Here is a 72,089-nt window from a genome sequence, read left to right on the forward strand (position 1 = left end):
TAGTCACAGAAGATATAAATCACAAGTTTTTTGTAAACTCAAAATCTTAGTTCGTGGTCAGTGATGAAATTGTGCATTTCATCTGCGAAGACTATTACTTATCAATTAAAATGATTTGTCTTAATCATGGAAGTGAAGACTTCTAATTGATATGTTCATATGTTTTGAGTGTATAAGACATATTGAAATAGACCACTGTAGGATTTATTATTCTATTAACGACTGTCAAATGAATAATAAATCTCACAACTTTTATTTACAGAAACTCTTAATCCTGAGGGAATAGTGAAGCCAAAGATGAAATGTAGGTTGCTTTAATATATCAGGAGTGAGGTCTAAACAAACAGTCAAAATCTCAGTATGTTGGGTAACCACACGTAATGTTAAAGGAACACATATTCTCAAGATGGAATTCATAGTCTCTTTATAAGGATATAAAATATTCTTTTGTGATAAGTTTAATGGATTTGGTTATTTAGAGTGTTAGGCCTAACCACTTTAGTAAAAAGCTGCTAAAAAAAATATTTTATGAAATTAGATTTCATAATATATATATATATATATATATATATATATATATATATATATATATAGACACACACACACACACACATATATATAAATTACTTAAAGGATTAAATTGGGTACTCAAGGATCAAGATGTTGTAATTTTCAAAGTGACAGTTATATATCATGACTTTGTATTACTACAAATATTTTCATGAAAGGGTTAAATGTTTAATAAAGTCTTGGAATATAATTTATTGATAAGGCCTAGAGTGCAATTATATTTATATAGTGGTATTAAATATAATTAATGGTAACTTTGAGCTTGTCAAGAGTCGACAGATAAGTCCAAAACCCATTGGAGCTAAAGCTTTATTCGTCCCTTTTGGTCCCACTCCAAGCCACACACTAAAGCCCAATTGGGCTAACGTAAAAGGCTAACCTAAAAGGCTAACCTAAAAGGCTAACCCAATTAGATAATCAGTTATTTATTTGATAAGAGTTAATAAATAAAGTAACTGCCAAGTGCAGAACATATATTTATGATTAAAAACAAAAAGATTTAGAGTTTTCTCAAGACACTTGGTTATTCTCTTGAACAAGTACGTATAGAATTGATTGAGAGACCACACATCTTGGGCACATTGTGGAATTAGAGTGAAAATTAAAAGTCTTCCCAAGTTCAATCTTCATTTGTTTTGAATTTCACTGCATCAACGTATACCTTAATGTTCTTTTTTTCTATAAAAAAAATATTAAAAAAATATTAAAAAAAACCCAGATGTTGCATGTTATCTCACATGACTGAAGTAGTTTCGTTTATTTTTGTTGTGATTTTGTATGAGATACAAAACTGTATTTTCCATGTCTTTTCCCAACAAATGTTCTCAGAGCAGTCTTCAACCTCATGTTTGTATAACATGTTAAGTGAGTTTTGAAATCAAAGGAAATTGTTTTCATGGTTTTTGGGAATTCTATAGTAATTTTTCTGCATATTTTAGTTTTAGAACTATTGTTTGATAAACTTGATATTGATGTTATGATGTTGTTTAAGTTTGATTTTAACCATGCCATATTGAACTTTAAGACTATAGCATCAATGAAATTCAGCTTTCATCTCAATCTCATTCTGATATGATCAAGGGACTATGTTTTGTTCAAGTGAAACGTCAAAAACGATTACCAGAAAAATCTGAGAAAACTTAGTTTCGCGAGTCTCTACTAATCGAGAATTCCTTTCGATCGATCAAATGTTTCTTTCGATCGATTGATCAGGAATCGAGAATCGATCGAGTCATCTAGAGACTTCGTGATGAATTTCTTCAATTTTTTGATCGATCAAGAAATCCCTTCGATCGATCGGATCTTCCTTTCAATTGATCGAACGGGAATTAAGAATCGATTAAGTCATCCAGAAACTTCGAAATGGATTTATTAAATATTTTGATCAATCGAGATATACCTTTGATCGATCAAACAAACTATTTTTGAAATTTCACCAAGTGTTAAAACATAGATAAAGTGCAAAGTCATGTGTGATAAGATTACACATATTTTTCAAACAAAAACTTTCTTTTAAAATTTCTAGTGGGAGAGAGATTCAAGGGTTGATTCTAATGGCTTCCATTACCATTTCATTGTAGTGTGAAGTAGGGACCTTGTCTTGGCCTCAAGCCTTGCATTCCATGCGGAGGGTGTTTATTTCATAGTACTACAGTATTGAACTTCCAGATATATAGTGGTGTGAGCAAACACCTCGTCTTGGCCTCGATCCTTGCATTCCATGTGGAGGGTGTTTTGTATCATGGTACTACTAGGTTAAGCTTTTGTGGTAGACGAAATGTGGCTACACATGACTCTAGGTAATGGTGCACACTAGACTAAATATTGTAGTATCCACTATGCTAAGTTCTGACTATTATTATTTAGAGGCCAATTGAATAACAACATATTATTAGAGTTTGGTAAGAGTTATCAAGACAGCACTAGTAATGAAAGATATTTTCAATCAATCATAGTATTTAATGTTCACTCTATGCTGAGGGATATTGAATATGGGATTGGGTTGTCGTTGCATATTTTATATTACGGTTTTATTAAGGTTCCATGCTATATGTTTGTGTGCTAAATTGATAATGTTCTGTTTCTTTATTATATTCATGTTTATTGCTTTTAGATTTAATCATGGCATCTTTTAGCCTACTTGTTACTATTCTTAATCAAAACAAACTGACTGGATCCAACTATGTTGATTGGAAAAGAAACTTAAACATTGTTCTTACTTCTAAGAGCATAAATTTGTGCTTAATCAACCATGTCCAAACTTTCCTTCATTGGATGCTCCTTCTAAGGAATAACAATGATATGATCGTTGGCAAAATTCTAATGAGATGGCTAAGTGCTATATCCTAGCATCTATTTCAAATGTTCTACAACATCAAATGCAAGATGTGGAACTAGTTTTATACATAATGTTAAGTTTGAAGGAGATGTTTGGTGAGCAAGGCCGTTCAACTAGGCAAGACACTATGAGGCTTATTTTGAATACCAAAATGGCTCAAGGGACTCCAGTAAGAGAGCATTGTCTTAAGATGATCTCTTATTTGAATACATTGGAGATTTTAGGTGCCGACATTGATGGAGAATCCCAAGCGAATATGATACTCCAATCCTTGCCAGAATCATTCAAACAATTCAGACTTAATTATAATATGAACCAAAATATTTATAACTTGTCTGAATTAATGAAAGAATTAGAGGTAGCGAAAGGCATCCTTGGGACAGCCAGTGTTGATACTAATATGGCTGAAGCTTCCTCTTCTAAGCCTAAGTCAAAAGGAAAGGGTGGTAAGAAGAAGGACTTCACCAAACAAGATGGTAAACAGTTTGCTTAGGAGTTGCCAATAAGGGAAAGAAAAAGGTATAGGACTACACTAAAGGAAAATGTTTCCATTGCGGTGAGAAAGGTCATTGGAAGAGGAACTATCCAAAATTCATAGCTGGCAAGAATAAAGGTGTCATGAGATCATTCCTTCTTGAAATATTTTTAGTACATAATCCCACAGATTCCTGGTGTGTGGATTCTCAGGTTGTACTAATCATATCTGCAATACTTTGCAGGGGTTTCAGGAGACTGGAAGGCTGAATGAAGGGGAACTATTTCTTAATTTGGCTGATGGGAGCAAAATATTAGTTGTAGTTGTTGGAGTGTTTAATTTATGTTTTGATTCTAGGGTTTTAATATAGGAAGACTACTTATTTGTACCTAATGTTTGTATGAATTTACTTTCTGATACTTATTTAGGTAGACATGGATATTGTGTTATCTTGAAAGACAATGTTGTAATAAAGAAGGATAAAGTGTTTATCTATTTTGGAATTATTGTTGATGGTCTTTATATTATAACTCCTGATAAACATGAATTGTACAATTTTGAATTAGCTAATAATTCACATGTTAAATCATTAAAGAGAAAGTTTCTTTCTACCAATGTTGCATATCCATGGCATTTGCGTTTGGGTCATATTAATTCAAACAAGATTTAAAGACTAGTGAAAGATGGGCTTTTAGAACAATTAGATTTTTAATGAATTCCCAATCTGCGAGGGAAAGTAAAATGACAAAAAAGGCATTTTAATGCCAAAGATTTGTTAGAACTAATACATTCAGATGAATGTGGTCCAATGTCTATCCAAGCAAGAGATGGCTATAAGTATTTCATTACTTTCACTAATGATTACTCTAGATGTAGTTATGTGTACCTAACGAAACGGAAGTCCGAAACTTTTGAAAAGTTCGAAGAGTTTAGGACTGAAGTTGAGAATCAATTATGTAAATGCATAAAGGCCATTCAATCTGATCGTGGTGGCGAAAACCTTCTTGGGGATTTCAAGGATTACTTGGAACACACCTGAAACACCAGAACAAAATGGTGTATCAGAAAGAAGGAATATGACTCTTTTAGATATGGTTAGATCCATATTAAGTTATTCGACTATACCAATTTCTTTTTGAGGATATGCCTTAAATACTGCAATGTATCTTCTAAATGTAGTACCTTCTAATTCTATTCCTAGTATGAGACATCTCCATATTTGGGGCTGTCTAGCACATGTGTTGAAAGGAAAGTCTGACACGTTACAATCTAAAATAGAAGTGGTTTTCTTTGTGGGGCATCCAAAAGGAACTGTTGGTGGTTTATTCTATAGTCATAAAGATAATAAAGTATTTGTTAGTAAAAATTCCAAATTTTGAGAAAATGACTATATGAATGATTTTACTCCTAAAAGTAGAGTTGTCTTAACTGAAATGAATGAACTTGTAATTGAATAATCAATGGATGAAACTAGGAATGATGTGATTGTATTAGATACACCACAAGATATTACTCATGGGATGACTAGTATATAAGAGCCTCATCGTAGTGGGAGGATTATAAGGCCACTTGTAAGATTATAGGTCTAGGAGAAACTTATGAAGCTATCTCAGAAGAGGCTGAATCTGACCCTTACACTCATGAAGAGGCAATAAAAGATATAGATGCACATCATTGGGTGAAAACTATGAAATTTGAATTAGATTCTGTGTATTCCAATCAAGTTTGGGATCTTGCAAAGGCACCTAATGGCATTAAACCTGTTGGTTGCAAATGGGTTTACAAGATGAAGAGAAGGGCAGATGGAAATGTTGAAACCTTTAAAGAAAGACTAGTGGCAAAATGGTATACACAAAAGGAAGGTATTAATTATGAAGAAATTTTTTTCCTAGTAGCAATGCTTAAATCTATCAGAATTCTCTTATCCATTACTGCTCATTATGATTATGAGATTTGGAAAATGGATGTCAAGATTGCCTTTTTAAATGGCAATCTTGATGAAGAAATGTATATGATGCAACCAAAAGGTTTCATAGCAAAGAACCAAGAGCATATGGTATGAAAGTTGAAAAGATCCATTTATGGACTTAAGCAAGCATCTAGATCATGAAACATCAAATTTGATGAAGTAATCAAGTCATTTGGTTTTGAACAAAATCTTAATGAACCATGTGTGTACAAGAGACATCAAGTTAAAGTAATAATTTTCCTAGTGCTTTATGTTGATGATATTCTACTCATTGGAAATGATGTAGGGGTAATTTCATTATTTAGGATTTGGTTGTCAAGCCAATTTGATATGAAAGACTTGGGCGAAGCAAACTATATTCTAGGGATCAAGCTTTGGCAAGATCAAAATGATAGAATGTAAGGCTTGTCACAAACTGGATATATAGATAAGATTCTAGCAAGGTTTAGCATACAAAACTCCAAGAAAGAATTGCTTCCTTGCCAACATGGAGTTCCTCTGTCTGATGACCAAAGGCCTAAGACTCTTAAAGTGGAAAAGACAATGAGACAAGTTCCCTATGCTTCTGCAATGGGAAGTCTCATGTATGTTATGTTATGTACTAGACCAGGTATCTATTATTTAGTTGGCATAGTCAGCCAATATCAATCAAATCCAGGACCAAAACATTGGGAGACTGTATAGCATATTCTTAAGTATCTAAGGAGAACGAGAGATTATATGCTTGTTTACCATTGTGAGGATTTGATACCTGTTGATTAAACAAATTCTGATTTTTAGTCAGATCTTGATTTTAGAAAGTCAACTTTAGGTTGTGTATTCACCTTGGGAGGTGGAGCCATAAGTTGGGAAGTGTTAAGAAATCTTGTATTGTCGACTCTACCATGGAAGCTGAATATGTTGCTGCTTGTGAAGTAGCAAAAGAAGCCGTTTGGCTTAAGAAATTCCTTTCTGATCATGGTGTTATGAGAATGGAGCAAGTTCTAATCACTTTGTTCTGTGACAATAGTGGAGCAGTTGCACAATCCAAGGATCCAAGAAATCACAAAAAAGGAAAGCACATAGAAAGAAAGTATCATATTATTTGAGACATTGTGGCTCGAGGAGATGTGGTAGTAGCAAAGATTGATAGTACAAATAATCTGGAAGATCCCTTTACCAAAGTTTTACCCCAGAAAACTTTTGAGTCACACCTGGAGGGAATGGGAGTTAGATTAGTGCGGAATAGTCTTTAAGGGCAAGTAGGAGATTGTGACGATTAGTGCCTAAAATCCTTTTGTATGCTATGTATAACATTATGTTATATGTAATAAAGTTGTTTTATTATTATCCAAAATAATAGTAACATGAATATTTGGACATTATCATATAGTCCTTGAGATACATAGTATGTGATTTATGTGATTCAGTCACAAAAAATATAAATCACAAGTTTTTTGTAAACTCAAAATCTTAGTTCGTAGTCGGTGATGAAAATGGGCATTTCATCTGCGAAGACTATAACATATCAATTCAGATGATTTGTCTTGATCATGAAAGTGAAGATTTCTGATGGGGACTAAATTAAGGATATTCATCAATGGTGGTCATCCACAGTTACCACGTCCATAACTTCATCACATCCAGAAAACCTAAAGAATAGGAGAACAAGGACATTGTACTTAGGAACAGTACATATCCTTTATAACAAGATTAAGTTAGTCGTCCATAGCACAAAAGCAAGGACAACCAAATAACACTTAGTGAATTCTACAAAAAACTTCTCATAAAGTTCCTTATGATTTGACCATAGTGTGATACTCTCAAAACATGGAAGGAGTTCCTCATAATTCACTCCACGTACTTCATTTACCCATTTTCTCCATTACCTACTCACCTTACCCACGATGGTGATGGATCCGAACAAGTAAACCCACTCCAAATTCTCTATAAAAGAAGCAAGTCTCATTCACTCGAGATAAGTTTTTACCATTCACTATTTCCCATCCTTGTGTTTTAGAGAGAAAACTGACTTAACCATCAGAGCGTCCTTGGCAGGGTTACACCAATCTTGATAGTTCTTTCTTTCTTTTCAGGACTTACAACTGTTACCATAGCCCAAAGTATTTCAGCCTACTGATTTTCACACATCATCAGTTGGTGCTGCTTGTGGGAAAGTGAGAAAAAAAAATTCTAAGTACTAACTTTTTTGCTTTCCAAGACAAAAATGTTGCATGGTTCGAACTAGGCCGATGGCCACCAGTCCATGACACCAAGAGAGGGGAAACGCATCCAGTCACCCAAACCATACACCAACACCCCTGATGACCATCCAACAACAGCTACAGTCCATGGCAGCCGCGATGGCAAAACTGACACAACAGAACCAAGGGTTAACTAGAGAAGTTAATAGACAACGTCAACAGTGACGTGGTAAAGAACGAGGCCAAAATTCAGAGAGTGAAGGGACTAAGAGCAATGCTGAAGGAGACCAGTCTAGTGGTACCGTTACTCGTAGGGTACCACATTTGGAGAGGGAGATGGACCAGATGAAAAGAGTCATGGAAGAGATGAAGGATTCCATGAGGAGAGCAAATCACGTGGATGACCTTGTCCATCATGAGTCATCCCCTACCTTCTAAGTTCAAAATGCCTACCCTGGATTCATATGATGGGACACATGATCCTTGTGATCATATTGCCACGTTTAAGATAACCATGTGTAGAGCCTTTCCTACCACGTTGAAAGGCCCAACCAAAGTATGGTTTGGTAAGTTGCCATCACACACCATAACCTTGTTCTAGGAGTTCAGTAAGCTATTCGTCAACAACTTTGTAGGGGGACAAAGGCAAAAACGTTCCTCGTCCAGCTTGTTAAGCATAGAGCAAGGAGAGAACGAGAGTCTACATTCTTTTATTAGTTGCTTTAACAGAGAAGCTCTATTGGTGGAAGAGATGGATGACATGATCTTTTAGCAGCCTTCTACAATGGAGTTCGTTCAGACTTATTCATCCATAAGCTATATAACCAAAAGTCACAGACAATGGCTGAATTGAAACATTTAGCCCAAAGTTTCATGAATGTTGATGACACAATTATTGCCAAGAAAAAGAAGAAAGGTGAATTGCTGGACAATGGATATATACACTATCCAAAGCAGAGTCCTCCTCCAAAGAAAGCCAAAGTAAGGGAGAAAAGGGATCTTGATGGCATGAAAGCAGGGTCGTCCTCAAGACAATACTCCAACTACACTCCCTTGAATACTCCTCTTGACCAACTGTTAATGTAGATCAAAGACGATCCATCTTTGAAGTGGCCTAAAAGGATGAAAAATTCTAGCAAGAGAAACAAAAGCAAGTGCAATTGTTTTCATTGTGACCATGGACATGATACGAACGAATGCTACAACTTGAAGCAGCAGATTGAAGCTCCCATTAAGAAGAGAAAGTGAAAAAAATTTCTTGGGCAAGACCACAAGGATGAGAGACAGCCAATGAAGGGCAAAACAGTAGAACCAGCGCGTCCACCGCTTGGAGAAATAAGGATCATTGTAAGGGGTACATCAACAGGAAGCTCATCCAAACTAAGAAGACCTACCTTCAGGAAGTCTAGAATGTTCAAATATCTGGACGACCACCAAGGATGATCAGAGAAGATGAGCTGGCCATTATTCTCACGAGCGATGTTGCAAGATGATTGCACCATCCCCATGATGATGTGATTGTCATTACTCTGGCGATTGCAAATTATACAACTAGAAAGGTGTCAATAGACAATGGGAGTTCAGCAGACATCCTCTACTATCCAGTCTTCCAGCAAATAAGTATTATTAAGGAATTACTTCGTCCAATGAATGTGCCATTGATCGAGTTTGGAGAAATGAAGGTTCTACCAGTAGGCACCATCTCCTTGCCAGACATGGTTGGCTCTTACCCATGGTAAATCAATAAGGAAGTGAATTTCCTTATTGTAGATTGTTCGTTCTCATATAATGTCATTATTGGATGACCAAATTTAAACAGTTAAAGGGCTGCCATGTCCACCTACCACTTTTCTGTCAAGTTCCTAACAAAGTATGGCATTAAAGAAGTACAAAGAGAACAATTAGCTGCTAGAGAATGTTACTTAGCAATGTTGGTCATGGACGAGTAGATGCAGACAACGAACATTGAAGAAAGAAGAACATTGGCTGAGCCAATTGAGGTATTGGACGATGTACCACTGGACGAGTCCAACCCCGAGAAGTTTACCAGGATTGGGACAAGTATGGGAAAGAAGACAAAGTAGGATCTCGTTGGATTCCTCAAAAAGAGCACTTATGTTTTTTCTTGGAGCCATGAAGACATTCTTGGGATTGACCCAAGTGTGATCACTTATCGTTTAAACATGTCCCCATCTTACAAGCTTGTCCATCAGAAGAAAAGAGAGTTTGCCTCCAGAATGAGATAATTCCATAAAAGAAGAAGTTCATACGTTAGTCATCTTAAAGTTCATCCACGAGTTTTGTTACCCTAATTGGCTAGCTAATGTAGTAATGGTAAAAAAAGGCTAATTTCAAATGAAGGATGTGCGTGGATTTCATAGATTTAAACAAGGCATGCCCTAAAGATAGCTATCATCTTCCACGCATTGATCAATTGGTAGATTCAACAGCTGGACATCAGCTGCTAAGCTTCATGGATGCATTCTCAGGGTACAACCAGATTAAGATGGACAAGGCAAACCAGGAGAAAACATCCTTCATCATAAGCCAAGGTTTGTTTTGTTACAAAGTAATGTCATTTGGTTTGAAAAATGCAGGAGCTACCTACCAGAGGCTAATCAACCATATGTTTCGTCCATAAATTGGGTGAAACGTTAAAGTGTACGTGGACGACATGTTTGTCAAGAGTGCAAGGGAGACGCAACATTTGGACGACCTTAAAGAAACCTTTGATACACTCAAACAATATAAGATAAAGTTGGATCCAAGCAAATGTGCCTTTGGAGTTGCATCAGGGAAATTCCTTAGTTTTATGGTTTTATAGAGAGGGATTGAAGCAAACCCTGATAAAATATAAGCAATATTGAACATAGAGCCCCTAAAGAATATCAAAGATGTCTAAAGCCTCACTAGACAAGTAGTTGCCCATAACAGGTTTGTTTTGAAAGTTACTAACAAGTGTTTACTGTTTTTCAGAGTATTAAGGAAAGCATTTGAATGGATGGACGAGTGTCAACAAGCATTTGAAGACTTGAAGGCTTATCTCGCTTTAACTTTACTGTTAAGCTCATCTAAATTAGGAGAAGAGTTGTATTTCTACCTAGTAGTGTCCCCTCATGCAATGAGTTCGGCCTTGATCAGAGAAAAGGGAAAGGTACAGAAGCCCGTGTACAACACCAGCAAAGCTTTAAGGGGAGCTGAAGGACAATATCCACCAATGAAAAATTTATCATTTTCATTGGTGACAGTAGCAAGGAAGCTCAAACCTTATCTTCAAGCTCATATAATCAACGTCTTGACAAATCACCCTCTAAAGAAGGTCATGAACAAGCTAGAGGCCGCTAGACGACTAATCTAGTGAGTAGTAGAACTTAGTGAGTTTGACGTGTGGTACAAGCTAAGAAAAGCAAAAAAAGCTCAAGTCCTAGCGAACTTCATTGCCAAACTCACTCTTGCTAGTTGTCAGCAAAATGAAGACCAAGGGGAAAAGTAGTAGGTCGTCTATATGGATGGTTCATCCACACAGCATGCAAAAGGGATTGGAATAGTTTTACACTCACCCAAAGGAGATCATCTAAAGTATGCAATCCGTCTACAGTTCTAGACAACCAATAATGATACTAAATATGAAGCCCACCTTCAGGGCTTGGAGTTAGCTAAATCACTTGGAGCAGATTCAATCCTCGTCTAAGGAGACTTACAGTTGGTGATAGGCCAAGTGAATGGAACATGTGAAGCTAAGGAAGAATGGATGAAGAAGTATTTGGGTAAAGTTAAGTAATGCATCAAAAGCTTCACAACCACTCAATTCCAACAAATACCAAAGGAAGAGAATGCAAAAGCCGACGTTTTAGCCATGATGGCATCTGTAGACGAGATGGTGAGTTATCAAATTAAAGTCCAATACATCCCTAGTATTGACATTCTAGAAGTGCATCAGATAGACGAAGTAGCCAACTGGACCACTCCAATCATGTCTTATCTTAAAGACAGGCTCTTCCTAAAGGATAAGGAAAAAGCAAGGAAGCTAAGGGTGAGGGCGACGGGGTTCATCCTATGGATGAAGAGTTGTATAAAAAAGGTTTTTCTTAGTCCTAGCCAAGGTGTTTAAATCTAGACGAGTCCATTTACATCCTGAGAGACATCCATAAAGGAGCCTGTGGAAACCACTCGAGGGCTAGGTCCCTTGTTCGTAAGATAGTCCACGCCAAATACTACTAGCCGTCAATGCAAGCAGATGCTAAATCTTATGTCAATGCGTGTGACAAGTGTTAGTGCTATAGCAACATACCTAGGCAACCATCAAATTATCTCACTCCAATGGTGGCCCCTTGGCCTTTTTCCCAATGGGGACTTGACATCCTCTGTCCCCTTTCCCTGAGGATGAGACAAATGAAGTTTTTGGTAATAAGGAGTGATTATTGTACCAAATGGGTGGAAGCAAAGCCCTTGGAAAGAATCACTAAGCAAAATGTTAGAAGCTTCGTCTGGAAGAACATAGTCTGTCGTTTTGGAATCCCTAGGGTGCTCACTTCAGACAACACCCTTCAAAGAGTTTTGTGAGCAATTAGGAATCAGGAATCACTACTCCTCACCCTCCCACCCACAGGCCAATGAACAAGCTGAAGTTGCAAATCGATCCTTGCTAAAGATCATCAAGACTCAGCTTGAAGGGGCAAAAGGGATATGGCCAAATGACTTACTCAGCGTCCTTTGGGCATACAAGACGACATTAAGGACTCCAACTGGAGAAACTCCTTTTAAGTTAGTATGTGGAAGTGATGCAGTGATACCCATGGAGATCGGTCTAACTAGTTACAAGGTGGCCCACTATAACAATGAGGAGAATGAGAAACGACTTCTTCTAAACCTTGACCTCATTGACGAGGTAAAGATGGATGCAGAGCAAAAGGTGGCACGTTATAACAATCTGATGATTAAGCAACATGATGCATTGGTGAAGTCAAGGTAGTTCAACATTTGAGATCTCATCCTAAAAAGGGTGTCCCTAGCTACTAAGGACCCTACTCATGGAAAGTTGGGACCTAACTAGGAAGGACCATGTAGAGTTATCAATTCCAAAAGGCGAGTTTCATACTACTTGGAGGCCTTGGATGGACAAAAGCTGGAGCACCCGTGGAATGTGGAGCATTTAAGAAAGTACTACCAGTGAGGAGGACTCGTCAAGAAGGTCAGAATGGATGAGACTAAAGACTACTAGTGATCATTAGTAGTCTATTTATGTTATCTCTCATCACTTATGTTTTCTAGTAGAATTTTATGTTTCTTAGTATTTGAATTCCTTAGAAAGTACTAGCTACTAGTGTGTGCTATGAAAAATGTCATGAGCAAAGTCCTTTTGTCTATAAAGTAATTTTAATTCCCTAAAAAAGAACTATGCACTAGCATGGATGATGTCCTTGGACGATGCTATGTACTCAGTTCTCTGATGTTTAGGGACGATGTTATGTATAGTTATTGTATATAGAGCAACTTGAATTCTCTAAATTAAGTGATGATTACTTTGTGAAATCAATGCCCATATGAAATTAAAGACTTTTAAAATCTTTGGACATGAAGATGTATCATCATTAGCCATCCTTAGATGAGGAAAAGGCAAATAACATTATGTACAAAGGGAAGGAACAAACACCTCACAGTACACTTGTCCAAAAAATTAAGGACAAAAAGATGCATGCATGCAACACTTTATATGGATGACGTGTCCAGTCCACTGGGCAATCCAAGCTATGGACGAAAATAAAAATAGTCAAGCAAAATTCCTAGAATAAGTCTAAGGACGAGGAAAATATTCATATACTCCGAAATAAAGTCCTAACAATGGACAAAGAACACTTGGAATTAACATTGGCAGTAAAAATAAGACTGAGTAATTTAAACATGGACAAAAACATGTTCATAAAAAAGAAGGATCGAAAACCATCGTTCAAAAACCCTTTAATGTATCAAGCCCAAAAAAGGCAATTATATTTATACCCGTCCTTAAACATGGACGTGTTACTGTACTTGCGGAAACTTAAAATGGTCCAAAACAACGAATCCTCAAAAAAAAAAAAAAAAAAAAAAAAAAGAAGCAAAACAACAACAAACAAGGAAGTAGATAAGATAAAAATGATTTCAAGGGGATAAACCATTGGGGGCATCGCCACCAGACTTGGAGCCGTGATGTGGGTGATTTTTGTTGGATCATTGAGGTCAGTGTCTTGGGGTTTGAAGTGTCTCCCCCCGTTTGTGGGTGTTTGGTTGTTTTCTTGGGGTTTAAAGTGTCTTCCCCCCACTTATGGATGTTTGGTTGTTTATTTGGGGTTTGAAATGTCTCTCCTCATTTGTAGAGTCTCCCCCCATTTGTGAATGTTTGGTTGTTTATTTAGGATTTGAAGTGTCTCCCCCCATTTGTGGGTGTTTAGCAATCCTCGGGTTCTGATTCTTCATTCCATATGTCATATCCTGTGACGGTGGTAGATGCCCTATCCATTAATTCTTCCCATGTCATCATGAAATATACGGGTAGGTCACAAATCAGGTCGGATGGATCCTTCTTATTCTCCTCTTCAATCATTAAGCAATTAATCCTTGGTCCTTTCCCAAAGATGTGATTGGGCAAGGGATTGTTAATGATGCTAGGCCTTGTAGGCAGCACAATCACTTTGTTGTCTATTAAGTCTTGAATTGCATGACGAAGGGTGAAGCAATGGTCAGTGTCATGACCAGGGACTTGGTGGTAAGCACATCTTTTATTTACATCAAACCTTGAGGGCAAGGGGTTTGGAATTGGTCTTGGGTCTAAGGCCTTCAGTAACCCTTTTGCTTTCAGCTTATCAAACACTTGGCTCATGGGCGTATACAACTCATGAAATTCTCTTTTAGGCCTAGGCCCTTGTGGTACTTGCACAGGTGTGATTGGTGCAATCAACTGATATGGATCATTTTTATGAATATTCGAAATTTCTGCAGTCTTGGAATTAGATCTTGTGTTCTTTCTAAACCTTGGTTGGTCATCAGTTTTTAAGGTTCCATTATTTAAAGCATCCTCAATTTGGGTTCCAACGGCAATTAGAGCTTTAAAATTGGAAAATTATTGTGCAAACAAATATTTATGATACACAGGTAACAAATTCTTTACAACCATGGCTAATTGTTCTTCCTCACTAGGCCTGCTCATCATCTATACGGCCTTAGCTCTCCACTTGGTGATGAAAGTGGAGAAGGACTCCTTTGGCTCTTGCTTGGTAGTCTCGAGGTCTCTTCTTGTGATGTCAACTTCCGTATTATACTTTTATTGCTTGTGGAATTCTCGACAAATGTCCTTCCAACTTCTTGCTCTTGCATCATCTAGATTAAGGAACCACCTAAGAGCGGCTCCGATCAGTGTGTTTTGGAACATTTGAGCAAGCACTTCCTCGATCACGTCTAAGGGCTGCATAGCCCTCATGTACATCTTCATATGGGACTTTGGGCAACCAGTCCCATCAAACTTGTCAAGGGTTGGCATCTTGAACTTGGGTGGCAATCTTGCATTAGGGAATAGTAAGAGAGAATCGTAATCCATAAGGTCCTCCATCTTACGAGCTCTCCTAATCATCTCCTCCATCTTATTCATTCTCTCACTGATCTTCTTCTCACTTTCTACGGTTGGTGGATCATGATCAGTCTTGTCTTCCTCTTGACTACTCTTCAGATTCTGGAACTGTTGCATCATACTGTTCATATCTTCCTTTAGCTAAATCTGACTAGTTACCATAGTGTTAAGTAGCTCTTAGGTGTTCATGGGTTCCTCTAGGTTTGGGTGTTCTCCTTCCTCGGCCATAGTATGGGGAGTCTCACTCTTCTTGTGGCTTGAACTGTCTTGGAGGTTGAAGATGGGGTTATGATGTTGCAGTAGTGGAGCCTCTTCTATGCTTGACGGCTTCAGTATGGTGATGGGAGTGACGAGCTTGGAATTGGAGCTACTAGCTTGAGTGTCGGACTTGTGTTCTCTTTGTAGCCTTCCTTTAGATCTTGACCAAATTCTCCCCTAATGACAAGCTTGGTCAAGTTAATCAAAGCTAAGACCCCATCCACATCCATCATTCAATCAAAACAAACACACACAACATGCAATGCATTTTTAACCAGGACCAACCTAGGGATAGGTTCTAAGTCATTACGTTGTAGGGTGGGTTTGTTGTTTCATTGTTTCCCATAGCTAGGACATTACACCTCCCAACTTGTAATGTAATGAACATTTTGTTGGTCTAAATGGCATGGTTTGTCCTTTACAATCAACAGGAAATGATCCAGTGACTTTGGGCTATCAGTTGGTGAGTTCGCCACTAGGTACCCGAATCTAATGAAGACCGGTGATCCATGGTTACTACTACCACAAGTTGTTGAAAATGGGTGCATACATATTTGTTTGGATGGCACACACTATGACAGTTAGGGAAAGCTTTTAACAAACAATACATACAACAAATTATCATACAACAAAATATTATACAACATCCCATCAAACATAAATAAACAAACAAACAACAATATCATGCAAGACCATGCAAAATAATGGTACATAATTGGTAACTTAAGTCTAATATGAAGCTTAGCCCTCGACATCCCCAATGGAGTCGTTACTATAAGAGACCGGGAAAATTGCCTCTCAAAAAAAGAGAGATTTTTGGAGTGCTTTTTAGGGCATCTCTCTTTTTGGTTAAGTGGTATGGAGTCGCCACTTATTTTTTATGTACAAAAGATAAGAAAAACTAAATACAAAATTTTCATGACTGAATGTTCCATTCATTGATTGAATAAATAAAAATACAAGTTCGAAAATTTGAACTTTACATGGCTTTGGGTCCTAGTTACAATCTACCAAGTAATTACAAGGCTTTTTGACCTAGTTACAAAAAGCTAAGTCTACTTAACCAAAAATCTAAATCTGAAGGCTAGATTACGAAATGGGAAGCTGTTAGGCACCCATTCCGCCCAGACAGAATCTAGTCTTCTAGACTCTTATGACTAATGTACCAATTTATGCATGTTATGTATGCTATGTTGAACATGTGAAGTAAACTAATTACATAAAATCATTTATGAATGCATCCTCTTTTTCATTTAAAAAAATTCAGATCCATTTTTAGGTTTAAAGAAATTGATTTTGGCATAAAAATTTAGATCTATTTTTGTTTGTGGAAAAGATTTTTGAAGAGAAAATTTAGATCTATTTTTGCTTAATAAAAAAAAATTATTTTGATTGGTTTTAAAAAATTCAAATCTGTTTTTATATTTTTTTTTTTTTTTTAAAAGATTTTTTATGTGAAAATGATCTCATTCACAAAATAATTTCATGCTTCATGAGACAAACAAAACAAACAACAATATATGATCTCCTTCTTTATTTCAAAAATCAGCATGCATTAAAAAGTCAGATCTAGTATGTAATAAAAGATACAAAATCCGTTTTTTTTTTTTAAGGGAAAAGAAATTTAGATCTACATCTAAGGAAGATGTAGATCCTTTTTTTTTTTTTTTTTGAAGAAAAATTCAAATCTTCATCCAAGAAAGATGTAGATCTGTTTTGTTTTGAAGAAAAAGAATTAATTGCGTACAAATCTTTAAAACTAAGAAACAAGTTATAGTAACAATAAAGAAAAGCAAGATCATATTTTCATAATCTACACTAACATGTCAGCATATGAATGTTTAAAAAATTAAGTGAGCATACATCATCATGATTAAAGAAATATAAGAACAAAAAGGGTTAGAGTACAACCTCTTGCATGAGCACACTTTATTCTTGAAATGATGTTTTAGGGCTCAAAGAAATTTGTTCAATTCTCTTTGAAACCTAAAAACCCTAATTTAGACAGCAACACACAGAGAAGGGATCAGGAAATATGAGGTATTTGAGAGCCAAAAACGTATGCCTCTCAGAGCGTAGCAAAAAGATATTGAATTATGAGGTTCAATCTCTATTTATAGAGGTTAGAAATCCCTAAAAAATAGGTATGGATGACTAGGGTTTGAATCCAAACCCATCCTTTTTCGAAAATGTCGAAAAGGGTGTGCATTATCGTCACCCAAAGGCTATTGGGCCAAAGCCCAACCAAGGAAAATTCGGCACTTTCAAAGTGCCGTTCGGCACTCCAAAATCCAAATGTGTTGTTCGGCACTCCAAAAGTGCCAAATTGGCTCTTGGAATCCGAATGTGCTTTCGTGTTCGGGTGCCAATTAGACTCTCATTCTAGGTTTTTTTGGCCGATCCTTGTACCTAAACCCGTTTTCATCCTCCGTCTATGATTTTTTATCTCTTTTTTGAATAATTCAGGATTTTTAAGAACAATTATCTTGAACAATTATCTTGACCTATTATCTTGTGGATAAATCCCTTAAAATAGATCTTGATAAAGTTCAGATTATCCACAATTTTATTGTTGTCCAATCATCCCTTTTATTCCTATGCATGCATCTCTATTTTAAACACTAATTATCAACCAATCACACAATTATTTAATTAATTTTAATTGTTTGACCAATCAGAATTAATTCAAATTAATCGTGTATGGTTGACTCTTCCTAGACGCAATGCATACAGACCATGCAAACTTGATCATGCAATATCTTTCGATCCGATAGTTTGATTTAGAAACTAGACACACCGTTACGACCGTTAGAATGTCAAGATCATTTTCATGATATGTAATGAATGACATGATGCATGTAATGCAAAGACAAAATGATGTATGTAATGAAAGAACAAAATGATGCATGAATGATGATTTTTTTTTTTTTTTTTGTACATGGATGGTCACTCCAGTCATACTTCATGATTAAATCATGAGTGCAAAATTGAGTGTCTACACCTACATATCACATTTTGGTGTGGACTGCAGGGGCTTTTTTTGGGCAGAAAATGAATAACTAGTTTTTGCTTCTTTTTTTTTTTTTAATACGTTTTTTACAATTCAAAAGTTGTGATAATATCCCAATATTCATTTTATGATTTATGTATCCAATCATGGTTAAAGATGTAATGGGTTTGGGCTATCTTGGATTGTGTCCAATGAAATACTAGTTTTTACTTATCTATTTTTTATTTTTTATAATTCGATGGTTGGGAGAGGAGATTTAAACCTTGTACATCTCTATTGAGCTTGAGCAAAGAAGTGTTAACTAGCTAAGTTACAAGACTTTTGATAATCTACATTTTTATTAATAATCAAAATTTTCTTTTATAAAAAGGAAATTTTTTTTGTCAATAGACTAGTAGTACACACTTTATGATGTAGGAACAAGTTAATAAATGTCAAGGGCATTAGTTTACAATATATATATATATATATATATATATATATTAGAAACTTTTTATAAAAAAATAAAAAACAATTAATTTTTTTGATTGCTTTTTATATATCCCATAAAAGTAGTATTAAAATTTTCCTAAAATAATTTATTAACAATTGTCTTAAAGTCATCCATTAACACACCCTTTAGTGAAATTTACTTGAAAAAAAGATGAGAAATGATATGTCCACAATATTTTCACAATATTTTTACAACAAATCCTAAGTGGCAGTTGTTACCGTTTGTTATTATTGGGGTAAAAAAGTAATCTTCGTACTAGGTTCAAATTTGAACCAATAACAACTAACTATATGTGATTTTTTGTAAAAATGTTGTGAACGTAGCATCTCTCAAAAAAAGATTTTTTATATGGAAATTGAGAGAATGATAATTAGGACTCAAGAACAGTTCTATTAGAAAGTGGAGAAAAGTTTATGCACCCAATGGTCGACGAGACTAAGGAAGTTCATGCAAATGGGCCAAATATCACTAGTACAAAGGTGGGCTATAGTAAAGCAAACATATCAACCCAAATGGTATGTTGGCTCAGATGGGCACTAAGGGGTAATACGCAAACAACAGGCCTACTAGTATGGAAGTACATGCTAATGATAATGTTTCGAACTTATTGTTGCAGGTTCACGTACCTAAAAGAACTTTTTGCCCTTCATTTTCGTAGTACCTTTTAAGTTTTAACAAATAAGCAATCAACAAACTATATCCAAATGCAAATCAAAAACAGAAAAACATCCAAATGTAAGATTATGACTTTCAAACTTGACACTTATTTGGGGATAAGAGGGTAAAAAAACCTTGTTTGGATGTTTTTAAATGGTAGAGGAAAAATAATTTAAAGAGATTTGGAAGGATCTCTCTTTCAAAACCCATCACCTTCAAATCCACCAAAATGGAAGAATTGAAAAGGGCAAAAAGAGATTATGACCCTCTAATAAAGTAAAAATTAAATCATCAATTTTATTCTTATTAATTTATATCTATTTCTTTAAACAAAGTGTTGATGTCCACTTTTGACAAAAGGCCCAACAGCAGAAGAAGCCCAACAATATAGAGAATAAGAGAAAGGGAAAATAGTAAAGGAATAAGGAAACAAGCTCGATAGGCTGAAATGGCAAGATTGATGGCTGGAAAGCCCACAAGAAGAAAAAGAGGTAAAGAATGAGTAAGTGGGCCAAGGAAACCCAAGGAATGAGGTAGTAAGCCCACAAAAATAATAAGAGGTAAAGAGGAAGTAAATGGGTCGAGGAAGCTCGAGAAATGAATTAGTAAACTCATTGGGTTGGCTTAAAGGCCAATAAGGCCGAAAAGTAATAAGAGGTAAAAATGTGGTAATTGAGCCAAGGAAGCCCAAAGAGTCTAGCAAAAAGTCCATGAGAATAAAAAGAGGTAAAGAAGAAGTAAATGAACAGAGGAAGCCCAAGGAATGAAGTAATGAAATGGGCTGGCACAGAAGGAATGTTGGCCAACAAAGCCCAAAAGAGATAAAGATGTAAAAAGTAGGCCAAGAAAGCCCTAAGCAAAAGATTGATGAAGAAGTGGGTTGGCACGGCAGAAACATCAGCCCACAAGTTCACGGGGTAACACAAAGTAAGAGGGAAGGTAGAGCTATAGCAGGCACGATAAAGTGATATGGCTGGATCAATAACCAAAAGGCCCACGGATGCAAAAGAGGAAAACATGGGCTCAACAGAAAAGATGAGGGCTTTTACCCAAGCAATGCCTAGTCCAAGAAGGGATAAAAGGTAGGGAACATGAGCCCAAAAGTCAACATATCCTTCACACCACAAAAGACAAACACCAACCAATATGTACAACAGAATCAATCAAACACGGAGGCGGCAAAAATGGTGTGAAGACCAGAAAGAAACAAATTCAAGCGGAGTGGAGCATGCACAAAGGGCCAGAGCACTGCCTACTTGTACCCAGCCAATCCATGAGAGATGGGTCATTGGTCAAGGGTTTTAAAGGATGTGGTCTAGCAATGGGGAGAAAGAGGAGGTCCATTTTGGGGTTCCCGCTAAAACTTTTTTGGAGAGAAATGACCTGCTACGATGGCACCTCACCCAAAAGAAATAAGTATAGGCTGGGACCACTTGATGCATGCCATAGAGGTAGGTGATGAAAATGCTTAATCCTAATCCAAATGAAGGTAATGAAAAACAAAGAGAGGTAAGAAACAAGACAAGCGATTTTATCTAGGAATGGGGAGTGGTGTAACCAATACATTCAGAGTAATGGTAATGGATGAGCAGCAAGCAGGCCAATGGGCAATCTTGGAAGAACACACATAAGGAGCCAAAAGCAAGTGAGGGGTAAAAATGGTAAATCCCATCATGACAAATAGTATAAAAAGTGGTAGCTACGAATAGCAAAGGGGGGACAGAAGAGGTGAAAGGAAGAAGGGGTAGAGAAAGAAAGAAAAGAGAGAAGAAAAGAACATACAAAAATCAAAGAGACACAAATGGTAGGAATAGAGGCATGCATTAATAAATTACATTTTTTCTCTCCTTCTTAACAGACCCACTCTCTGAAGGATTGAGCATTGAAGCTTAAACCATTTAGGTCCTTTTTTCCAAAGTGCACAACTTCTATGGCAGAAGCTTTCCTTGAGGTTACCCACGTTGGGGATTTGTTCCCTTATTGGACCCGCTTCTACTGAGAAGCTAAGCCTGTTATTTCTGGCAGACAAGTTTTCTTTTTTGTTATCTACGCTTATTGGGTGATTAGTTTACCGTTTCGTCATTAAATTGTCTACTGTAACATTATTTCCGTTTGCCATAACCTTATTAAGTTACTTTCCTTTATTTCGATGTTAGTATCATTTGTTTAGTATTATAGTTATTATGTCATACTGTATTCCTACTATAACATCTATAACAATTGTTCCTTCTGTGGGCACATCGTACACTCAATACCTCTGCTAGAACGCGTCTGTGTTGGGATGGTTTGACTTGTGCACAAACTGGCCTAAAGTGCATTTCATTAGGTCAGGCCCAACTCTCTTACCTCAAACCCATGAGCCACAGTGCAACAGGAGAGACCAAAGCCCAACAACACAAAAATGCCCACCACACAAAGTAAAGAAATATCATAATTATTAATAATTTATATATTCCCACTTAATTTTTAGGTTTTGGGTTGGGTTATGTGGAATACATGCACTAAGCAACTCTTTACAAATACAAGGGTAAATTGCAAATTGCACCCTTAAAGTTTGGAGGTGATTGGATTTTACACCCTAAAGTTTTAGAATTTGGATTTTACCCTCTGAAGTTTGGGGTATTTGGATTTTACATCCTAACATTTCAGAATTTGATTTTACCCCCTAAAGTTTGTGTGTCTAGATTATACACCCCAAAATTATGAAACTTTAGGGTATAAAATCCAAACACCCCCAAATTTTAAGGACAAAATCTAAATACCCTAGAAATATAGGAACTAAAATCCACATTCTGAAACGTTATAGTGTAAAATCCAAATACTCTTAAATATTAAGAGATAAAATCCAAATTTTGAAACTTCAAGGTGTAAAATTCAATCACCCCCAAACTTTAATAGTATAATTTGCAATTTACCCTAAATACAAAATTAATAAGTACAAATTAGTATAATAAATGAGCTGCTCTTTGGAAAATGGTGGCAGTCTTACCATTAATGAGTGTAAAAAATACAAAATTTAAAACATAAGTTTGTACAACATTTATATTTTTTTGTGTATTTACAATGTAAGTTTACATTGAAATTACAATACAATGTAAACATAGAATTTCCATAAAAATTTATTTTGTAGAGATATACCTTACCAAATTATTGGGTTTTAAGATAATAATTGTGTATTCCATTAAAAACCACACACACAAAGTATGAAGAATTCGGGGATTCTAGCCTTTTACCCCTATTTTTAAAAATATTTGGCAATATGCCCATGTTTCCAAACTATTTAGGTTCGTGACCCTGTTTTGAAACTCGATTTTCTCAAAATCAAGTTGCAATGAAAAACTCGATTGGTTTAAAATCGAGTTATGCATAATCAAACTTTTTAAAAAAAAAATGCATGGAACTCGAGTTCATGGAGCTTGAGTTCCATATAAAACACCGCTATAGGTCTTATAAAACGCAGCTATAAGTTAGGCACGATCAAACTTTAAAAAAAAAAAATTTGCATGGAACTCGAGTTCATGGAGCTCGAGTTCCACATAAAACGCCACTATTGGTCTTATAAAATGCAGCTATAGGTTATGCACAATCAAACTTTAAAAAAAAAATTGCATGGAACTCGAGTTCAAAGAGCTCGAGTTCCATATAAAACGCCGCTATAGGTCTTATAAAACGCAGATATAGGTATGGAACTCGAGTTCCATGCAAATTTTTTTTTTTTTAAGTTTGATCACCCCATACTCGAATTTCTACCAATCGAGTTTTTTGATTGAAACTCGATTTTAAGAAAATCGACTTTCGAAACAGAGGCATATTGCCAAATATTTTTAAAAATAGGGGTAAAAGGCTAGAATCCCTTGAAGAATTCTCTTATATGTATTGTCCTTTTTGGTAATTTACATCTCAAAATGCAATTTTGACAATTGCTTACCAAATACTCAACTTTTTTCAAAAGCACTTTTAATCAGTTTTACCAATCACTTTACTTTTTGAAAAAAACCCAAATTAAAAAGCACTTTTTAATACCTCCAATTTTCTAAAAAACACGATTTTGAAAAGTTGAAACAAACTCACCCTAGTCCCTAAAATTTTAAGTGAGCATTGTTGGTCCCTGAAGTTTTAAATATAACTGTTATGATCCCTTTATTAACTTCCATTAGTTTATTTGCATGTGTCTAATGGAGCAATGACGTGGCATGTTTTAATTGATGTGGCAACCTATTTATAATTAAAAAATTACACCACATTATACACATCAGAATCGGATAAACCCAAATAATGTGGGTCTTCAACACATCAAACCTATTAAAATGGAGTCTTTCTCCAAAATTTTAAAGCTCCTGGATTTTCTTCATCAAGCCCCACGCCACTCATCTCAAACACTCTAGCCAGATCTCTCACTGTGCATAAACACTTATTTTACATTTGGATACATATATTTCGTTGAACCTGAAACTGAAATGGTAGTGGTGGTTCTATCGAGTATTTGCAGTTAACCATTTGATCAAATACATATTGGTTTTTTCCAATTTTATTATGAAAGATAGGTATATTTTGCTTGAGAGATTTCTGCTTGGTCACTTATAGATGCAATTACGTAGGTTCCTCCAGCCAGCCTTATTTGGATTTCGAGAAAAAGGAGGAAAAGATAAATGGAGAAAGTCCCAATTTTAATGCAATTATGTCGATACCTCCAACCTTGTTTGGATTTGGAGAAAAGGGAGAAAAAAATAGATAGATAAAGACCCAATTTTTAATGGGTTTGATGCGTTTTTATTCGGGTTTACCCTAACGCGTAATTTTTTAATTATAAATAGATTGTTACATGACTTAAAACATGCCTCATCGTTTAGACAAATAACAGAAGTTAAATCTTCAAACTTAAGGACCAATGACACTTTAATTAGAACTTTAAGGAGCAAAAATGCCAGATAAACTACCAGAAGTTGGAACTTCATAAACTAACATAAGTTAATAAACTTAAAACTTCAGGACCAATGACACTCAAATTAAAAGTTTAAAACTTCAAAGAACAACAAAGCTTAGCAACTGATCTTTAAGAACCAATTTTGTAGTTTTGCCTAATTTTTAAGACATCCAACTAAAATATTTAACCATTCTTTTTTATTTTTTTTGGTAGATAGATTTAACCATTCTAATCGCCCCTTATTTCACCCTTTTTCGTCAAAGATTAGAGAACCCATTCGACCGACTAGTTAAGAGTTCCCACCCACACGAAACTCAACCACAAATTTTCGCTAGTTCTACTTTGACACATGCCTAAAGCAGTTTTAAGACACAATAAAAAAGGTAAAAGAGAGAAGAAACTTCACAAATTAAAAACCATCCATAACAAGTATCAAACAGCAATAACATCACAGTCTGGGTAGGATAAAATTGGGAACAACTGAGATTTGTTGCACACGTACACAAACATTATAAGGCACATAGGGCAGACCAAAAGATGATACTATCCAAACAAAAAAAACAAACCATCATCTCAGCAACTAGTTATTATCCTTAATACTCATCGCCTTCATCATCCTCACCCTCTGCGGACTCAGCACCAACCTCCTCGTAATCCTTCTCCAAAGCAGCAAGGTCCTCACGGGCTTCAGAGAATTCTCCTTCTTCCATACCCTCACCCACGTACCAGTGCACAAAAGCACGCTTGGCATACATGAGATCAAATTTGTGGTCAATACGGGAGAACACTTCAGCCACAGAGGTAGAGTTTGAGATCATGCAAACAGCCCTCTGCACCTTGGCAAGGTCACCTCCGGGAACAACAGTTGGAGGCTGGTAGTTAATACCACACTTGAATCCAGTGGGGCACCAATCAACAAACTGAATGGTACGCTTGGTCTTGATAGTAGCAACAGCAGCATTGACATCCTTAGGCACAACATCACCACGGTACATCAGGCAGCATGCCATGTACTTGCCATGGCGAGGATCACACTTGGCCATCATAGATGAGGGCTCAAAAGCACTGTTGGTGATTTCAGCCACTGAGAGTTGTTCATGGTATGCTTTCTCAGCAGAGATGACTGGTGCATATGAGGAAAGCATGAAGTGGATTCTGGGGTATGGAACCAAGTTGGTTTGGAATTCAGTCACATCCACATTCAGAGCACCATCAAACCTCAGAGAGGCAGTCAAAGAGGAAATCACCTGAATTCCAAACAAACAAACAAAAAACCATATAGATAGCAAACATGTTATAGAGATACGACCAACAAGGCAACAACACGTTCAAAATCTATCAACGGTCATGTGGCACTTTTCAGATATTAAGGTAAGCATTATAGGTTATATACAATGATTAACTTGCACATTGCATTACATATTTCAAATACATTTCAATTCTGATTCTAGCAAAAGATCTTCATAGACAATTACCTGAGAGACAAGGCGGTTGAGGTTGGTGTAGGTGGGTCGCTCAATGTCAAGGGAGCGCCTGCAAATATCATAGATTGCCTCATTGTCCAAAAGTACAGCCACATCGGTGTGTTCGAGGAGGGAGTGGGTGGAGAGGACACTGTTGTAGGGCTCAACAACAGATGTGGAGACCTGTGGAGAAGGGTAGACTGTGAAACCCAATTTTGATTTCTTGCCATAGTCAACAGACAAACGCTCCAAGAGAAGGGAACCAAGCCCGGAACCAGTGCCTCCACCAACAGCATTGAAAACCAGGAAACCCTGGAGACCAGTGCAGTTATCAGCAAGCTTTCTGATACGGTCCAAGCACAAATCAACAATCTCCTTGCCAACTGAAACAAGAATTGAATTCTTTCAGATGCTTTTATTGAAAAATGCAAAATTTAGTGAACAAAAAACATTTAAAGTGTAAGATGGTTACTGGTATAGTGGCCACGGGCAAAGTTGTTGGCAGCATCTTCCTTGCCGCTGATGAGCTGTTCTGGGTGGAAGAGCTGGCGGTAAGTACCAGTCCTCACTTCATCAATGACAGTGGGTTCAAGGTCAACAAACACGGCACGAGGGACGTGCTTCCCGGCACCAGTTTCACTGAAAAAGGTGTTGAAGGCATCGTCACCTCCTCCAACAGTTTTGTCACCTGGCATTTGGCCATCAGGCTACACAGATAAAAGTAACAGTTCAGCGATTTATTTATCATCCAAAGCTTGAACAAGAACTAATTCAAACACTTAAATTTTTTTACACCAAAATGATAGTTCAAAAACCATAAAACACAGTCATTAATAACACAAAATATAGAAATTATATTTTGGCTAAGATACAAACTATCACTGAACTGAATTGTGTAAAATTAAACGTTATCTAAGCAAATAGATTACAGTGTTCAGAACAATTTAGACCTTAATTCATTAATAAAAACACAAACCGATCTTGCAAAGGAAACGCAGTGTTACCATGAATATGATCTCCACATTCACAGAAACGACAGATCTGATGCTTAAAACCACAGATCTAACATTTGAAACAACTAAACCACTCGATTTCAAAAACAATTCAGAAAAAAATCACAGATCTGAAGTGAAACAAGAAAAATGCGAAGCGCGTGACTAAATGTGAGTGATAAAAGACACAGATCTGAGAAATCAAATGCACCACATACTAGTACAAATTCAGAGCAAGTAAAAAGCGAGCAGGAATACGAAGAAGAGAAGAATACCTGGATACCATGCTCAAGGCAGTAAAGCTCCCAGCAAGCATTTCCGACCTGAATACCGGCCTGACCAATGTGGATCGAAATGCACTCTCTCATTTTCGATTTGAAAAGAAATTCTACAACAAAGAAGTTGACAGAGGCTGAGGCTGAGGCTCTCACCGTAAAACGAAAGCGTTTATCAAGACGCCTTCTGATCTGAGTGAAAACCCTTTCTTTCGATTCAAATATGCAAAAAGAGTTTGGGTTTGGCTGTATTTATACAGAGAGATATCATTTTAACCCGAGGTGGTGGTTGAGACAAGGTGGATGACTTGGCCGTCTGTCATTGGTTCTTGCGGTAACCATCTTTCTAACCATGGTTCGTTATATTTTCTGGATTTTTGAATTATTATTATTTTGCCGCTCCATGAAGGGTTACTGTAAATCTGTTTGGCTGTAAGGTTGTGATTTTCCCTCTACCCCGCTTGGGTTTTCCTCCATCATTGCTCTTGCTGTTTGGATGTTTCTTTTACCTTTTCTTTTTTCTTTTCTTTTTTACCCAATTTTTTTTTCTTTTTTATGTACGTTTAATTTCTATATACTTTCATTGGGAATCTTTTATATATATATATATAATTTTTTTTAATATACATGGGATGAGTCCAATCGAAACTGCTTCGATCTAAAATAATCTAAAAGCACTAGCATTTGAGGATGTAAAAAAAATTATAGGGCAAATAATACTCCACTCCCTTGAGGTATGGGAAAATTACACTCACCCTCAAACTTAAAGGGAAAAAAACATTTTCCCCCTTTGACATTCATTTAACTAAACTCTGTTAAATTGATGTTAAAAACGTTGTGTACTAACTTACTCTTTAGTTAAGGATATATTCTCGAAATTGTCCTCAACTTATTCTTAAAAGTTTTACAAAACCCAAAAAATGTCCTTGTGGTGTTTAGGAAATTAGTGGATTGCCTTGCAAGCATGTAGCAAAATGTATCACATACAAAAGGGCAGCCATTAAAGATTATTGTGATCCATTCTACCCCATGAGCATGTACATTCGTACCTATAGCCAAATCCTTCACCCAATGCTTGATATTGATATGTTAGCTAAGGGTGAGCTGGAAACAGGCCAAGACACCATGCTTCCTCCAAAACGGAAAAAGTTGATTGGTAGACCAAAGAAGAAGAGAAAAAGAGAGCAAGGTGAACGTGCATTAGGGCTACAAGAAGCAAGGAGGTCATGCACTGTGAGGTGTACTTCTTTCAAAGAGTTTGGTCGTTCACCAATCAATCGAATTGGCTCTGATGGTACACTCCTCACTTTAGCTCAGGCTTATAAGTGAGAAAGTGGGGAGGTCTCTTTGCGATGTGGGACAACAACAAGTTTCCAGGGAGTACGCAATAAGTTTCCCTGGAGTACAAAAATTGCCCACACATTAAAAGGAAACTTCTTTTTGTGGGTACTAGGATTTTCACCTCGAACCAAGGGCTGGCCTTGTAGTCATGCTGGCTTGACACCTTTTGTCCCACATCGAGAATATCTCCCCCGCCTTTCTCACTTATAAGCTTGCGCCGTGGTGAGAAGTGTACCATCAGTTATTAATAACTAATGGTACACTCCTCACTTCAGCTCAGGCTTATAAGTGAGAAAGTGGGGAGGTCTCTTTGCGATGTGGGACAACAACAAGTTTCCAGAGAGTACGCAATAAGTTTCTCTGGAGTATAAAAATTGCCCACACATTAAAAGGAAACTTCTTTTTGTGGGTACTAGGATTTTCACCTCGGACCAAGGGCTGGCCTTGTAGTCATGCTGGCTTGACACCTTTGGTCCCACATCGAGAATATTTCCCCCCCCCCCACTTTCTCATTTATAAGCTTGCGCCGTGGTGAGGAGTGTACCATCAGTTATTAATAACTGATGGTACACTCCTCACCATGGCACAAGCTTATAAGTGAGAAAGTGGGAGGAGTTCTCTTCGATGTGGGATACAAGGTGTCAAGCCAAACAAGGTTATAAGGAAAAAAGCCCTTGGCCCGAGAGGTGAAAATCCTGAGTACCTACAATAGGTGAAGTTAAAAGAAACTCAAATTAGAATTCCAAACTAGAGTTCCAATTTTGTACCATGTGTCCTAAATTATTTATTCTTAAAGAGTTTTATTTCATAATTTTAGAATCAAATGTAAGATCACATCATAAATATTCATCCAAATGAGTTATTATGTACAAAAATCAAAGAGTCTAGAATAAATGAATCGTAAAAAAAAAAAAAGTGTTTCACAATTATTAAAAAAAATGAGCAATTTACATTTGATACCTAATAATATCCATACAAAATTTTTTAAAGAGTTAACAAAATATAAAAATGACTATTAATAGTATTTAAATTATATATATAGGAATTATATTATGCATCTTATTATATATCTTTAAATATTTTTATGCATATGCATAGGGTAACAAGCTAGTTTATATTAAACCCTTCATCTTTTGCGCCTCATTAATTCACCTAGAACAAAAATTTTAAAAACTTAAATAAATAGAATACGTGGCGTAAAATTAGACAACAATTTAAATCTTATTTAAAACCTAATTAAATTTTCTCTCAGCTCTCTCTCTCTATTTATATATATACCCTCCATTTGAAATTGATCGATTAATTAAATTTAAAAATAAGAAAGGAGTTTGCAAATAGCTTTAACTTTCAAAATGAAGACGTTTTTGAATATAGTTATTAAATTTGCAATTTTGGCTCACAACTCATTCGGTTTAAGAGATTGTTATCTACAAAGATAGAGTGTTATTCTAACCGGCTTGTTCTTTTATCTAAAGCTTATTTATGTGCATGGTTAGAAGATGAGTGTTTTATCAAAGTGTGAAAATAATCATTGAGAGAGAGAGAGAGAGAGAGAGAGAGGAGTGTTTTATCATTAGGTGTGGATGATTGAACATTAGGTTATCATCATGTTTCTATTAATACAAGCAACCATTACATTCAAACACAGGTTGAAATCAATCCTTATCATTATTTTGGTGGTGGAGGTGGACCCATCTTTATACAATGCATTGGCTCATTTTGACAGACTATGATTGCTGAAGAGCATAGCCACATAGCCAGCCAGTTATTGAGAGATATAAAAAAGGTGACAATGCTCCTTTGGAAATATCAATGGGCGTCTTACCTCTCATTTAGTGAGATTTTGTTGGATGCGCCAATCTGCTAATGACAAAAACAAACCGGCCAAGCCTGCCGTTTGTAAATAAGGGTGTGATTGTTTAGAGGTGAACAGGGTGAATGAAAAATTTTGGAGAAAAAATAGGTTTGTGTGTTGTTTGGTTAGGGAAGGGGGAAAAAAACTTTATGTAGAGCCCATAAAAGGTGAAAATGTTGAGGCATATAGTGTGACAAAAATATTCTGACTTTTTATTGCTCTCACTTTTCCATCTCCTTACCTAATCATCAATCCTTATCTCATCAGCCTCTTCCTGAGGAACGCAGAAGGTACTCTCTAACAAGCTATGCAAAACAGGAATGGAAGCACCTGATGGTAAACAAAACCCAAATAATGAATCAAAACTAGAATAGTCATTTTCTATAACATTGGGGTTCCTGTTTTTAACTTTTTACCAAAACCTGATGACAGTTCACTGTAGCAAGTTGCCAAAAAATAATTGGCTTTGACATTATTGATAAAGGGAATTTTTTTTGTAGCGTGGATTGTTAAAAATAGGTTTTTCGCAAGCATCATTGTGAATGCTCTAAGTTTGGACAACATATATACTTATTAAAGAACGTCTGCTTAACATGAAGATCATCAAGTAGCTAAATAAATCATGAGAAACCAAACAGGCCTCAAAAATTTTCTTGTACCCGCCCAATGACAAAGATCAAGCTTAATGAGAATAGAATAAATGTATATCAGATGCGTGATGATGCTAGAGGATTGCCTAGCACCCATACATTATACATATAACTAAAGCTTTTCACATCTCTGATTCTTCATCTATTCCATCAATATCATAAGAAACATATCCCAAAAAAAGAAATTTGCTCGTTAATCTTCCTGATGGACACCATCATATTCATAAAAACTGCAATGGTGGTTATTTCTATAAGAGATTTATTCTGCTACAATCTCACCATCCCCCTGTTATTCCTATTAAGGATGCCACTATTCTTGTATGGTGCAATATTCTTGAAACAGTTTCTAATTCTGGAAAGGACAAGTCAACCTGCAGGCTGTGTACCACTCCATGCACGGTGATCATCATCAAATTTATTTATCCTTGGGTTGCGGCTTTCTTGTAAATAATTTACCCCAGTCCATATCCCCCGAATAAGTAAGATGCTTACAAACACTACACTTCCAAGGGTGCAAATAACCTGGATTTCATACACAGAAAATGAACAAAAATTCTATTAAAAAAATATTTTTTAAAATCCCGGGGTCAATTAATCTTATAGAACAAAGAAGTACCACAGATTATTCAGAACATAGAATTACAAAATACAGGAAATGCCGCGTTCATCCACACATCAAGCTTTAGACGCCATGTTTCCTAGCATATACATAACGGCAGCTCATGCCACATCCAGAATATGCCAATATTTAATTTATTTTTTATTTATTTTTTTATGAGTGTCACGTATGCCAATATTTGCATAAGTTAGATGCAGAGCAGACTAAGAAACCATAGTTGGTCACGGAACTTTCTTTTACTTTTTTCTTTTAACATTAGTGATATAAAAATTCTATCAATAAAACTATTAAAAAGTGAAATCTAAGCACACAGGTAATAATAGTATACAAAGAATTTCCTCAAAAAATCACAATAAAATATAATCAATAAAATCAGCAAAAGAAGAGACACTGCCAACCACATTAGACCCCCCATACAAAGTTTGTAGAAATGAGAATTTCAGCTAAAAAATATTGAAGATGTTGTTTCTATAGTGTCTAAACATCCTTGCCAACTGACATAAACACCAATCACCCTCTCTGAGACATCACCCATTTCATGCCAAATACTAAAATAGAAAGGACCTGTGGTTGTTAGCAACTATACAATGAAGGAGCAAATGCTCAGTAGACTCACCTATACATTTACACATCCATACAGTACCAAACCAACAAGATGATGTTCTGTTCAATTAATTCGTTCATAGTTGAAACTTAAAATTCTTCCTAAGGCTACTGTCCGTATGAAAAGAGCAACCTTTAGAGTAACTTTACTACTCCAAATGCCTTTCTATGCAAAATCCCAACCATTGAAACTTCTTGAATGCCTTATAAGACATCAAATTGATCACCACGCTTTTGCTTCCAAAGTGAAGCCCCTTCACATTTTCGCATATTAAAATAAAGCAAATAAAAAAGAGAATCCACCAACTCAAGTTCCTATTCTTCGAAAGTGCGACTAAATATAGATTTGAACGTGTTCACTAAGCTTTCTCCAAAGGACATAAACTCACATTGGTCCCATTGCCTTTTCTGTAATCACATGCAGTGCAGTGATTCACAAGAACAGATTTCATATTTTTTTAATCTTGTTCTGTAATTAACTATTACTCTCTTTTGTTATTGTGATACAATGCCACATAAGTAATTATTGAATAAAAGTAAACAGGAGTTACAGGATTAACTCTAATCTTTCATGAGCCAGAAATGATTAGAGCTGTAACAATTGAAGGGCACATTCTTGTTGACAAAGACGAAGACCACACTGTTCACTAATATGTTCCATAGCAAATGCAAAGATGATCATAAAAAAAAATTAAAAAAAAAAAAATCATTTGCTAACTTCCAATGTTGAACTTGAGAGTGATATAGATAGAAAATGAAAATTTACATGATTGGACATGACACCAAAATGCCTGGAAACAAGATTCAAATTAATTAGAAATAGAAAGTTCCCTTGCATAACTTCCAACTTCACAGAACTGGCAAGATACATCCTATTCTGAATTTACATGAGCACAGAGATCATGATTTATTAGAGGCTGTAGATAAACAAAAAGGTTTTACAATATCAGTGAATCACAGTAACAGTAAATTGCAGAACAACATTAAATGGATGACTGATTATGGGTTTATGTTTGACAGTGAGCTTCCCTTTCTCAGTTTCCAATCAACATCACAACTTTGCAAAAAGGTCCTCCTATGTAAAATTTTAATTATGCAATGACCTCAGTTATGATAAGTAACTTTCATCTAATTCTCACCGCAGTGAGTAAAGTAGTCAAATGGTTTGAATAAAGATTTTGATTTCTCCATCAAATGGAACGTAACATAATAGAAACCATTTTGTATTCCATTATGGCCTTGATAGAGCATTTTGACAATCATGCCCACACGGGGTTAGCTTGATTGCTAGGCCTGGGGTTTGCTCCCTCAAGGTCCTGGTATTGAGTCCTGGGATTACCCAATGCACAGTTCTTGTGGGCAGGCCATCCAACGGGGGTAGGGGTAGGTCCAAAGGGCCTTGCCTTGAAGACGTTGCTCATCATCATCATCATCATCATCATAAAAAATAAAAATAAAAAAGAAGAAGAAGAAGAAAGAAAGGCATTTTGACAATCATAATCAGTAATCCAACAAATCCTAATAACTTATTTAATTGAAGTTGGACATCCCTAATTAAGATAGGCCAATTAAAAGGAAGAAACTGATACCCCACAACTGGAACTCTTCATACATAAGCAAAACAACAGTGAGACCACTGATTACAAAGCCAGAACATTCGTGATGCATTTTAGCAATGAGACCAATTGGCATTTTGTACCAGCAAATGTAGATCATATCCATGGACCCATCCAAACATGGAAATGTCAAAGAAGTAGACATACAATCACGAAAATCTAGGAAGAGCAAACTGAAACCATAGAACCCTAGGAACAAGATAAAGGATACAATTAACTGAGCTCTATCTCTACGTAGCAAAATATACAGTCTAGACTAATCAACTGCCTAGCACACATGCACATGAGTGCACATAACAAAGTCCTGAACAATTTGGGTCATTGAACAAAATTTGCAGTCATGAAACAGTGAAACACAAGGAGCAGAAACTGAAAATTTACAACCAGCACCCACCTCTTATTGTGTGGGCAACATTCTCACAATCTTTCTGCCGTTATGTCAAGTCAGCTGCTACAATTAGTCAATATGAGTAATTTCTTCTGCCCACCTAGCTTTAACCATCAAAGTTCACTTGGACTGGTACTCCTATTACAAAAAATTCCTCTTCCACTTAGACCCGACATATCTCAGAACCCTCTGACTCCAAGTTATTCCTCCACAGTTTGAAATTACATTTTCAACTCTCTCGCTCTCTCTCTGCTTCTTCTTTTTTTGAGAAAACTCCCAATCCATCTATCAATCCAACTGTTAAGTGCATGATTTTTTTTTTGGTTGGGCCTCAAAATTTGATAAATTGACTACTTCGAGGGAGCCCAAACCTCCAAGTTAGATTAATTAACAATTTATAACTTAATATATCATACTATTCTTCATACATTTTCAAGATCTTAATTTATAAGAGAGAGACTTCCAGTTAGATAAAAATGAATTCTAACTTCCTAGTTCCTATAATCTATATAAATAAGACTAATCATAAATCATCCTAATTCTAATCCTAACTAATTTATTTGAATCGGTAAAACACATCGCTATCATTATTTATTTAATCAAGATAAGTTAGACTCCTAACACCAACCTATATAACTAAAGATTGAGCTTCACAAATGACAGAAAAAAAAAAAAAAAAAACTTTTATTTTGTCCTTTTTGAGAAGAAAATGACTACTTACTATCACTATAAATTATCACAAGCAACTCACCATTAGCTAATGTAGAACATGGAAGAATTAGTAAGGAGCAAAAATCACAGTGAATTCCAAAATGAAAACTAAAAACAACCCAATTCATAAAAACAAAAGCAGAAAACAATTACCTCAATAAAAGCCTTCAAAACCCACAAAAACGCAAGCAACAAAACTCCATTAACAGAAAACCCAACCAGCTTGGTAGGTATAGAAACAGGAAGAACCGATCGCACGGCCTTGCGGGCACGCTTGGAGATCTTCTTGAACACGTTCTGAAGGAACCGTGCAAGAAGATCTAAACTCCTATCTTCATCTTCATCTTCATCTTCATCTTCTTCGTCTTCATCTTCGTCATCAACAGGGTCGAGCCAATTGCGAGGTTCGTCTATTGGAGCTTCACGAGGGAAATTTTGGGTTCTTCTAGAAACTTGGGTTTGAAGATGAAGGCGAGAGAGTGCTTGGAATTGTTGGAGGTTGGATTTGAAATTCAGAGGGAAATTGTTTTCCAAGTATGAAGAACGTTGTTTGGTGTGAGGGAAAGCGGAGACAGAGGGAGGTGGAAGAGTCACCGAAAATGACATGCCGATGCCGGTGACTTTCACTTTCACTCTCACTCTCACTCTCAGGTGCTTTTTCTTTCTTTCTTTCTTTTTTTGAGGCTTCTCAGAGTTCAGACAGACTCGAGACTTGAAAGAAAGAAAGATCAAACAAATGGCCACTGGCTACTGCTGCCTGCTCTCCTGCTGTGGTGGTTAGTTGAACTGGGATGGACAATAAACGGGTTGTCGTTTACTTTTTTCAGTGACCTTTTTCCTCTCCTAATTGCAAAACGACATGTCATCTATGTTGCAAACATCAATCATCACGCCCTTTAATTTTTGAAAATGATACTACTGTATTATTTTAGTAATATTTATTTAAACTAATAATGTTTAGAAGTTACTCTTCTCAAAAAAAAAAAAAAAATTTAAAAGTTAATTCTTCTCCAAATTTTTTTTTTAATTACCACTAAAATCTAACATTTTATCTTAATCGTATTTTCAAAAAAAGAATATGATTTAAATTATGACCACTTAAGTATTATTATGTTTTGAAAACATAAAACTTTAAGTATTATTGTTGATGAGGAACGTAGATACTCCAGATCGTCCATGGTCATTCACACCAGCAACCATCCAGAAGAAGGCACACTAGCAACCGTCCAGAAGAAAGCACCAAGACGGAGCTAACGCCATGGCCGTCCATGGACGAAGACAAACCCACATCACTCGTCCAAGGAAAGCGCCCACCCCCGTCTTGAAGGGATTCGTCCGCACGAAAACCCCTGGACGAGAATTTTACACTTGGAGAATTACTAAATACATTTCACCCCTTCGTAATATACGCATAACTTCCGGTGATCGTTGTGTGAGAAAATATAATTCCTAAATGGTTATGGGAGTTATCCAAGAACCCCCGACCTCCTCAAATCCAGGGGAGGTTACAATTTCAATAACTGTCCCCATGACACTATATAAACACTCATTCAGACCAATAAAAGGTACGTTTTTACTTCTCCTAAAAAGTTGGAACTCCAAAAATATAGAGAGAAAACTAACTTTGTCATCGGAGGGTTCTTGGCCGGTGACCCCGGTCACCTTTGATTTCTTTTCCTTCTTTTTCAGGCCACAGAGAGAGCACGTGGTCCTTTCAAGTCCGAAGTATCTAGCATACTAATTTTCTTCGCATCATCAATTGTATTCAGCAAATTTACACTCATTAAAAAAAAAAACTTTATATAACCATTCAATGTGTTCAGCAACTGGCCAAACTTTCTTCCCCTGGCAACACACCATTCAACCAATAAATATTTATAAATTCTTTACCTGTTTCAAGGTAAAAAAAAGAAAAAGAAAAAAGAGAAGAGAACCTGGACATTGCTGTGCTGTGAAGGTAAAGTGATAAGGATGAAGAGGCAAAAGTCATTAAGTCACAGGTGAGATGAATAAAGTGAGGGTACATGAGATGAATAAATTGAGGATATTTATTTAAAGTGCATATTTCAGTACTTTTTCCTTCCTATTTTCCTCCAAATTGGGAGGATAAAAAAAGATGGGTCCGGAGGAAAATTTTTCTTCCTTATTTTCTGTCTCTCTTATTTTCTCTCCTCAACCAAACAGTGTAAAATGTCATTTTTCACCCTATTTTCCATCCTCCCTATTTTCACCCCAACCAAACATAACTTAAGAAAATAAACTCTAAGAGAGAATTTATGTTTGAAAAACCAAAAAAAAAAAATAATAATAATAATAATGAAAGATGATCCAAGAACTAGCACTAAAAGAGGTTTATTTGAAATGATCATCAAGCAATAAAATCTAAAAAATAGATAGAACCTAAAAATCAACAAGTGTCCTCTGATAAGGAAGCAGGTTTGTTCCATGAGTAGTTAATGAGTCTAAGATTGTGCCCACACACACCATCAATTCTAGAACCCATGCAATAACCATTTTTGGGTTGAGGAGTCCGGTGTAGTAAAAGACTAAAAGGGTTACTGTTTTGTCTAGCATAAAATAAGTTTACCTCATTGGGTGTAAATTTGGACGTAGCTTTCTACTGATTATTACTCATTGTTTATTTGCAATAAGTTGGTTAAAATATAGTCATTCATTGAAAAAGTGAATCTTTCAAAAATGGTACATGAACAAATAAACCAAAAAGCTAGAAATAAAAGATGATGGCAAACAGAGGTTGGAAGAAGAAAATGCAGCTGGACCTTGGCTCCGATTATCAGTAACATTTGCAAGGTTCGTGAATTTATTAGTCAGGTGCTGGTTTAAGCAGGTTAGCAAAAGCAGACACGGTTTAGCCAATGAAGTGTTGCTAAATCCATCATGCATTCGACCTGGAAACCCACTTGATGCAAAAGCAGGTTACTCTCTTTTTTGTGCTGTTACTTTTCTAACTCTCTTTCTTTTTCGAATCTTCATACTTCACTTTGGTAACCAAAAAAAAAAAAAAACCTAACTGTAAGACTCGGCAAAGCAATTACAACAGCATCATTCACTAGCAAACATCTTAAGAGCTGAAAATAAGTAAGAATTTCAAGATAACTTGAATATGGTTTTCAATTAAACTGCAATTGTGATGATATTGGATCTCGGATGATAACCCAGTAATGTTCTCGGACCCAAAAACCTGAATAGTGAATAGGGGCAATATGCCCAAAGTCTCAATACTAACTTATTGCCGATTAGCCTACTCACTAGGAAACACCTCACTCATCCCCTCAAGCTAGTTCTTTTACAGTCATTTTGTCTACATCACTTTGCCAAGCTTCCTGGACTTCACCTCCTTCTTCAAGTTTCGTAACCATTTTCTAACCATAACTGCAACAAGTTATATCTTTGAACTGTAACAGCGGCGAGTTAACTACGAGTCCAAAGAGAGAATAGAAAATATTGATGAGGCATGCATGTCCTTCCTTCCATTCAACCATGACTTCACACCAATAAGTCAGCAATTCAGAAAGTCATTATCATCTAACAGGATAATATTCAACCACGCCCTTCTATTTTACTCCAACTCAACCAATAAGCACAAGCACGCACATCAGTTATTTTAATCATGTATTCAATTCACAATGATTTGTATACATAAAGTGGACTAAGAGTGTGAAATCAGTTTTAAGATACAAGTTTCAGCAATTAAGGACTATAGAGAAAGTCCCAGCCAAGGAAACGTGCAGATTAAGTTTAACCAAGAAGATAATGCCCAAAATACACCAGTAATAAAAAGGCATGAAGATTGAATGCCACAAATCCAACTCCCTAGTTAGCATTATTCAGAAAACTACTTTATTGTGGACTATTGACTGAAGAACATCAGAATGCATAATCATTCACTCAAAATCAAACTAAAATTTCCATGCATCAAAATCACGTCATGTCACCTCAAATAATTATCAACAAGAAAATTATGCTAAAAAAATCAACAAATATTGTAGCTCTATATTATAACCAAACTCTACACATAAAAATACCAATATTAAGAAACTCAACAAAAATTCTTCCAAAGTCATGCACACCAGTTATAATAACGGGAATTTGAGTCTTTCCCTATAAACACCAAAATCAACTGAAACTTTCAAAGGATACTTTAGTTCTGCGAGTATTCAAACCTTAATTGTAGTAGTAGGCCAGCATCAGACTTATTTATATATACACATAATCTATGACTTTATGATACCTCCTAAGGGATTTACTCCCAGCACTAGACCATGATGCTAGAAACTTTGAGTCACCGGACTAATCATCGGATCCTTCAAAAGTACAATGGGGAACGTTCCATGGCACTCGAAACCTTTCAACTTGTCTAAAGGGAGAAGGGACAGAAAAACATGGCATGTGGTCATGCTGTCCACGTAACAACACGGCAGGGAGCATACGGTTCCTCATCACCGGGACATGAGAAAACCCTTGGCACCATTGTCTAAGTTCCCTCTTCCTCTTCTTCTTGCGGTCCCAAAATGATTGAAACGCTTCCTTCCAATTAAACACCCTCTTTGCTACTCTCCCATTTTCAAACTCCTCCTCAAACTTCTGTTTCCACAACTCATTAGCAGAAGACAAATATCGCAAATCAGAACACACACATCCCACCTTGGCAAGATCAACACCAGGAAGAGACTCAAAAATCTTCAATTTAAGCTCTGTTGGGAGACGCATAAAACACGGTGGGGGCTCCAAACCAGCCTTTTCACAAAGGTCAATCAAAAGTGGCAATGCAATCCCATCTTTAACAATTTTCCAAAATTCAAAAACCTCAGTTTCAAGAAACCCATCTTGATTTTCAATTTCTTCATTGGATTCACCATTCACCACCCACACTGATTCTAAAGCCGGCACAAACCTATTTTCATTCAAACACACACGGTGCAACCCCGACCCACCTTTAGCCAAAGACCCATAAATATTAATACAATGACCCACATTCTGAAACTTCAAAACAATACTTTCAGGTACATTATAACCATTACCATTAACATTAACAATACCTAAAAGCTCAGGCAGAGTATAGCAAAGCGACATGGAGAAAGCTTTTGAAGGCCACACATCCCGGAGATGAAACCCATCAACCCGCATACCTGAAACAGAATCGAACCCGACAAAACCAGACTCCAAAAGAACCGCATGAATCGCAATCACCATGAGCTTGTGATCACTACCATCGCCACCACCCAACTCTTCCCTCAATACCCTTCTCAGAAAATAATGCTCAAAACACTTCTTGCCAGACAAAACCGAAGACCCATCATCCAATTCCATGGTTTCAGCACCAGAAGGTCCAGACCCAGACCCAGAAATTTCTCCTCCTAGGGTTTCTTCGTCGTCTTCCTGAAGAAGATTCGCTGTTGTTGAATCACTCATATCAACATCAGTCTCAGGATCTGAGATTTCGTGCTCTGGGGTTTCTTGATCTGAGGGAGTAATTTCAGCCTTTTCAGACATGTTTTGATTTGGGGAATTAGGGTTTGGAGGTTGTTGCTGTACGGACGAGGAGGAATTGGGGATTAGGGTTTGGGATTGGGATTGGGATTGGGAAGAGAAGGCAGTGGGGTTATGGGTGAAGAAGATAAGGTCACCGGAGGTAATACCGAGGGATTGGAGAGTGGCTTCAGGAGATGACGCGTGGAGCTCGTCTTTGCGGTTTAGGGAGAAATGAAGAGAAGAGGAGGAGGAAGAGGAGAGTGATTGGGAGAGGGTTTGTTTGAGTTGTTGAAGCGTAGAAGAGGGATTTGGGAGTTCGATTTTTATGGTTTGTTTGGATTCGAGGGACCTAAGTCTGAGTTTCATGATTGGGATTTTAGAAAATGAGATTCAAGCTTGAGTTTTTATCGCTTTAATTTGTCTGAGTTTTTGAAGAGAAAGATGAGGAGGATAAAGGGGGTTGAAATTCGGTATAAGGAAAGGGAAATGGAGTTTCTGATCAGACTTTATCAGTTTATGCTTTCTGACTATTGACTGTTGAGGATAAAACTTCTCCTCTTCTCTTCGAGACCAAGCAACCATTTACCACGACTTGGAAATACTTTTAGGTACTGTTCTTAGGTATGTTTGTTTTGCGGTGAAATAAGATCAATAAAAAACTTTGAAGAAAAAATAGGAAGAGAAATTTTTTTTAGATCATGTTTAGTTGAGTGAAAAAGAAGGAAAATAAATTATAGTATTAAAGTGTTTTCTCTTCAGGCCCACTAAAAAAATTTCTCTCTAAAATAAAGAGAAAACCGAGAAGGAAAAACTAATAAAATGAGCTTCCAAAAATACCCGTGAAATTCACCCCCAAGAATAAGTGTTTTTTTTTTTTTGGGTTAAAAGGAAGTAATATTATTAAAACAAAACACAAACTAGTTTAGTATAGTAGCTAAGTTTAGGGATGGCAATGGGATGGGGCGAGGCGGGGTTGAAGGATGTGGTCTTTGTCCCTGCTCTGCATGGTTTTGTTTTGCCCCATCCCTTCCCCACCCTGCATGATGGGAAAACTTTCTCATCCCATCCCCGCCCCTTGGAGCCATGAAGTCCTTCCTCATCCCGTAAAACTCTACTTTTTGTTAATTTGTCTTACAACTAGTACAATTTTTTTAATGAAACCTATTTCATTAATAAAATATACTTGAATTACAACTAAATTTATCCCATCAAATCAAATTAATTTTTAGAAAAAACTGAATAATATATCCAAGTGTTTAACAAGACAATCACAAAAAATAAAAATAAAGATAAAAACCTCATAGTGTAACACATAACAAAATAAAGGTAGAGAATCACATTAGATAGAATAAAATAAGTTAATATTGATATGTTTGTTTAAATATTAGGGTTTTAGGGTATGAAAAATTTACAATTATAACCCTTAGCAATGTAGGACGGGGCAGGGCGGGTCGGGTCTAAAAAGTCTAAACTCATCCCCGCCCCGCCTCAAGGTGCGGGGCTAAAATCTTGCCACATCCTTACCCCACCACCTTTGCAGGGCAGGGAAAACCCGCGTGGGGTGGGTTAAGTGAGGAGGGGCGGGGCAAAATTGTCATCCCTAGTCAAGTTGGTAGTTCCCAATCTATAGTAGTAGAGCCCATTACAATCCATAGTTAAAATAGAGTCAAAGTTAGAATGAAGGAGGTGATCAAAAATAGAAAAATCTTCCTGCATCGAGCAGCCCTTCTTTGCCAAAAGATCAGTGCATTTGTTCACTTCGCTAAACACGTGAGCCACTCTGACTTGTGGAAACTTGGCTAGGAGTAACCTGCAATCGGATAAGAGAGGGGAATAGGCTATGTTAGGATTGTTATTGAAGTTAAGCAAATTCACAATCACCTTGGCATTAAGTTCTTTCTATCTGCTGTATTCCCAGCTGAATGGATAAGTTCAGCCCATCTCTCAATGCCCATAGCTCAACAATGATGCTAGTAGTGAAGCTAATGGATCTCGAAAAACCTCTAATCCAAGTACCTTGGTTGTCTTTAATAATTCCCCCACCCCTAGCCTTACCTGGGTTCCCAAATGACACACCATCAGTGTTGAGTTTATGTCAACCCTCCAAAGGTTTGATCCATCTAACTGGGATAATTATTTTCAGAGCTGTGAGCTTAGAATTTCTCACATAAAAGTAGTATTCAAAAGCTTGACTCAAGCAGATTTTATGAAGAAAGGGATTAGGGATAGCATTTTTAAAAACACTACTATTTCTATTCTTCCAAAGGGACCATATGGTGAACAAGAACAATGTGCTCCGCGGGTTGGCTATTTTGTGCCCCACCTCACTTAAACAGTTGGCTTGTAGCCATTCCTCAAGATTTCCTGAGAAGGTGCAGACTAGGACAAGGGGAACCTCAATCTTCCTCTAGCAATCTCGGGCTAGTTCACAATCTTTGAGAAGGTGACAAATTGTTTCTTCTTGAGATTTACATAGAGGGCAGATTCTATCACACATGATGCCCCTAGAAGCTAGGACATCTCTTACAGGGACGCTATTATGCAGACATAGCCATAAGAAGGTAGTAATCTTTGGTAAGATGTCAAGCTTCCATATCCATGTTCCATTAAAGATTGGGCTTGGGCTTTCTCCCTTGATAGATAAAAGATAAGCTGATTTAGTTGAGAACTCTCCATCTTTTGTATACTTCCACATGATGGTGTCCTTTCTATGGCCTTAGTTTTGGATTGGGATTGCTTTAATTTTATCCTTGATGATTTCAGGATGATCAAAGGATAAAAGCTCCCTATTCCAACTATATTCCCTACGGATATCTTCCACAATCAGCATATAGTCTTCCTGGCTTAGGGGGCCTTCAATCATTTCCCATAGAGATTCACCTTTTTGTCCAACTATCCAACCAAACCTGGATCCTTGAACCATTCCCAACTCCCCAATAGACTCCTTTTAGGAAAATAGGGAAGCCCAGTTTAATTGGCTTCCAATTAGAGGATGAAAAAAGTTTGTTCGGGTCCCTAGATCTTGCTCTCGAGGTAGAGCAATATTTCTTTAGAATTACTCTAGCCCAAGTGCTTCTTGGTCCTAGTACAATCTCCAATTCGGTTTAGCAAGAAAGGTTATATTTTTGGCTCTAGCTGCTTGTATTCCGAGTCCCCCTTCTTTGTTGGGCTTCACAATTTTGTTCCAGCTCACAAGGTGCATTTTCCTCTTCTCACTGGTAGACCCCCCATAAGAAGTCTCTATTTATCTTGTCCAACTTATCGCAAACGTGCATAGGGAGAGCCACCCCTTGCATCACGTGGTTGGGAATGGCTGACATGGCAGATTTAAGTAGGATAGCTTGCCTTGCAAAAGATAGAAACTTCGCCTTCCAACCCACAAGTTTATTCATCAACCTTTCAACAATGAAGTTATACTGCCTTGTACTTGCTCCTCTATGGTTTATAGGGAAACCGAGGTATTTCCCAATGTTTCAAGTTGCCTGGATGCCTAGCATCTCGCATACTTCCTCTTTTACATTGGCTGAGAAGTATATACGAGATTTATCCATGCTGATTTTTTGTCTAGATTTGGAACAAAACTTCTCAAGGACTTCTACCATGGCATAGCACGTTGAAATCTCAATTATGTTAAACAAAATGATGTTGTCTGCAAAGAGAAGGTGCGAAATGCCCAAATTGCCTCGGGATGCTCTCAATGGTACCCAAGACCCAGCCACACACTTCTGCTTAATAAGATGACTTAGGTATTCCATACACATAATAAAAATGTACGGCGACAAGGGATCCCCCTGTCCGATGCCCCTAGAAGGTTCAAAAGGTTCTAGAGTTCCCCCGTTGACTAGGATTGCTATTTTTAAGGATGCTACGCAGCTTATAATGATCTTTATAAGCTTAAGAGAAAAATGGAAAGCTTGCAGCACTTTATGGATAAAACTCCATTCTAACCTATCATATGCCTTCTCCAAGTCCAACTTCACAGCCATGTAACCCACTCTTCCCTTTTTATTATCCAGCGTGTGAAACAATTCCTGTGCAATAAGGGCATTATCAACACCTCTTCACCCTGGCACAAAGGCAGTTTGAGCTGGGGAGATAAGTTTGCCGAGAAAAGGTCTTATATGGGCAACAAGGATTTTTGAAATGATTTTGTACACCGAGTTGCATAAACTGATGGGCCTGAAGTTACTCAAGGACTCTGGGTTTTGGCATTTTGGGATTAATGTGATCAAGTTTTCATTGAGATACTTTGGCACAACTCCTTGAGTGAATACTTCCTTTATTTCAGAGCAGACTGAGTTTTTAACATTCGCCCAAAAATGCTAGAAAAAACCATAGTGTAATCCATCAGGGCCTGGGGTCTTAAATGCCTTGAGAGACCACAAGCTAGATCTTATCTCCTCCTCCGTTACATTTTTGTTGATCCTAGCACTCTCCTCATCCTAAAGGTGGCAGCAGGCAAATTCTGAAACATCAAAAGACACTGGAGCCGAGCATAGCTCCATAGTGTACAAGTCCTTGAAGCCTATCCTGATATGTTCCTTAATCTCATTTTCATCGATTTACCAAATTCCAACAGAATTCTTGATGCACCTAATTTTGTTTCTATGACGCCTCATTACAGCAGACACATGGAAGAAGGATGTGTTGCGGTCTCTGAAGGTGGCCACATTTAGTCTAGATTTCAGTGCCTAGAATTCCTCTTCTGGAAGCAGAATCAGAGAGTATTCCTCAATTAATTTTTCCTCCAAAGCCAATAGAAAACCACTGGGATTATTGGCTAAGGCTTTTTTAGTACAATTCAGTCTTGCTAGGACTCTCCTTTTCCTATCCAAACACCTCTGCATTCCATTTCTTAGCCTTATTTGCAAAATCTGAGATGGCCGTCTGTAGCTCTCTCTCTTCAGGCCATGCTTCCAGAACAACTTTGGGGAAGCTAGGGTGGAGGAGCCACATTGTTTGGAATTGAAATGGCTTATCTAGGTGGTGTATCATGGGCCTACAGAGCTCGAGTAAAACTGGGCAATGATCTTAAAAAGTTTTGGGGAGGTGGGTCACAGTAGCCTCTGAATAGAGAGTTCTATAGGTTGGGTTAGCAAAGCACCTGTCAATTCTTTCTAAGATAAGTGCTGAGATGGGCCTACCGTTCGTCCATGTGTATTTTGGGCCAGCAAAGCCCAAATCCAACATATTACACTCATCTAGACACTCTTTGAACTCCAACGCTCTGTTTCTATTTATATTATTCCCTCCAAATTTATCATCCCCACATAACACTTCATTGAAGTCTCCTAACATGAGCCAAGGGAGATTGTGAAGGTTGGCAACAGTTTTAAGATTACTCCATAAAATCTGTCTTTCTGCTAACCTAGGACTAGCATATATTGTAGAAATAAGCCAAGTAAAATTAAAGGAACGCACCTTAAGTCGTCCTTTGTTACTCGTCCTTTTTTAACACTTAGGGGTAGTTTGATTTCTACTTGTCCGAATTGGGACTACGTTGGACCACTTGGGTTGTCCATCCAATCTATAGGTAGGATGACTTAGTTTTTTGTCCTTCTCCTGTGAGGATGACTTTACATTGGACCATCCTTCCATAGAAGACTTTGGTCATCCGTTCACCTGTAGGCGACTTTGATCTTTGTTTCCCTCTTAGGGTGACTTTACGTTTAGACCGTTCACCTATAGGCGATGTTGGTCATGTGTCCACCCTTAGGCAATGTTGGACCATCCACTCGTAGGCGACTTTGGTCATGCATCCACCCTTAGGCGACTTTATGTTTAGACCATCCACCCATAGGCGACTTTGGTCGTCTGTCCACCCTTAGGTGACTTTGTTTGTTGTACTTCCCTCTTAGGGTTCCACTCGTAGGCAACTTTGGTTATGTGTCCACCTTGGGCGACGTTGGACTATCCACCCGTAGGTGACTTTAGTTAGGGGTGGCAAAATTGGACACGACCTGCAAACGAAACCCAACTCGACACGATACGAAATTAGTAGGTTATAGGTTGAGGCTTAATGTATTCGTGTCATATTGGGGTTGACATGACTAACCCGTTTAATAAACGAATTGGGCTAATGTCCATCACATGAAGCCCGTTTAACCTGTTTGACTCATTTAATTAAATGACATTTTACCAATATATCCTTCAAACCCTAGGTATATAAACTTATTAGTTGTTGTGGTTTATTTTCTTTGACATATTATGATTGATTACTTATGATATTGAGAAATGCTTCAGTTTTGAATGATTATTTGTGATACAGTAACTCGTTATTTCTGAATTTTATATTAAAAATATTTATTTGTTTGGTTTTTCATAATTCATATCAATTTGGTTAATACAAAAATTAGTTTTTTTTTTTCATTTTGATAAAATCTAATAAACAAGTCGACACGACTATCTCATTTAATAAATGGGTTGTGTTAGGGTTGAGGAATCCTGACCTGTTTAATAAACCTGTCGGGTTAGGGTTGACCTATATAGTAGAATACTTATGAGTCGACACGACACGAACCCGACACGTGAACACAAATTGCCACCGCTATCTTTAGTCATGCATCCACCCTTAGGCGACTTTGCTTTATATCGTCTACCCGTAGGCGAATTTGGTCATGCATCCACGCTTAGGCAACTTTGCATTAGACTATCCCCCATAGGCGACTTTGGTCATGCGTCTACCCTTGAGCGACTTTTATGTTTAGACCACCCGTAGGCAATTTTGGTCATGTGTCCACCCTTAGGAGATGTTGGACCATTCACCCGTAGGTGACTTTGGTCATGCATCCACCCTTAGGCAACTTTATGTTTAATCCGTCCACCCTTAGGTGATTTTGTTTGTTGTCCTTCCTTCTTGGGGTAACTCTACAATTAGACTATCCACCCGTAGGCGACTTTGGTCATGTGTCCATCCTTGGGTGATGTTGGATTGTCCACCTGTAGATGACTTTGTTAATGCATTCATCCTTAGGCGACTTTGCTTTAGACCGTTTACCCGTAGGGGACTTTGGTCAGATATCCACCTTTAGGCGATTTTCTTCGATAGCGCTTGATGACTCTTAGTTGTTAGTTCAATTGGGTTGTCAAACAGCTAATGTACCTATCATTTGATTACCTAGATTTAGTCAGACGACTAGTCTTAAGTCAATGTGTTGTACAAATATTCCTCGTCTATTGCCCCCCATTCCATGTTTTCCATTTCTACTTTAGTCAATCATCTATGGAGGATCCCTTGGATCATTCGTCACCTTGGTGACTTGGAGGATCGCTACTTGCGCTTTTCATTTGTCACCTTGGAGACTTCGTTATAGGATCGCTACTTGAGTTGATCGTCTATGGAGGATCCTTTGGATCATTCGTCACCTTGGCTACTTGGAGGATAGCTGCTTGAGCTGATTGTTCGTCACCTTGGTGACTTTGTAGAAGGGTAGGCTATATTGGGCATTCGCTTTCTTCCACTCAATGCATCACAAGTGGAGAAAATGCTTCTATTCAAAAAATTATAGGAAAATAAGTTAAGTCTCAAATAAGCAAATAACATTAAACTGTAACTTACATCAAAACATGATAGATATAAGCAATGTATGGAAAGGAAATGCAAGCAAAGTAAATGTAAACATAGTTGTAGGAGTCGAACCACTAGTGGTACTTCTTCAAATGCTCAGCGTTCCAAAGGTGAGGTAGCTTTTTTCCGTCAAGTGTCCCTTGGTGGTAAGTATCTCTCTTGAAGTAGCCGACGTCCTTGTAAAGTCCTTCCTAATTCAGGGCTAGCTTTCCTTGTGCCAAGTCCCTAGTGGCGAGCGTTACCCTTCTAAAAAATAACTTACCTATGTCTAAGTGTCTTGGGTTCGGCCATTTATTGTAATGCCTGTCCATGAGGTTTTGATACCAAGCTAGCCTTTGTTCAACACCTATTCTTACTTTGTCTAGAAAGTCAAATTTGAGACCCAGCTCTTTGTCATTCTTCTTTTCATTTGAGTGATCCACTTTGAAGCTTGTAAGTCCTACCTCTACTGGTATCACCGCTTTGGTTCCAAACACAAGTTTGAATGGAGTTTCACCTGTAGGGGTTCGTGTTGTCATCCGATATGCCTATAAGGCACTTGGAAGTTCATCTATTTGAATGGAGTTTCACCTGTAGGGGTTCACGTTGTTGTCCGATGTGCCAACTCAACTCCTTGAAGGTTGATATAGAGTTTGGCGTGATCTTGCTGAACCAAACTCATGCTGACCCTTTCAAAGTGGTATGAAAGGCTCAACATATTATCTCGTCAGGGATGCCTTGGAGGTGCATGGGAGTTTTGAAAGATTCAAGATGTTCAAGTGGGACTTTCATCCCATTGTAAGTCTCCAAGGATGGCATCTAGAACTTAGGTGGTAAAAGGCAAGATGTGACTCGTGCTATGAAGGGAGAGTCAATACAATGTACTAGACCATCATGTGTGGCTATTCATCCCTTCATAGCATTCATCATAAGATCCATTCTATCCATTGCCTTCATCTCATATTATCTCGTCAAGGATGCCTTGGAGGTGCATGAGAGTTTTGAAAGATTCAAGATCAAGTGGGACTTTCGTCCCATCGTAAGTCTCCAAGGATGGCATCTGGAACTTAGGCGGTAAAGGGCAAGATGTGACTCGTGCTATGAAAGGAGAGTCAATACAATGTACCGGACCATCATGTGTGGCTATTCGTCCCTTCATAGCATTCATCATAAGATCCATTCTATCCATTGCCTTCATCTCAGCCTCCCGTTGTGTGTTGCCTGCTTCGGGCCCGCGAGGTGGTGCATCTTCCTTTCTGGTTCGGCTATTGGCAGCATTGCTCTTAGCCTTGTCTTCATCATGATGACCATCCCCTAAATGGTGATGATCACTGCACTGTTGGAGATTACTGGCTTCAGGTTACTGCTCATGCAATTGTTCAACCTGTACCTTTAACGCTTAATTATGTTGCATAAGGGCTTCATTCTGCTAGGTAAGTCATTCAGTAACAACTGAGTGCGTTTGCAATGGCCTCTCTATGACAATAGAGTGATTTTCAATTCCTAGGTTGACTGATTCTATCGATCGAGTTTGGACCATACAACCTTTTGTCTCAGGGATAAAGCAATGGCTAATCACTCAATCCCCACAAACGATGCCAACTGATGATGCTCAAAATCATCAGTAGGTCTATTGCCCAAACCCACATTCTTCAGTAAAATGTGAAGAATAGTGAACCTGCAAAAATGGAAATACCCTTAGAGAGCACCAATATGGTGCCGACCTAAAACCCTGCGAAGGTTAAGTTAGAAACTCTTAGTGAACTTTTGAGAGAGGAGTTTTCGAATAGTGTTTTTTGCGTACCTTAAGATTGGAGTGTCTCGGTGTTTAAATAGAGGTTTGTGGATGACCACCTTAACTGAATAATAGGGACATGGGGTTATCCTTTAGCTAACTTGTAGGAGATGGGAGTTATCCCTTAACTGATTTATAGGAGATGGGAGTTATCCTTCTGCTAGCATTGTGTGAATATAGGAGTCTTAGGTGATGCAAGCATTGTAATGTAAGCTCAGTGTCCCTGTGGGTGACGGTTACATATGAAGGTTAGGCTCACGAATGCTTACTCGTGCTTGACGTGAAGAGTAACCCATTTAGGAAGAGTAGCTCTTTTGGAAAGACTAGTTCATTTGGGAAGATGAGCTATGGAGTTAATTAAAAGGTTCCCATCACTGCACTTGAAGTATAAGCATTAAATAGGACAATGGACCAAACGGCCCAAACTCAATGACTAAAATCTATAGGTCGGTTGGAATTATAGTGGATTAGATTTTATCATTGCATTGTAATTTATTCAAAATAAAATTATACTATATACAATAATCTATAATTCTCAAAAGAAGAAAAAAAAATACATCCAAATCAAATATCATGCTTTGATTTAACCTTTATTTGCCAATTTTGCCTTGCATTGAGTAAATGGAGACTAAATTTTAGAAGGAACTTGAAGTCCCGTTGGTATAAAACTTTAGGGGCTGTTTGGATTTTCAGTATCCATAACTCAAAATATGTGGGTCCCATGGCTGAATGGTTTGTTTGGGGATGTTTTGAGTTTTTGTTTCCATCACTCAATTCTCTGATTTTTAAGTGATGAGTTATGGAAACTGAAAAGACATTTTAGGTGTTTTCAAGTTATGAAAACAGAGTCATGATGACATTTTTGTAAATACACACAACTTTTGAAATTTCAGCTGCAACTTTTGACTTTTTGGGTTTATTTTATTTTTTTTTATTTTTTGGAAACAGAGTCATGGTCATAACTGAGTGATGAGTGCCAAACGGATGGGGTTGGGGAAATTAGGGTATTTTAAGTGATGGGTGATGAGTGATAATTGATGAAAAAAAAAAAAACAAACAAACAACCCCTTAATTACTGAAATTTTCAATTTTTTCGTTCATACATCACGACTTCAAATCTAATCCAAAGAGATTAAATTTCACAACTTCAAGCAATGCATTATATTTTTTCTATTGCAGACTTGATACAACAAAATGGCACCACGCCAAAAATATTAGAGACTGTGGTTTTTTTTTTTTTCCTTTGCAATAAATCAATACAAAAAAAAAACATAAATATATCTCTACCCACGAAACAATAATTTCCCGTTGATGGATGATTAATCAACCATCCTCCTCATAAACATCTGCACCCAAGCTCGACTATTAAAATGGATGATCATGCAATTAGTTGGACTTGAAAAGAAAGGTGTAACTATTCGAATTCATTTTAATTTTCATTAATTCATGACAGTTACCAAAGATCAATGATGATGCCAAAATCGTCAATTGGGTCACTCATCAAATCTAGAGCATTAGACGATCTTGTAGGACCTATAAAATAAAAGAGGTACTAATCGAAGAGACCACCGGGTTGTGCCTAGTGGAGAAGCCTCTAATCAGTCCCTCCTTTAAATTGTAGGTCCTACAAGATCGTCTAATGCTCCAGATTTGACGAGTGACCCAATTGACGATTTTGGCATCACTAGTTTGGTGCCGTCTGTGGGGATCGATTTGCCATTGAGCTCTTCCTACAACAAAGGGTCACTCAGTTCAAACTCATAGACGATGATGCTAGATCCCATATCCAATAGAAATGGAGCATACAATTGGATTTGCAGTGAAGAGGAGATCAAAAGGCTAAGCCTTCTTTTTTTCAAGATCCAATAAAGCAAACCCATTTAGCAATTTCGTCTTCAAAGAACAAAACCTCAAAATTTCCATCAAATCACCCAAAGGTGGCTCGCTGTAAGGCTTAAACTGAACATGAGACAAACACGGACTTTAGAAGAACATGACAGGCCTCAACGACATGGCCCAACTCTTGGGTCTTGAGGTAAGACAAGTCGTTTCTCATCCTGTCAAATGGTTTTATCACATGTTGTTAAATGACCTAAAAGTCTAAAAACACAATAACCTCTTCTAACGCTTTATAAACATACAAAGGAGTTTATTATGTTAAATATTCTTTTGCTTAAAATAGAGAGATAATTGTAGGTGGTCATGTAATTTTCGGCCACCCAAGTCAAAAGCTATAATAAAATTACCATCAAAGAACTTTTCTTTCTTGGTTTCACTCTTCCCTATTGTTTTAATTTGCATGAAAGGTGAAGTCAGATTTCATTAAAACATAATTGCCTTCCCAAAATTATGGCATCTAAAAGGCATTAAAAAGGAAAAAGTCAAATTTTATTGTCTTCCTAAATTTAGAATCCTAATTTTTAACATGATATAAAGTTTAAAACAAGGAGAGAAAGTCTAAACCCAATTCTTGGATCTTGAGGTGTGAAAGGCAAGGGTAATGAATACCTTAATTGCTACAGACTATATACGTTCAAGGAGTATATTATATTTGGATATATTATATTTGGTAGTTAGGGAAAAGAGAATGGAAAGAGATCGGTTAAGGAATATCACCATGTACTCTTTAAACTCCCCTCCATTAAATCTAAATATAAGTCAAGCATTATAGCCTTGATATTCTAATTATGGCCATCAAAAAGAGTTCTACTACATTTCCTAATATAATCAGAACAAACCGTTTAAGTCCCTTTACTGTATAAATAAATGTTTATGATATCCTAATTGATGTTCACACATTATGGCTTTTTATATCACTACTTTTCTTTCCTAATGCATCTTGCTAAGATAGGAAAATTGAAGTCAAATTTTATTGCAAGACCCTTGTCAAAGGTAAGAAATCTCATATTTTACCATTTGAGAAAACTGAAACCGAAATTTATTATCTTAATAGAATTATAGTATGTCATAATTCTAACCACTAAAAAGGTGGATTTGAATCTTATTGCCTGTTTATTTATAAATAAATAAAAACACTTTAGGCATTAAACCTAAAGTTATTCAGTTTCGATTTTTGAAGTTAAAGAAGTTAAAGAAAATCTGGATGAAGAAAGTAAGTGAATACTCCTATATGTTTTTACTTTCTATAGTTAGTTTCCTAATGGAAATTAATTTTATAAATGCTCCTTAGAGCAATCAATTAAATGCATAAAACATTATATGTTTTTACTTTCAGAGTTGTCAATATCATTAGATATAAGATGGTTTAAAAAATATGCTAATAGCATTATTTTTTAGTTAAAGGATCCAGTTATTTAAGGAATGCAAGTTTGTAAAATTTCATAATTCAAAAATCATTAGAATTTATGCCAATATACATAAAAGATATTTAGTTTCAGTACATTTCTTCTGAAATAACTTCCATCATCGTTGCTAAGTTATAAAATTTTATATCTTCATATTTTCCACCCTAGAATGAACAAAGTTTACTATTTAAACTTTTCCATGTATAATTACACTTTGAGAATGGAGAATTTAAATTGTTCCATACATAAATCCCACCAAATGGTTTCATGAAATCTTTAGTGGTCTTTATATGTTAAAGCATCATGCTTTCACTGAGCCACTACACTTTAGAGCTCGGTATAAACTATATTACACTTCATTTATAAAAAAATCAATATTAAGCCCCAACAAATTTTATACATTTGTGGTTATTATTATTTGTGAATTTCTTACTTGACAAGGTTGCTTCAAGTCTAACACTTTGCACAGTAAAAGTACTAAAGTATTCACTAGTGTAACTAGACTAGCTTGATGTACCTATATTCTTAAGAAATTGTCAAGAATAACCTGCTAAGAAAAATATTAAAAACTCTTAAGTGGAAAAGGGTAATACAACCAAAGGTTATGAAAATTCCTTTGACATCACAAATGGGGAGTCAAGCCCCAATAGCTTTGAAGCCAATATCAACCCACCAAAGAAGAGCTCGTTGAAAGAAAATCAGCTTAGAAAGGTACCCAAAGTACCAGACACACACATCTAAATCACTTGCCATGTGAACAAAGTGGTTCCAAGCCAAGTATGCCTATTCTAATATCCTTGCAAAGGTGGGCTCGGATATTCAATTTCAAGAAAAAGTCCTAAGGCAAACAGGTAATTAAACCTTACTCTCTCTCTTGTTAACTTAATCTCCAAAACTTGATTCTGATGTGTGTAACGTATATATCTTAAATTTAAGGCATTGCATAAGTTACCAACTAAATGCGAATTGAATCTAAGGCAGGCAGTAAAAAAAAATCCAAGGAAATCCTATACTTTCCTTTAGTCTAGCTCTATAATTACTGAGATTGTAAGAAAGATGAAGTCAAATTCTTTATAAAATATGCCATGTTGAGGCACTAAAAAGTGGAATCAAATATCATTATGGTTTTACCATAATAGTATAGTAGAACGTGATGAATTGCATTATTTAACGATTCAACCTATTTTATCCTTTAAATATCTGCAACAATTTGTTATTTTGAAAGTTAATTACTTATACGATTTAGTAAGGTCAGAATAGAGAAACTTGAGGTCTAGAATAAAAGATTCGCTACACCATTTTTAAAAAATATTCATGACTGTTTCTCTAGTTCATATCTTACCAACTTATTGCACATGCTATCACAACATCAAAACACTTCTTTTTATCTTAAAATCATTTGTGATATACGTTGGACACTTGAGTATCCAAAATAATGGACATATCAGCTTTAACTTCAACACTTTAAAGAAGCATGTAGTCAATAGCTTCAGTCTTCACAAATCATATTATACTTTTAGAATGCACTTTGTCAAATGACATCCATAATTGTATAGCATGCAATTGCATATTTGTATATTGTAATTCCTAACAAAATGCAGCTAGCACTATTGAAGTGACTTAAGTGTACAATTAAAGCACTAACTGCCGGCATTCAGTTTTGGTGTTGGCGTGTGAGTGTATTCTCTTATCTCATCCCCCTTCCCTTATATATATGTGTGTGTGTGTGTGTGTGTGTGTGTGTTTCTCAAAAAAAAAAGAAAAAGAAGTGTACAATTAAAGAAGAGAGAAGAGGAAATTGCTACTTTGAATAGCAATGACCATGGTCATCAAAGCACTCCCCCCTCCCCCCAAAAAAAAAAAACAAAAGTTCCAACCACGAAAGAACATTCCTCTAGACATTAACAAACGAGAATTGCATTGTTCATGTTTGAATGGGGGAAACAAAGTGGCCCAGTTTTTAGCCTTCAAAAAATTGAAGCAAAAGCGATCTAGGCCTTAGACATGAAGTATCATGTTAAGCTTAAAAATCTTAATAGAGAAAAGCTTGGCAAGAAGATCCTAACAATAAAAAATCAAGGAGTGTGGCAAAATAAAGCCGTCATCTAAGGTAACACGTTTATTTCTATCTTTTTTATATTCTTCTATAAAATTTACACCTAGTCATGGTTTTCAGACTCGGACCTTTCAATGAACTGTAAAAGGAAAAAGGTTCAATGTTTTTAAGGTTAGACCGAGGTCGAACCAAGGTTGAATTGTGATAAAATCATAATTAATTTAATAATTATTAAAATATAAATAATTATATTAAATTAATATAAATATAAGAAATAACTAACATAATTAAATTAAATATAAAAATCTATTTTTCAAATGTATTTTTTTATATCATAACTTTCACAAGACAAATAAGAAACATCAAATACTAAGCAAAGGTAGATATAGTATTTATTTATATGTTGATTAGTTAAACTTGTGATATAAATAATAATATACAAATTATAAGGACACTTATATTATATTAAGTAAAATAAAAATTATAAATTATTTAATAGTTTTAAATTAAAATAATCAATTATATCTACTGCTTTTGAAAGAAAGTAATTTTAGAATCATACAATTATATATATTTTTTGGCACAATTGTGAGTTTGAATGCCTATCATTTATATATAAACTCATTATTTTTTCTTTATTAGTTACTATTTATTGCATCACAATTACAGTAAAAAAGTTATGAGATAAATTGTGGTATTAGATTTTTTTTCTTTAAAAAAATTGTAAATATTAATTGAAACTTGAAAGTACTTTAAGAGTTAAGATATTTGTCACATCACGTTGGGTAAGGTGAAAAAAAGGAATGGCTGAAACTTGTCTACCTTGCCAATGTAATCACGTGGAGGGGCTTTGGAAACACAAATAAAAAAAGAATACAAAAACTAAAAGAGAGAGTGGAGACAGACAAATGAAAAGAGAAAGGGGAAAAAGAAGAAAGAAGAAGAAGAAGAAGAAGAAGAAGAAGGAGAAACATCAACAAAAGATTTGGCGTGACCAGAAACAGCAGCAGAAGATGAGGGCGTGACCGGCGACTTGTGTGGGCACCCTGTTGCTTCAAGTACTTGGTGCAACCATTGCTTAGTCGTCTTCTTCTTCCTTGTTTATTATTATTATTTTTCCTACCAATCCTTTGGTGCCAGATCTGAAAAAAAATCCAAAGTGTATGCTGGTGTTAGCTAAAAAAATGATCGTGAGAACCGTTCACGGTTCTAAGAACCGTGCAGTTTGACCTTGGTTCACACGGTTCCATCCTTTTTCTTCATAAAGAGGTTCTTAAGGTTAAAAGAACTGGAATGAGGAGAGGTTTACGGTTAACCTGGTCGGAACGTACGGTCCGGTCCGGGTTTCAAAACCATGCACCTAGTAAGATTTCATGCAAAAATGTATGTACTACTACATGAATTACAAAAGAGGTAAAGCTCTAGGATTACAAGAAAGTAAGAAAAAGGCCCAACTAGGCCATTGGTAACTTATTATTTATATAAGAACTACTATAGAGTTCTTATTTAACCAAAATTTGGCAAGTGTATGTGCTATTTGATGCATATAACAACATGACCTCAAGAAGGTCAAAAACAAAATAGCATCAAGGAGTCCTAAAAGCGACATAGTCTCAAAGAGACCTAAGGCTTTATAATTTCCAAAGGAGCTAGAAAACCGATCCATGCAATCGTCGGTCTACTCAAGAAGTAATCATTCACAAAAAAAAAAAAAAAAAAACTCTAGAAACCCAAAGAAGTATTGATTATTTGATTATCACTAGTTAGAGTTATAATTCTGACTTTATTATCAGAGGGTTTCAAGGAAACACCCCACTGGTGTTTTCTCCACCAAAATATCTCCTTTATTTTGCAGGCATTGGAAGAAGGTGTTGGCCCCAATGGACAAATAACAAAACCAATCCACTCGATTGTCAGTCAACTCAAGCAATGATCGTCAAAGAAAGAATCAATCCAAGTGATCATTGTCCAAAGAAGCCATTGAACTTCACCCAACAAAGACCACTAATCATGTCGCATACAAAGACCACGTAACCACGTGGCACACAAAGACCACTATGGACGTGGCACCCAAAGACCACGTAACTATGTGGCACCCAAAGACCACTATGGATATGGCATACAAAGACCACATAACCACGTGGCACACAAAGACCACTAATCACGTGGCATACAAAGACCATGTAACCACGTGGCACACAAAGATCACTAACCACGTGGCATACAGAGACAACTAATCATGTGGGACACAAAGACCACTATGGACATGGCACCCAAAGACCACGTAACTATGTGGCACCTAAAGACCACTATGGACGGGGCATACAAAGACCACGTAACCATGTGGCACACAAAGACCACTAACCATGTGGCATATAAAGACCATCAATTACATAGCATATACATAAAAGACCCACTTGATATAGTGGGCACTCAAAAAGACCCACATTTTCAACATTGGGCACTCAAAATGGTCATTCGAATAAAACGGCTTGCTCTTCAGTAGTGATAAAAAATGATCATCCAAAGAAATCAGCTTACTCACAAGATCAAGAAATTATCCTTCGAACATCCAAAAGGACCTTCAAAAGGCAAAAACTAAGAAGAACCACCATCCCCGAAGAAGAAATTAATGGAAAGACAAAGAAGTCCGAATCTAAACAAGTCAAGAGCATTCCCTAAGTCTGACCAACACAAAATCTGACTTGGGAATGGGGGGGCAACTGATGAGTCTAGAAAAATCATTAACGTCATCCATCTTAATGGACGATCATTGCGTCATTAGTGGGTCATCAAAGAAAGATGAGTAACCGCTTAGCACATTCAATAAGGACCATCAAAGGTCTTAAACTTTCTCATCAAGACAAAGAACATTACAATTAGGGTAATAATCACCCTTATTTATGTCCAACAACTACTTAAGTCACCTATAAAAGGGATAATCTGTCCATTTGCTAAGGTACGTCAAAAATTACTACAAAACACTATCTATATAAGAAAGATATGAGTTGATACTAACTTAAGTATCGGAAGCTCCCCTACTGAGCACAACCCGATGGTCTCTTCGATCAGTCCCTCCTTTAGTTTGCAGGTCCTACAAGATCGTCTAATACTCCGAATTTGACAAGTGACCCAACTGACAATTTTGGCATCATCAATCATGAATTCCAAAACTGTGTGACCGTTACAAATTAATTTCAATAATGGAAATAGGATACTAAAATAAAGGCAACGATCAATCTAGGTCTAGGCTGCGGCTGCCTATATAAAAGTAACATGAGTACATGACCCCATTTGCAAAGGTACAAGAGAAAAACCTACTCTTTCTACATTTGTAATCTTTTCACCTAAAGTGAAGTGAAATTTTGACTTAAACATAAGAGAAGCTTAGGCCGATATCATTACACATGCCCTCCAATAAAGATTTTCGTTCTTGCAAGTCATCCAGTACTCCATGAATGGACGAGTAGGCGTAGCCCACTAAATTTTTTTGCATCATTCGTTGGCACTGTGGTAGATTTGTGGGATTCACAAAAGCTAACTAAATTGCGGAACCATCGGTGGATTTCCGAATTCGGTCACACACCAGTTGTAAACAGGAAATTAAGTTTTATGAAAAAGAAAACATCAAATAGATATATATCTAAGTAATAGTAAAAAAAATGTTAAAATACAAATTTATTTAGAGATATAAATAAATATTATTTTATTGATATTTAAATATATAAACTAATAATGGCCTCAATTTAGTTATCGTTTTAGTTACAAAAATGTACGGAGTCGCACCTATACAGTAGGTTGTCTCATTTGAATATTTATTACTGAAAAATATTGACCAAAATACACTATTAGAGCAACTACATCAGTTCCTCTATTTTACACATCTATTTTTACACTAAAAACCTACTTTTTCTATTTTACACATCCATTTTTACAAAACATCCACATCAGTTCATCCATTCAATCACTCTTTTAATTAAATAATCAATTTCTTCAAATTTTTTATTATTTCTCTCAACTACCCGGATATATATACGCGCCCTCTCTCTCTCTCTCTCTACCCATTTCTGTTTGTTGCTCTCTCTCTCTCTCTCTCTCTCTCTCTCTCTCTACCCATCTCTCCCTCTCAATCAACTCTCCCTTGAAAAACTCTCCCTAGCTCTGATCCACAAGCACCAAGCTCCGATCCAATCAAGCACCGATCATTCCACAAGCACCGATCAAACACCGATCGTTCTGATCAAGCAGCAATCTGTGTTTGTGTATCCCTGTTTTTTTTTTTTTTTTGAGCAAATGTATCTCTATGTTGATTTGTTTGCGTGGATGTGTTTGTGTGTGGGTGTGTTTGTGTGCATCTGAGGAAAAAGAAGAAGATGAAGAGAGAACTGAGTTTGTTGAGCACGGAGAAGAGAGAAAAAAAAAGGAGCGAACGAGAAAACAATAAAATAATGAATGAACGAGCTACAATAGCCGTGTATATTTACACGACTACTGTAGTTCGAGGATGGATTTGCAAGATTTTACACAGTTTTACACCCATTGATGTGGGTATTTTTTTGACCAAAATGTGTAAAATGGAGGATTTTTTTGTATTATAGAAGACTATAAAAGAACTGGTGTGGATGCTCTTAGTCCCTAAAACTTAGATAATGAGCTATGTTAGTTCTTTAAGTTTACATTGATTGCTCTCGTCACTAAAAATATTTAAGCGATCACTTTTAGTCTCTAAAAAACTTAAAGTGATTGATTTTAGTTCTTGACTTTTAGACCAAAAAGCCTTAAGGTATGCGATTTTAATTCTTGACAAATGTAATGTGATTGTTTTTAATTTATATGAAGTGATGACTTATCAATTTTTAAGTATGAAAAAATTACTATGGGATTAGAGTGGTTACTAAAAAAATTTTAGGGTCTAAAATCGCTCATGAACTAAGCTTTACAAACTATCCGTAGAGTATATAAAGAAAAATAGGTGGAGGTAAAGTTCACACTTCACAATTAGAAACACAAGCAAATCTCTCTTTTTTAGATATTTAGGAAGAAGAGCTACCGTCTGATTTGGATGCTATATTTAAAAATGATTTAAATTAATAAAGTTCGATTACCTTTGTAAAAAAAAAAAAAATCTGTCTTTCATCCACATAGTGACGTAGGCTTGGTCCGTGAGTTGTTTACAAAAAAACTATTGGTCAAACAAGTTAGGAATTTATAGTATCTCCAACAGTCTCTCTAAAATTTTTATACCGTTTGGATGGTGAATAGTTCCTTTTCGCTTTTACCTATTTACTTTTTCAAATACAATTTCTAGCTGACTCTCTATCATTACTTTATTTCATTTAAATATAATTTCTTCATTCATTCTTTATTATTTCTATTAATTCTCCTTTATTATTATTTTTGGTTCATACAAATCAAAGAGAATTTGAAGGTCATAAATCTGAAGAAAATGGGCTTTTGCCCTTTTTTTTTAAAAAAAATGTATCCAGCATTTTGCCTCATTTCTCAAACTATTTAGGGAAATGCCCCTATTTTAAAACTCGATTTTCTAAAAATCAAGTTCCAATTTAAAACTCGATTATTGGACAATCAAGTTATAGCGAACTAAAAAAAAAGAAAAAAGTTGTGGAACTCGAGTTCCATGAACTCAAGTTCCATTCAAAGAACTCGAGTTCTTTGAAAATATTCAAATTGAACTCGAGTTCTTTGAATGGAACTCAAGTTCAAGAATTTTTTTTTTAAATCCAATTCCGCTATAACTCAATTGTTCAAAAATCGAGTTTTACATTTGAAACTCAATTTTCTAAAAATCGAGTTTCAAAACAGGGGCATTTCCCTAAATAGTTTGAGAAATGGGGAAAAATGCTGGAGAGTTTTTTTGAAAGGGGTAAAACCCCATTTTGGCCTCATAAATTTTGACTTAAAAATCGAGTTTCAAAACAGGGTATTTTCCTAAATAGTTTGAGAAATGGGGAAAAATGCTGGAGAGTTTTTTTGAAAGGGGTAAAACCCCATTTTGGCCTCATAAATCTTGACTTCAAATCCCATCCAAAGAGATTAAATTTCACAACTTCAAGCAATGCATTATATCTTTTTCTATTGCTCACTTGATACAACAAAATGGCACCACACCAAAAATATTCGAGACTTTTTTTTTTTTCCTTTGCAAAAAATCAGTTCGAAAAAAAAAAACATAAATATATCTCTACTCGCGAAACAATAATTCCTAGTTGATGGACGACTAATCAACTATCCTCCTCTTTCATTATTTTTTAATCTTCAATTTGTTAATAGTTAATATTCATTTTTTTAGAAGGATTAATCTTCATTTTTTAATCTTACTTTTCCCATTTTCAAAATTCTCAAGGATTTTATTTTTTAATAGTCTACTTCTAATTTAAGATATCATCCCTTAAATTTTAATTATTAATATCCATTAACTTATCATTATCCCTTTTTTCTATAAAAAATTATATCTTATCTTAATTATAGAGATTATTAGCTGTAGTTTTTTTTTTAGTAAGAACTTATTTTATTTTATTATAAATGAGTTGGAAGGTTGAAGGCCACCCATTTATTTTATTTCTCCCATTAAAACACCTAAAAATCAAAAGGCCACACACGGTTCACCATTTGGATTTGAGAAAGATTGTATTATGTAATTTTATTGCATTTTGTGTTTTGTGTTTTTGTTTACCTTGTATGCAATAATTTTACTTATGAGAGAAGAGTTGCTTCCATTTGTTCTTTGATGAGAAGCAGGAGAGGGAGTGAAGAAACAAAGAAAAAAGAGAAAGGGAGGAAAGAGAAAGAATATTTTCTTTATCCAGCCAGGTATTTTTTTAAAAAATAAAATAATGATTTGGAGTTGCTACAGTGTTCTCTAGATCAAGAGAACTACTGTAGCAACTTCAAAAAAAATTTGGAAAAGTTTTGCTTTTTAAAAAATCTGTTGGAGCTAATTTTTTGAGTTTGCTCTCCAAAAAATGCCTTTGGCTAATCTATTAGAGATGCTTTAAAAGTCCAAAATGTATTGGCCTGTGGATGCACATTTCTATTTTAAAGTGTACAATGTGCTTGTTAACAGCATACCAACTTCTAAGTATATCTTAGCAATACAATAATTTTTACAATTGAGATTGATAAGTTTTTATTAATTTTTATTTGGATCTATCACTGATATTGTTTTTATTTAGGTTGAAATTATTCCTAAAAATATATATATACACTAGGTGGGTTATTCCAAAATGGTCGAACCTATCCCTTAAAAAAAAAAAAAAAAAAAACAACAACAACAAATCACCTCGATTATGGGTACATCGTGTTCACATGGGTTATTAGCATGAAATCCATGTTATTGCTAATTATGACAGGTTTTTTTCCCTTATTTTTATTCTCAAAATTTAAGTTTTATGTTAGTCCTTATGGCAACATGAGGAGATATCAGATTAGGAATTCTCCCATCTCTCTGCTCTTTTCCCTTTTCCTCTTTAAGGTGGGAAAAATTCATGTGGGACATGTGCACGGCAGGTCAAGAAAGTTGGATTCAAGGTATTTTGTCATTCATAATAAGATGAATTCAACACTAATAAGATAAATACGAAAAAAAATGTGAAGAAGGATAAACAAGAAAAAAGCATGTGCTTTGGAGAATAATAATAGAATATGCATATACAAATAAATTATAAATAAAATATGCATTGAAACAAGATTCAGTTATACTATATATATTAATATATAAATTTTGGCTAGGCAAGAGCAAAACTCATCCTTTTCTGGTCACTTTTTTATCGTAGGAAAAATCCTCACAAGACATAATAAGATAAAGACAGTTCAGGTGGAATGGTTTTAATTTTTTTTTTTTCATCCCTACTTCCCTACTTTAAGGCACAAAGTTGATATCTCACACAAAGGGACCGCAATTATTCATAGTACCAAACTCTTGATGGCTACAACCTTAAGCAAAACTCTCTGTAACTTTCATCTTATTCATGTTATTAGTCTAGAGCGAATCATCGACTTTTACATTATTGGTGAATAAGTATTGAATTTTGTTGATACAATTTATGCGAGAGATGATGAATTTGAACTGTAGACATCTCTAATAAAAGATCTCCAAATATCAATTTTTTCCTAAATTAAGGTCAGGTCATTCACAATAGAATGTAATCACACACTAGTATCAAGGTAAAGATCAGATGGAGTATTGTGGTCTGCTTTGTCCACACCATCAACGTTCCTAAGCCAATGGGTCCTGTTTAAAGAAGCGGCTTGCTCAGGAAGATCGTCCATCACCCATTCCTGGCCTTTTGGGCAGTATATGCCGGTCCTTGGATGCGGAACCCAGCACTGCGAGTAGCTTATATTGTCACCACGATTGATTGAACTTGCTGGTTTTTTATGCCAATCTGCTCCTCCTGCATGCTTGCTGAATCCACGATCAACTCGCATAGCTTCCCTGGATGAGTTAATCATATCAATTATTATGTGCCATTAATATCACCCCCTTGCCAAAAATGTTAACATACTATAAAGATTTTTGCTCTTAGATCTCAGTTAATGGAGCCCGTTACTGCAATTAGTTTTTATTAATTTTTTGATACAATAGTATTTTAATTTATAACGTCCACTCCATAATATTAATGATAAAAAGTTTTACTAGCTAAGCTAACCAAAACTCACACATGGTTACACGTTAATGAAAAAAAGACAACAAATAAAAAGTGTAAAAAGCATAATATGCAAAATCAAGAAATTCCAAAACGTGCACCCTATATCAGGAACCTTTACAAAATTATAATAAATTAAACTTATAATCAACATGATCAATATATGAACATCACCTCAGCATTAACATCTTTGTTGTTTTTGCAGCGCTGCCTCTAGCCATGATCTTCAGTTGCAATGGAAGAAAAATAGAAAAGCAAAAGGAGAGAAAACAGGACTACAGAAAATGGCTAAGTATATGGGCACAAAGATAGATATTGCTTGCAAAATTTGAAGCTGGAATTTGATGAAAGTCCCATTGGCCTACACTAAGCATATATAATGTGGAGCTTGCCGTGTCTGAATATCTCCAAAAGAATAAGTTCTGTTCTTTTGTACACACGGTATAAAAAGCGAAATCATTAAAGTTGAGGCCCAAAGCATTTTCCATTTCAGACACGCAGGTTCTTTCTATCAATCTGCGGTTCTAATTAAAAATTTGGATTATCAATATGGAATACTCATGTTCTATCAATGCATTAAAAAACGGCCTATGATATGCTTTACTTTTAATTGTTGCTTATGTGTTGTTTCAGTACTGGAGAATATTGAACCAAAAAAAAAAAAACTGGGAATATTAATATATGATATTGTTCTTCTCTGAAGAGTGGGCTATCGTCCTTCTCAAAAAAAAAAAGAAAAAACAGTGGGCTATGTACTTTTTTCTTCCTTTCTTGATTAGTGGGTACTTGACTATATGAGTGTACATGAGTCGGGTTGAGGAAATTTTTTGACCTAACCCACCATGGTGGGTCAAAAAAAATTCAACCCAACCCAACCCAACCCACATGGGTTGGGTTAGGTTGGGTCAGGTTGAACCCATAGGTTGAATAATTTTTTATTATTATTATTCAATTGAGCAGAAAAAAATATATCACACTTGCCACCTGAGTTGATAAACAAAATATACATTAATATATAAACTAATATTCCAACTTAGTTGTAAACAAAATATGTTTAAGTATCCAACTAAGTTGATAAACAAAATATAAATGAACTAGTATCCTAATTCACTTATAAACAAAATATACATGAGTTCCTAACTCAGTTATAAACAAAATATATCTAAAAATTTTTATTAATTATATAATATATTTAAATATATATTAAAAGAACTAATATGATTTTATATTATATATGATAGTAAGAAACGAGGAAGTGATCTACAACTGGTTTTAAAAAAAAAATTATTAAATATATAATATATTTTAAACATATATTAAAATATGGGTGGGTCGGGTTGGGTTTGACGGGTTTGTAATTTTATGACCTAAACCCAACCCGATCCGCTATAAAAAAAAATTGTAACCCAACCCAACCCACCAAGCCCTAAAAACCGACCCAACCGGGCGGGTTGGGTTGGGTCGGGTCGGGTTTGGCGGGTTGGCAGGTTTTCTGCTCACTCCTACTAGTGGACTAGCTTGTTTTCTACACGGCACCCTTAATTTTTTTTTTTATTGTATTATTCTCCATTGGTTTTCTTCTTCTTTTTTGGGTAGAAAATTCTTTAGCAGTTGATTCATATGCTTCAGTGCATAAGATGTATATATATATATATATATATATATATATATATATATATATATATATAGATGAATATATGTGTATATTTATTTTCATTTGTATATTCATGTATGATGACAGTAACTTCCCTTCTTGATTTAGTTAATGGAACAAATTAATGGAATTACTATCAACAAAATTTTATGCTTCAAAGTTCAAACTCTTAATTTATATTTTATAGTATATAATTTTATAGGTGTATTAATAAGTAATTAAATCTAAATTTATATTTTATAGTATATAATTTTCTAGGTGTATTAATAAGTAATCAACTTTTTTTTTTTAATTTTTTAAATCATCAAGCTCATGTTCTGAAAATGCGCTTACTACTTTGGTGTGAATATGCTGTCCATCACACATACATGTGAACCTTGAGTTGTGCTATTCAAATATTTTGGTCAACAAGGATGTCATTGACCAAATGTACATACTCTGGCTTTAAGTAAGCTAATGATTGTGTGAGTAGTTTCTCGAACTTTTATGCCCACCAAGAAAAAAATGCAAGACTAAAGTACATAGACAATCCTAAGGTAATCTTCACTTGAAGGTCCATATAATTTCATAGGTGTATTAGTAAGTAATTTTTTTAAATATGTGAATGTAAAAAGGCTTAATTTAGTTGTCACCTTAATGAGTTCTCAAAATGTATAGAGCCTGACCCTCGACCAAGATAGGCACATTCGTGGGCAAATAGATTACTATATGTGCATAACTGCATATTTATTTTCATTTGTATATTCAAGTATGATGACAGCAACTACCCTTCTTGATTTAGTTAATGGAGCAAATTAATGGAATTATTATCAACAAAATTTTATGCTTCAAAGTTCAAACTCTTAATTTATATTTTATAGCATATAATTTAATAGGTGTATTAATAAGTAATTAACTCTAAATTTATATTTTATAGTATATAATTTTATAGGTGTATTAGTAAGTAATCAACTATAATTTTTTTTTAAAATCGTCAAGCTCATGTTTTGAAAATGCGTTTACTGCTTTAGTGTGAATATTTTGCTCATCACACATACATATGAACCCTAAGTTGTGCTATTCAGATATTTTGGTCAACAAGGGTATCATTATGGGCGCAACGGGGGGAGTACGCCTCGGCCGAGTGGATTGAGGTGGAGAAGGAAAATACAGTCGCCACCTATATTAGATTTAGGAACTATAAATATAGCGTCCTTCATGGAATGATTGATCTACTACTAGAGTATGTGTACTGAGTTTAGGTATAGGGATGGGAAGGTGTTAGAGATCCAACCCCACCTAACCCATGGGTCAACTTCCACTTATTATGTCTTACGTCTTAATCTTATTAAAAGCACATTCAATATTTATCATTCTAGACTTACATAAACACTAGCACACATCTAGCATACAACATGGCATCATATTATCCCAAACCCTATCATACATCTATTATGCATCTCATCATATCTCAAACCCTAGCATACATCTGTCATACATTGCATTATATCATATCCAAGGCAGAAACATAGACGTGGCAGTAGTCAAACAATTATGTTATCATGTCCAAGGCATGGCATATAAACCTGCACATCATGTTCATCAAAACTCACATCATATTCCTCAAGAAAAAATGAGATCATATCCATAAACAAATGCATGTTCATGTGAATGCATGTCTTACCTCACTGCATCACAGCACCTATGCATCAATGCATGGGCATGTTATGTGCATGTTATGTGCATGTTCATGGCAAAAACAAAAGTTTAAAACTCTAAACTAGCATACAAAGAACAAACAAAGCAAACAAACATGGAGACTGAGACTCATAAACATAAAAAAAAAAATAAAAAAAAAAGACAAGACAAATACATATTATATAAGTAAAATAAAGAAACAGAAGTAAAAAGGTTCAGATTAGGGTTTTGGGCATAAGTATACATGCACATACATAGAGTCTGCATGTGTAACCCGATTTTATGCATACGCATACTTCAAGTATGCGTGCGCATGCGTATGCATACACACCCTAAACCCTAACCCAGAAACACAAGAACATAGTAGAACAAAAATCTCAAATCTAGCAACCTAGCATGCTTTTAAAAACAAAAAAGCTATGTAAACCTAAACTAAACAAACATATTAGACATAAAAAAACATGAAATACAAGAAAAAGAAGGTCAAAACAAGGAAAAGAAAAGTGAAAGGAACTAGAACATTATACCTCAAAAACACAAAGCTCCTTAGCTTGATTTTGACCGTTCCCCTCAGTCAATCTACTCACAATAATATAAAATGTGATTAGTAAATTTGAAACTCGAAGATCAAGGCCAAAAAAGGCCTCAATCAGAAAAATACTGACTTGAGGATATTTTGTGAAAAACTCCCTCTTTAATTCACTATTTCTAATGAATTTTGTGTTTTCCCTTAGGCTTTTCTGTGTGTTTTGAAAATGTACCATGTATGACCTTTTATAGTTAGAAATTGAGGGTTTGGAATGGCTCCCAGATGATGTGGGATTAGTTCCAAAACCAAACTTTAATGCAAAAAAACTTGCTTTTCATACTTTCTGGAACCCTAGCATGCGTACACTTGCCTATGTATCTGTATCCATGCATGAAGCATGCACACGAAGAGCTTAAGGATGCATGTGCATACGCGTGTATGCGTACACATGTCATAGGGTTTTCATGGCCTTTCTATTCCAAAAATTTCTTATTTAGTTCATAAAAGAGTTATATTTTTTCGAAAACACATTCCTCAAGCCAGTTTAATCTAATCAGGTCCTAAACCAACCATGGGCTTTAAAATTTCAAAATCATTGTGAAACGGGGGCCTGAGTCGTAAGAGGTACAAAATGTCGTGTCTACAAATGTCCCTCGTTTGATTCGTGAGCTCCACTAACAGAATCAAAAGAATAAGAGACAAAATATTTTGTTTTGACATACGGCTCGAGCCTAACCCACACACACGTCAAACAAAACACATACATGAGGCGAGGTATAACTCCAAAGAGTTGCGTCGGATTTGTAAGTCCAAAGTCCCACCGTTGTTACTCTGGAAACGAGGAATGATAGGTTTACTATCCCAAAACCCGTTTTACCAATTGCAAGCAAAAGGCGAGTGACTCACTATCCTAGAGTCACTAAAATAGAAAAAACAAACATGGCCAACGGCCTCAACCATCAACCAAACAAACAAGATGCTCTTACAAGCTTAAAAGGATATATATATATATATATATATATATATATATATATATATATATATATATATATATATATTTCTGTGGTGTCCATCTGGGGCTCTTGCCTTAAACTTCTCTGGTTGGCTTGTGCCTCTGGGTAATACTTGTCTTTTGTCTCCATCTCTATCTCTTCTATTCTAGTGAGGCTCTTGCCTCTAGGTGACTTTTGTATCTATCTTTATCTCTATCTCTTCTATTGTGCCTGTATATTCAATTCCCTTGGGATATGTGCACAAGTGGCCTTGGTAATTCTAACTCACGAGGAAGTTTTTGGTGTAAGATCCATTGGGGAGAATGATTTGCTGAGGAGTGTGTAGGTGGCCCACAGGGGAGCCTTCTTGGCAATTTTGACTTATGAGGAAGTCTCTAATAGTGTGTAGCCCACTGGGGGAAAATTCTCTTCTTCTCCTTCATGACTCACTAGGGAACCGGGAGAGCTTGTGTTAATTCTACACACGAGCAAGTTTCCTCAACTCTCTGGGGAAATTCTTTTCTTCAAAACCCTCGAGGGAGTTGTTCTGTGCCTTGGACCTGCGGGGGAGTCCTCCCTGATACTTGGGAAAAATTGTGCATTTTGTAACTTACTGGGGATTTGGTTGATGGTCTTAACTCACAAGGGAGTTTCCTTAGTGATTTCTGATCTGCTAAGGAATGTTGTTGATCCTTTCAATCCATCGGAGATGCTTTGAGAGTTCTTGTGTCTTCTATCTTACTGAGGGTATTTCTGTCATTTTTGGATGAAATTTTGAATTTTTCTTTGCATTTCGCCCCTTCTGGGAGTCCGCTGGAGATATTCTTATATATATTACTAAACTACACGTAGTTAATTAAGAGGCCTAAACTACATATAGTTTAGTCATCAGAACATCCCGCCTTTTCATTTTTCTTCAACGGTTACCAACTGTGTCTTTTTCTTCTTACTTTTCTTTATCTTCTTCAACTCTTCATATTCTCTTAGCACATAAATCGAGAGCGAACAAAATACGGTATCTACATAGGCGAGTTGGCTCTCTATCCTAATTGAGTTAAAAATAATCCATGTTCATGTGATAAAATATTAGGTAGATCTTTGAATCCCTAGTGTTTTCTCTCCATTAATTTCTCTTAGATTTATTTTGATATTTTCAATTATAGGTTCAATATTGTCTTAATCCATCTTTGGGTGGAAAAACAAACAAACAACTATTTTTATTTGCTACTTAATAATAGAGGTTTTTACATTAGTGTCAATCATTCCCTGTGGATTAACCTCAGACTCATCAAGATATTATTACTTGTGAAAAATTTGCACTTGGGTTTGCATTATTTTAATCGCAAAAGCATGTTGAGGCATGCGTCCGTAATGAACTAATGAGCACAGTTGCGTACTCATGGAGACTACTTGCACACGTACACGTGCGTACACATGACACATGCACACGTATGAATACAGGCAGAATGGTTCCTTCGATAGTCTCGCCCTATCATGAATCAAACTCATCCTAAAAATGTTCCTACCCCTCTTAGGACAGCAGGATTTTTTCCAGACCCATCCCACAACAAAACTCACAACAAAACTCAAGCATTTACAAGTCCAAAAAGAATAAAACAAAAGATCAAAATCAAAACTTGAAAATAGGAAAAGTTTGAAAAACTTACAGATCTGGTCCGTGCACCCTCTAAAAGGTGGTTTTGTGGCCTGAAAGTTGATGGAGGAGACTCCATTAGCCTCATGGTTCTATCGTAGTGGGTGAGATTAAAGACTTCACCGAAAATCACGTAGGAGGTTTTCTTGGTCTTGGTCTTGGGTGTCATTGGAGAAGATGAAAGAGTTTGGGGGGGGGGGGGGAATGAGAGATTCAGATTGTGAAAGATGAAGAAATGAAGAAAGGGCAGTGGATTTTATAGAGAGAAAATGGATGTTGAAGAGTTATAGAAAATGTGGAGATGAGGAAGAATAAGAAGAAAAAGAAACGGTCGGTAACCGTTGGAGAAAAATGAAGAGGTGGGAAGGCATCTGATGACTAAACTACATGTAGCTTAGGCCTCCCACTAAACTATGTGTAGTTTAGCAAAAAAAATTGGAAAATCCACAGTGGACTCCTAGTAGATGGGAAATGAAAGAAAAATTCAAAAATATCCCTCGTGGACCATGAATTATCAAGAAGACACACTAAAATGATAGAAATACCCTCAGTAGATTGAAAGACACTAGAGTTCACTGGTGGATTAGAAGGATCAAGGACGCCCTCTAGTGGATTATAAATCACCAAGGAAACTCCCTCGCGAGTTAAAACCATCCACCAACTCTCTAGTAAGTCATAGATAGAAAAACTTTCTACAAGTAAATTCAAGGACCTTCCTGTGAGTTCAAAGCACCAAGATAACTCCTTCGTGGGTTGCAAGGAAAATAATTTTCTCCAATAAGTCAAGAACTACCAATTGTTCAGGACAAAATTTTCATGCTACATAGCTTTATTTCATTGGTAACCCACACCACATCAATATTATCATGAATTTTGGGAAAATCTCTTTCAAAGCTTAAAATAGCTCATATTTACACAGAATGACGCCAAAGCCCATGGTCCAAAAACCCATGGCGATATTATCTCATTAAAACCCATGGTTCAAGCTCATGGCACATCATCTTATTTTTGGCTCCTGATCCAAGCTCATGAGTCTTATTAGGGAAATTTTGGGAGTCGTGGTTTGAAGGGCCAAGAAATATGTTTAGTAAAACTCCAACGGTTCAAAATTGATAAAAGAAACATGTTGCTTAGCATGTCTTCTCCAATTCCCTAAACTTTGACAAGTCTGTGTGTAATAGGCAACATCTAGTAAGCCTCTCATATCATATAACACTTAAAATGATAAAACTTCTCATTACTCTTTACCTAAAATTTAATATTCACAGTATAATCTAATTATATTATCCCATATAAATTATATTATTATTTTCATTTAAATCAATACCAAACACATGCCTAAATCTTATTGGCTATCTCTATTTAATATCTCATCCAACATTAAATGCTCTCCTTGCTCTCCAAGTTTGGTCACAACACAAAGAGACCAAAATTACATCTCTAAAGTTCCATTAACTATCAATAAATCATTTTATTACTTACTAAAAATGTATTGTAATAAAACCATGGACTAATTATAGATTCCCAAGAAAGGAAATCTATCCAGTAGAACACTAGCACATCAGCTCTAGCAGAAGCTGCAATAACTCCACATCTCACAAAACATATATATTTCTTATCATTTCCATACATCTAAAAAGATATCAAACACTCTTCCAAGAACATGTTACAAAGCCCTTTTCATGGAAGGCATACAATTATAATGTTAAAAACCCTTCTTATGAAAGACACA

The 72,089-nt window shown here is 36.0% G+C and overlaps 3 protein-coding genes across 4 annotated transcripts; all 3 read right to left on the reverse strand.

Annotated features, from left to right (window-relative positions):
* Positions 1-24,878: 24,878 nt before the first annotated feature.
* On the reverse strand, positions 24,879-27,521 carry LOC142644723 (tubulin alpha chain). Of its 2 annotated transcripts, XM_075819303.1 has the most exons (5): positions 27,208-27,428; positions 26,413-26,647; positions 25,953-26,323; positions 25,266-25,724; positions 24,879-25,180 (listed from the first exon to the last, which is right to left on the reverse strand). In XM_075819303.1, exons 1-5 carry the CDS (start codon positions 27,298-27,300, stop codon positions 25,058-25,060), a joined length of 1,281 nt encoding a protein of 426 aa, XP_075675418.1. In that variant the 5' UTR covers positions 27,301-27,428; the 3' UTR covers positions 24,879-25,057. The 2 variants fall into 2 exon arrangements, with proteins under 2 accessions (XP_075675418.1, XP_075675417.1); XM_075819302.1 differs by having other exon boundaries at positions 24,879-25,724; positions 27,208-27,521.
* Positions 27,522-31,063: 3,542 nt separating this feature from the next.
* On the reverse strand, positions 31,064-35,736 carry LOC142642376 (uncharacterized). Its single transcript, XM_075816728.1, has 2 exons — positions 35,144-35,736; positions 31,064-31,575 (listed from the first exon to the last, which is right to left on the reverse strand). The coding sequence occupies exons 1-2, from the start codon at positions 35,594-35,596 to the stop codon at positions 31,420-31,422; spliced, it is 609 nt and encodes a 202-aa protein (XP_075672843.1). The 5' UTR covers positions 35,597-35,736; the 3' UTR covers positions 31,064-31,419.
* Positions 35,737-38,955: 3,219 nt separating this feature from the next.
* Positions 38,956-41,088, reverse strand: LOC142643383 (F-box protein SKIP22-like). The gene has a single exon (XM_075817993.1). The coding sequence runs from the start codon at positions 40,847-40,849 to the stop codon at positions 39,302-39,304; it is 1,548 nt and encodes a 515-aa protein (XP_075674108.1). The 5' UTR covers positions 40,850-41,088; the 3' UTR covers positions 38,956-39,301.
* Between the last annotated feature and the right edge of the window lie 31,001 nt (positions 41,089-72,089).

This window comes from Castanea sativa, chromosome 7 (assembly GCF_040712315.1).
Source record: "Castanea sativa cultivar Marrone di Chiusa Pesio chromosome 7, ASM4071231v1".
Classification (NCBI taxonomy): domain Eukaryota; kingdom Viridiplantae; phylum Streptophyta; class Magnoliopsida; order Fagales; family Fagaceae; genus Castanea; species Castanea sativa.

Bases quoted from the DNA above. Each gene is read 5' to 3' on its own strand.
- LOC142642376 (XM_075816728.1), bottom strand. From the start codon at position 35,596: ATGTCATTTTCGGTGACTCTTCCACCTCCCTCTGTCTCCGCTTTCCCT. The intron at 31,576-35,143 runs GTAATTGTTTTC...TATGAAATCCAG, and splicing joins TTTTGAAGGCTTTTATTGAG to GTTATTTGCACCCTTGGAAG.
- LOC142644723 (XM_075819302.1), bottom strand. From the start codon at position 27,300: ATGAGAGAGTGCATTTCGATCCACATTGGTCAGGCCGGTATTCAGGTC. The intron at 26,648-27,207 runs GTATTCTTCTCT...TTATCTGTGTAG, and splicing joins GCCTTGAGCATGGTATCCAG to CCTGATGGCCAAATGCCAGG. The intron at 25,725-25,952 runs GTAATTGTCTAT...TTTGGAATTCAG, and splicing joins TCAACCGCCTTGTCTCTCAG to GTGATTTCCTCTTTGACTGC.
- LOC142643383 (XM_075817993.1), bottom strand. From the start codon at position 40,849: ATGAAACTCAGACTTAGGTCCCTCGAATCCAAACAAACCATAAAAATC.